This window comes from Bufo gargarizans, unplaced genomic scaffold (assembly GCF_014858855.1).
Source record: "Bufo gargarizans isolate SCDJY-AF-19 unplaced genomic scaffold, ASM1485885v1 original_scaffold_2225_pilon, whole genome shotgun sequence".
NCBI lineage: Eukaryota > Metazoa > Chordata > Amphibia > Anura > Bufonidae > Bufo > Bufo gargarizans.
Window position 1 is genome coordinate 372,990 of NW_025334700.1, and position 67,650 is coordinate 440,639.

General features: G+C 42.8%; 1 protein-coding gene across 1 annotated transcript; it reads right to left on the reverse strand.

The window, feature by feature from the left end:
• Window positions 1–5,790: 5,790 nt before the first annotated feature.
• LOC122924097 (very-long-chain 3-oxoacyl-CoA reductase-like) lies at window positions 5,791–37,911 on the reverse strand. Its single transcript, XM_044275023.1, has 11 exons — window positions 37,661–37,911; window positions 28,643–28,689; window positions 28,492–28,567; window positions 28,252–28,362; window positions 24,482–24,549; window positions 23,042–23,086; window positions 21,743–21,777; window positions 19,557–19,638; window positions 18,338–18,403; window positions 6,082–6,231; window positions 5,791–5,993 (listed from the first exon to the last, which is right to left on the reverse strand). The coding sequence occupies exons 1-11, from the start codon at window positions 37,818–37,820 to the stop codon at window positions 5,871–5,873; spliced, it is 963 nt and encodes a 320-aa protein (XP_044130958.1). The 5' UTR covers window positions 37,821–37,911; the 3' UTR covers window positions 5,791–5,870.
• Window positions 37,912–67,650: the final 29,739 nt, after the last annotated feature.

The window sequence follows — 67,650 nt, forward strand, 5'->3', positions numbered from 1 at the left end:
CACATACCTGTCATCTGCTTTCCTTGGTCGGGATAGGATCATGGTGTTCTACAGGGGGCAGCCTAAGCTGTGTTACAAGTGCGGCAGCCCTTCGCACTTCAGCGCCAGCTGCCGAAGTGCAGAGGTGCGCTGTTGTGCGGGGGTGAAGGCCATCTAGCTGCATCTTGTGGGCAGATTAGATGCAACCTGTGTGGTGAGCTAGGGCACCCGTTCAGTCGTTGCCCTCGCTCTGTCGCCAACGTGGCTCGTGCACGCGCAGAGGCGAGCCGGGAGGCCCCCACTGCCGAGGCGAGTGCTGGCGAAGGCGACAGGGCAGTGGGGTCGATGAAGAGAAAAGAAAGCCCGTCCCAGCAGAGACGGAGGGAGAGGCGTCAAATGGAGAGGGGGCAGGTGGAACCCCCTCCTGGGGTGATGCCTGTGCCCTCCCAAGAGAATGCCTCTCCTAGAGCTGAGACCCTGGGGGATATCGAGGTGAATGAGGAACTCAGGAGACTAGACCGTTCCGAGGTGACTCTGTCCTCTTGCTACGAGAGTGCAACAGAGGAGAGTGAGACAGAGTCTAAAAGAACAAGAAGGAAACGTCTGACCAAAAAAAGATCTAGCCCGACTAGAGTGCCTGTGGAAGGCAAAGCCAGCTCCCCCCTGGACCTCTCTAATCCTGACTCTCTTCCCCTGGATCTTTCCAACCGGTACCTCACCTTGGATGAGATCTCTTCTTCCTGGGGAGGAGGTTGAAGGTGGGGAGCCGGAGGGGCAAGAGAAGGAGCCTCTGGAAGGGCCCGCGCCTCCCTCCGGTGAGGATGCAAGGTCCTCGGGAGGTGGGGCGGGTCCAGACGCTGGTAATGGGAATGACAAGGGTGGTGCGAAGGGGGAGGCGGTGGTGACTAATGAGATGGACACCACTGTCTCTCTCAAAAGAGATCGTGCCACCTTAGGGGGTAGCCCCAAGAGGGGTAAGAAGAAGAACAAGAAGGGGAAGGGAAGGAAGAAGGCCGTCTAACTTAATCACTCTGTATGGCGGCACTCACTCCGTTGACGCTGGCGACCATTAATGTCGCCAGTATTAAATCGGATGCGGCTAGGTTTGCAGCCTTTGATTTTCTCAGCCGGGTTGAAGCTGACATTTTATTTTTGCAAGAGACCAGGCTGCCAGATTTGGCGGCTGTGTATAAAGCAAAAAAGGAGTGGAGGTGTGGTCCATCATATTGGTCTCTTGCGGCTGAGCCGTATAGCGGAGTGGCGGTTCTTTTTACCGCACCAGTAGAAAGCCGACGAGTGATTGAGTTAGAAATGGGGAGGTGTTTGATTTTAGATGTCCTCATGAAGGGTCAAGAGCTTCAGCCTGATAAACATCTATGGTCCCCAAACCAGGTGGGATCGGAAGCGTCTCTTTATGAGGATCAAACCTTTCCTTTTTACGAGTCGGCAGGTGGTCTTTGGCGGGGACTTTAATACAGTCACAAGGTCCCAAGACCGGGGAGGCGCCAGAAACCGGCTGGCTTATGATAGTGTATCCCTGAATAGCATAGCTAGCGAGGCTCGCCTGGTGGATGTCCACATTAGGCACACCCCAGGCCACGGTGGTTTCACTTATTATAGAGGTAGTCAGATTAGGTCTAGAATAGACAGGTTTTATTTAAAGGAGGAGACTACTTTTTCACCTTTAGAGGTGGTAGAGGTGGAATTCTCTGATCACTGTATGATTATGTTCTCTTTGAATGTTGCAGAATCCCCCCAAATGGGAAGAGGCTATTGGAAGCTAAATTCGGCCCTCCTGGAGGAAGCAGAGGTGAGACAATCCTTTAAGGACTTCCTTCAGAGTCAGGTAGAGTTGCTGGATCTTTGTGACACTAAGTCTGAGTGGTGGGAGATATTCAAAGATCGGGTGGCAAAATTCTTCCGCCAGCTCTCGAGCCTCAGGTCCCTGGACAGGTACCGCTTGTATCAGGGTCTGAGGAGGAAACTCGAACAACTGGTCTCGACTGGAGGTAGCCGAGAGGATATCTCCAGGGTGAAATCTTTGCTTAAGAGGTGCCAGTACGATAGGCACACATCTTTGGTTTTTGAGAGGGATTTTGGGAAGTACCGCTCGCCCGACCCTTACAGAAACTGTAAGATGTCAGTGAAAAGTAAGTTGGTGACGGGACTGGTCGATGGTACGGGATCTCTGGATAGGTCCAGATCAGGGATCTTGGAAATCGTCAAGTCCTTCTACTCGTGCCTCTTGAGGAAGAAGGATCTGAATCGGGACAGGATTTCGGCTTTCCTGGCTGAAACCATCCCTGAGTCAAGAGTAGACCTCTCTCTTGGCGTTTTGATAGAAGAAATCAGAGAAGAGGAAGTCAGCCTGGCGATCGAAGGGCTTGCCCTAAAGAAGTCGCCAGGCCCGGATGGCTTAACATCCGAGTTTTATAAGACCTTTAAGGACTCCTTGGTTCCCCTCTTGACTAAGGTATTCAATGAGTGCCTTTCCTCGGGTGCTCTGCCGAAGTCAATGAGGAGGTCAGCTCTGATCCTTATATCAAAGGGTAAAGATCCGAGCCGTATTGAGAATTGGCGTCCCATAGCGCTTCTCAATACGGACAGAAAGATCCTGGCCAAGATACTGTTTAAACGGTTGGTGCAGTTTGCGCCCCGGCTCCTTTCGGAGACCCAACATTGCTCAGTTCCAGGCCGAAGCACGTTTAGTGCTGTGCTCGGTGTCCGAGAGGCAGTGGAGCAGAGTAGGGCGGGTAACTGGAAGGGGTACATGCTGGCTTTAGATCAGGCAAAGGCTTTTGATCGGGTTGACCACGAGTACCTCTGGGCAGTCCTTCTGAAATATGGCCTGCCGGGGGGGTTTGTCGATTGGTTAAAGATCTTGTATGCAGGGGCAGAGAGTTTCCCGCTGGTGAACGGTTGGTCTGGCAGCCCTTTTGAGGTCGGGTCTGGAGTCCGCCAGGGTTGTCCATTGAGCCCGCTCTTATACGTGTTTGCGATTGATCCTTTTATTAGGAGGATTGATCGAGGACCGTTGGCGGGAGTCAGGATGAGTCTGGAGGAGCCAGAAGCCACTCTGAGGGTGGTGGCGTATGCCGATGATGTCACTGTTTTCGTGTCCTCGGGAGGGGAGGCGGAATACGTGATGTCGGAGGTAGAACGCTACTCGGAAGTCTCCGGGTCCGTGATTAACCGGGATAAGTGTGAGAGTCTCTGGCTGGGAGGGGGTGATCCATCTTTCGGTCTCCCGGACACCCTCCCAGAGCCCCAGTCGTCAGCCAAAGTCCTAGGCGTTCAATTCGGCCATGGGGATTATCCCACCCAAAATTGGGACAGCAGGCTCACGATCGCCGCTCAGAAGGTTGACCAGTGGAAGGGTTGGTCTTTGACCCTCAGGGAAAGGGTGAACCTGATCAAGACTTACCTTCTCCCTTTGCTTATCTATTTGGCCAGTGTATGTGTCTTGCCAGAACCTCTCTGGACTCGGGTTTACAGTCTGTTCTTTCAACTGTTATGGGGGAATAGGCTGAACCTAGTCAAGAGAGAGGTGACATACCGTACGAGGAGATTAGGGGGGTTGGGTATGGTCAACCCAGTGGTGTTCCTCGTGAACACCTTTGTTAAGATCAACCTGGCAAACCTCTGGAAAGAGAGGGCTCCTCCGTGGGTAGTCTCTTGCAGGGGTTGGTTTCGGCCTTTCTTCCAGGAGTGGGAGACAGGAGGGCAAGTGAAGGATTTGCGTACACCTCACGGATATCTTCCGGCTTATGTCACCCCGATTCTGAAGGTGATCCGCCGGTGGGGTTTGGGAGTGAGGGAAATCAAGACCCAGTCAAGGAGATCCCTTGACGAGAGGGTCTTGTTGACCCACTTCCGAAAGCCCCTGGCCCTTAAGGATTGCCCAAGCCGGGATCTAGACAGGGGTTTACAGTTGTTAAATTCGGCAAGGATCCCCTTGAAGTTTTGGGACTTGGCTTGGCGCTGCTTTCACGGGAAGCTGTATGTAAGGGGCAACTTGAGGTATAGGAACTCTGATGAAAGGGGTTGTCCCCGGGAGGAGTGTGGCGACATACTGGAAAGTATGGAGCACTTCCTGCTTCAGTGTCCCTTTAATACAGAGGTATACAAACGGGTGGGCGCATCCATTGGCTGGCCTAGGCTAGCCAACCTCTCCTATGCGGAATGGGCTTATGGAGCATTCAAAGGTTTGGGAAGAAGGGACCCATGCACAGCTTTTGTAGTTAGCATAGTGGTCAGGTACTTCACATGGAACGCACGGTGTTTAGTTTCAACCCAGCAGAAAGTCCTCCCTGTGGAAGAGGTGTGTAGGAACATTCTAGGTGACCTGGCGAAGGTTCGCTCTCTTGAGTGCGAGAAGGTGGGTACGGATGGGGTCTCTTACCTCTGGAGAGGCTTCACCTTTGATGTACCTTAGCCTCAGTAGCACTTTTCCTGGTGTTGGGCTGAGGCTTTCACATTAGGTTTTTGTTTTGTATTTAAGATGAGTTTTTGAAGAAAGGTTTGCAAATGACTGAACTTGGGCCTTCGGGTGGATTTTAATATTGGTTTGTATAGATAGATATGGTTGTTATAAGATGTATATATTGTATGATAGGGTAAGTGGGGTGTAGTTAGGTTGGGTGGGATGGGGTGGGGGGGTTCATATTTATTTATTTATTTTCGTGTGGGGAGGCCTGCATCCAGCCCTGGACTATGCGGACATAGGAGGACATGAGGCGAGGGGCTGGGTGTGGGTGGTGGAGGAAGGGCTGGCCTCATGGAGGGACAAGAGGCGGAGGTTGGCCCTGGGTGAAGGTGATGGGATAGATAGATTGGTAGGGTTAGTATAGGTTTGTTTTTGTTTTTTTCTCATATATGTGTGTGTATAACAAAAAAAAAAAAATACAAAAAATGGATATATAAATAAAAAAATAAAAAAAAAAATTGATAGAGATATGTATGTATATGTGTATGTATGTGAGTATGCATGTGTGTATGTATGTGTATATATATATGTATGTATATGTATGTGTATATATATATATATATATGTGTATATAATTTGTATAATATATATATTATAATTTGTATAAATTTGTATATAGTCGGGGTTCAGCCGGATCGAATGTTTACGTTAGGCTAGGTTTCATTTTCTCTTTTTAGTAGGTATGAATGAGATAGTATGCATGGAGCTGGGCCAGTAGGGTAAGTGTATATACTTGTTTTATATCTTGTTTGGAAATTTTATGGCAAATTTTTTGTATTTTTGTATAAAATTAAAAAGAGTTCCTCAGTATCTGCTCTTATTCTGTATATACGGACACGGCACAGTACCACTTCTCTTGTCCTGTATACTGGGTTTAATTCTCAGTATCTGCTCTTATTCTGTATATATATACACTGCACAGTACCACTTCTCTTGTCCTGTATACTGGGTTTAATTCTCAGTATCTGCTCTTATTCTGTATATATATACACTGCACAGTACCACTTCTCTTGTCCTGTATACTGGGTTTAATCCTCAGTATCTGCTCTTATTCTGTATATATGGACACTGCACAGTACCACTTCTCTTGTCCTGTATACTGGGTTTAGTTCTCAGTATCTGCTCTTATTCTGTATATATATATATACACTGCACAGTACCACTTCTCCTGTCGTGTATACTGGGTGTAATCCTCAGTATCTGCTCTTATTCTGTATATATGGATCCTCTGTTGTCCAGGGGTTCCTTGTACAACCACACGCACAGTACCATTTCTTTGGTCCTGCTGTATTCTGTACTAATGCTCAATATCTTATTCTGTACAGATAATATTTTTTTATTGGTATACAATCAGCATATTTCTCAGCGCTTTACAGACAGTGCACAGTACAACTTCCATGATTGTTTATTGATGGCTCTGGTTGACTTTTATTATCTTGACCAGCAGACTCATGGCACAGCCAGAAATGTATTGACAGAGCCAAGAGGTCATGATGTTCTCAATCAGCAGGTTATCTATGATGTATCCCTGCAAAGGAAAAAACAGTAAATAAACAACCCCTTTTCAGTTGCCATTTGAAGAGCCAGTACAGCCTGAGAAGATAAGTTGGTTGTACCTGGATGGAGTGGGAGAGGCAGCCATTGGTGCGATGGGTGTACCCCACTGTGTTCAGAGCTTTCCGGACAAAGTCATCGCTGGTCTTCACCAGAATGCTGGTGGCTGGATTGCGAGTCATGTTGGTGGACACCAGGTATGGCAGAACAGACTGTGGAGACAGAGGTTAGCCATCACTTTAAACAGCTATTTCTTATTTCCTTTTGTTTGGCTATTTTGGGGTCTTATATGGGTCCTTGTCTGGGGTCTGAAGTAATTTTAGGGTCCATGATTAAAATGTATTTAAAAATCTAGGCCATGGATTAATTTAGGGATTTTTGTTTGGGGTATTCATTTATTTAGGGGTTGCTAGAGAGGCTGAGGTGAGGGAGCTAGTCCTGTTGCGACTACTGTGAGAGAGATTGGGACTTTTAGAAGCCCTGCTGTGACTCTAGTATAAGAGGAGGGGTTGGGGGCATTCCTGTTGTGACTACTTTGTGAGAGTAGAAGGCCGGAGGACCGTCCTGCTGTGACTACAGTATAAAGGATGGGCCGGAGGATTCCCTGCTGTGGCTACTGTATGGGAGAAATTAGGGAGTCCTGCTGTGACTAGTATTTAAAAAGAAAGACTGGTGGGAGTCTTTCAGAGACTACTGTATGAGAGGAGGGGCTGGGGATTTTCCTGTTACTACTGTCTGCAATTAGTTTAAGGACCTGCATTTATTTGTGCTGCTGTTGGAAATGACTGCAGAAGTGAAGGGTCAAAGCGGTTTTGGCACTGTCAAAAGAAGTCATCATAGCGGTCTGGGCCAGGATGTAGAAGAAAAGTGAAGAGAAGAAATTGCCATTGAGTCACTGGATTTATAGAGGATCAGTCATCTGTCCTGGCATGTCTGTTATAGTAAGCCTTTATATTCCCATTTATGTAACAAGTTTGCTGTGGCATTCCTCTGTTATTTCTCCTGGAAACTTATAAATAAGGCCTGGTCTACATGGAGACTTTTTATGACACAACTTATTTGAACTATGGTTGAACAGCTACAGTACACAGCCATGCATTGAGTTGTGTGTGCACAGTCTGATACTGTCAGCAATGTGGAGACACAGACAAGAGGAATATGGAGAAACTGGGTAATTGTCACGGATGTAGTAGGGGAGAACACCAAAAGACAATCAAGAAGGAAGGGGAAAGACGCTAGGCCTCACCGCTATGGAAGGAAAAGGGTCGCCACCTATAAAAACCCTGCTCCTGGCCCTAACTCCTATTCGTATGGACATCTCTCGATGGTAGAGACGCCCATACACAGGAACCTAGAAAACCCTGGTGGCCCTTGGATGCCCTAGACTAAATGACAGGGCAGAGACAACCCGCTTCTTCCCTGGTGAAGGAACCAGCGTCTCACTGAGGCCTAGTAGACAACAGAGGGGGGGGGAATGCAAAACACAACAAGCGGAACACTTAACTTCTAAGGATGATGGATGATGGATGATAGATGATCAGGACTTCAACTAGAACCACACTCCAGCTCTTCCAACACCAAATGAAGCTATCCAGAGCAAGGAGTGATGGGTGAGGTCAAACTAAATAGGGGAGGTAAAGGTCACATTATCCACACCTGAACAGGAGGTGTGGACATACAAGCAACACAGACAAAGTGAAACCAAAAAGAGGCTGTCAGATCACTAATGAGCAGATAATCTTTCAGACCTATGGGCACCTCTCGATGGTAGAGATACCCATACACGGGAACCTAGAAAACCCTGGTGACCCTCAGATGCCCTAAAGAGAATGACAGGGCAGAGACCACCTGTTTCTTCCCTGGTGAAGGAACTAGCGTCTCACTGAGGCCTAGTAAACAACCGGGGCGGGGGGGGGGGGATACAAAACACGACAAGCGGAACACTTAACTTTAGAGGATGAAGGATGAACAGGAGTTCAACACGAACCACACTCCAGCTCTTCCAAGACCAAATGAAGCTATCCCAAGCAAGGAGTGATGGGAAAAGTCAGACTTGGGTGTGGTAGAGGTCACATGATCCACACCTGAACAGATGGTGTGGACATACCAGCAACACACAGACAAAGTGAAACCAAAAGAGGCTGTCAGATCACTAATGCATAGATAATCTTTCAGACCTTCTTGGACCTGTCACAGATGTGACAGTAATAGTCAATTTATAACATCCACAAGGCTACAACAGCTACAAACTCTGGGTAATAAAGGAAACAGTATCTCAAGTTTAATGGCGTCCTGTTCCTTAGCGAACTTTGGTCACGGCTAAGATCGATGTGTAGCTAAAGTGTAATATTTAGACCTATATGATTGGAAATGTGCTGATGGGTTACCATTAGGAAAGAGCGAATCGACTCCGGATGAAACATCCGAAGTTGATTCACATAAAACTTTGTTTCAATACTGTATAGAGCGAGCGCGCCGTACAGTATTAGAATGTATTGGCTCCGATAAGCCGAAGTTATTACTTCGCAAAGTCTCAAGAGACTTCGCATAACTAACTTCAGAAATTGATTTATACAGTAAAAAAAAAAACATTTCCCGAACTCGGGTTCGGTTCCAAGGTACCAAATGGTTTACAGTATAAATCAATTTCTGAAGTTAAATATGCAAAGTCTCGCGAGACTTCGCTGAAGTAATAACTTCGGCTCATCAGAGCCAATACATTCTAATACTGTGCGGAGCAGCTCACTCCGTACAGTATTGAAACAAAGTTTTATGCGAATCGACTTTCGATGTTTCATCCGAAGTCGAATTCACTCATCCCTAGTTACCATGAACCCTTTACTGATATTTCTGAAGTGTTTCCTGACTGGCATCTTTAACTTACATTATGTCATGTGAAGACAACATTTGAAGACACAGGGATATCCCAGCACTCCATCTGCAATCATTCATTTTTGAAATTGTCTACTGGGCCCATCAAAAATGGTCAGATTTTTCTTTCTTTTGATCAGAGCCCACCTTACTACAGGCATCTCACAGATGCTGAACATGTTTGAATCCACAGATGGTAGTCACAACTGTTATATTCAGTGCAGCTATTCACGTTCATGGGTTGTGAAATAATTTTGAGTTTTTAGTCTATGCCATTCACTAAATATCTCCAAATACAAAAGGTGGATGTCTCACAGGTAAATTTCAAGACCTAAGAATTCATATTAATATACTTCAAAAATGCATAACTTGTTCCGCACTGCCATCCCTTATTGTAATGTAATCGTCAATGTAACGGGAATGTACAGGTATGCAAAACTTGGGGTGGATTTTGCCACTATTGCCGTCCCTTTATGCTGCTTATAAAAAAAAATCTACACAATTAATAATATACCAATTTTTTTCTTGATAGCCCTCCTTATGGGGATGAATTTGGATTAGGGATGTGCTGATTCTTCAAAATCTTAGGTCTCTAAGATAGGCTTAATTTTGACCACATGTCCATGCAAGAAAAAAAAAATCTATGTCCTCAGACAATCTACTTAAGGATTTTTTCCTCGACGCTATAATCCGTATTGGAGGATCAGGGGGTTCTGATGAACTTTAGTCAGATAATACATTATTAGGATCCTCGTTTAAAACCTTGTTTATTAGATGTCTTCTACTTAACATTCTCCAATACTTTTCATTTATCCTTCTATTTTTCAACACGATTCATTTTCATTTTTTTTATTTCTAGGGTCTTCTAACAGTGCATATGTCTCACTATAATAAGCACCCCCTCCTTATCCAGCACTGACTTAATCATCACACTTTCCCTTAAAGCCTCCCTTTAGAAAATTGGTATAAATTCAGATTATTATTTTTCCTAGAAACTGGTGTGTAGAACTTTTTTTGTAGAATTGAATTAGTAATACTTATTGTTCGACCACTATTCACACCTGTGGTACTCTCATTTCTTTGTGGGGCCGGATGAGTTATAAAATATTTCCTTAATGTTACAATGTATTTGGATCAATATATATAGATTATGGGGTTCATTTAACCCTTAGGATACCGGAGGTTTTGTCCGTTTTTGTGTTTTCATTTTTCTTCCCTATCTTGCCTAAGCCATAACTTTTTTTATATTTCCGTTCACATAGCTGTATGAGGGCTTATTTGGGACAAGTTGTAATTTCTAATGCCACCATGAATTATGGCATGCAATGGAATCGGGGAAAAAACACAATTCCTTCACCGTTCTATGGGTTTTGTTCCCACGGTGTTCCGTTTGTGGCAAAACTGACCATTGCCCTTCATTCTATGGGTCAGTATGATTACAACGATACCACATATGTATGGGCTTTTATGTCTAAATAGTATAAAAATTTAAACTTTTTACATCACCATATTCAGACCCCCATTACTTTTTTTTATATTTATATCTACTCAGCTGGGTGGGGCTCATTTCTTGTGGTACAATGTGTAGTTTTTATTGATACCATTTTTGAGTGTGTGTCTTTTTGATCACATTTTATTTAAAAAAACTGGGTAAGAGAAGCAATAAAAAAATGTATTACGCCATTCACTGTATTGGAAAAATATTTGTATGGGCATTTTCAGTTGTAGTGATAACCATGATGTTTATATTTTTGTTATTTAGGTATTTTTTATTATACGGAAAGGGGGGTGATTTAAACCTTTATTTTTTTAAAATTTTAAACTTTTTTTTACTTTTTTGTAATGATTTTGAAGCTCGTATTTGAGTGTATAAAATCAATTTTTTTAATTCAAATTAATTACCGGCATCCTCACTGGCCACAGAGGATGCCAGTAACAAGCCCGGAAAACCAGTTAGGTTCCGTGATCTCACTTGATAATGGCATCTAAAGGTTTTAATTAGCCGCAGGTCTCTGCTGTTTGAAACTTGCAAGTGGGCGCCATGTTAGTCTATCGCTCCAGCGCCGTACATGTATGGCGCTGGTAGCGAATGGGTTAAAGGTTATAGACACATTTGGGCAATTATTTTATGATTGCTTTTTTCTCTTAATGGGCTAAAAATCTTGTTTTATATTAAAAGTTTTTAGACATTATTTTTTTTTTAGGTACAGGGTTTAAAAATCTGTCTGTTTGCAGACCATCACTTCTGAGTCAGCTTACTGCTCATGTGAAGCCTTATCTCTGATCTCCTGACCTCATAACAATCATTTTAGCTAAACTCTGATAAGAATATGTCTTAAATTTGTGTTCTTGAGGTCAGAAGATAAGGCTTTACATGAGCAGTCAGCTGACAGGATTCAGAAGTGATAGTCTGGAAACAAATTTTTAACTGTTGTATCTCAAAAACGGCAGTAAATTGTTAACAAAAAGCAAGTTAAAAATATTTTAGCCCAAAACAAGTAAAATGCAATAATTAAAAATTGCCCCAAAGCTGTCCATAGCTTTTAAAGCTTTAACTTAACACACTTTTATGGTTATAATTTAATACTTTCAAACTAAAATTAAAAATACATTGTGTGGCTATGCTTCCTTCACTTTTATTGTATTTTCTCCTATTTTCTCATTTACGTTTTCTGATTATATCTGTATCAGCACCAGAATTTTGTGGCAATCTCTATTTGTTTGGATATGAAAATTTTTGGATTAGTATTTGGACTGGGAAATTCTGACCCCTCGGGGATTTCAAAAATGATAAATGTGATGATAAAACCAGCAGATAAGAAAAGAATAGATTATTATACAGAGGGTCCCGGAAATATGAAAAAAATAAAAATAAAAATTACCCAATTGAAAAATATAAGAAGGAATTTAAATTATTAGAGAATGCAGGGGGAGAAAAAAAATATTTATGAATGGGAATTCCAATATCTTGCAATAAAAAGTGAGGAGTACCCATAATACATTACCGGTCCAAAGCAGACAAGAACCCACCAATCCTCTGGGTCAAGTTATTGGATTGGGCAAAAAGAACAACTAAAACCGTAAAGAATTTTCATAGTTCGGCAGAATTAGTATTCTGAAAATGTCTCTTCTGCCTCGCCTGTTGTAACTCCTGAGATCATACCCATCTGTATACATGCTTTTTACTGGACAAAAAACAAACACTGCTTATTCGGTTCTTCCATACGGCCTTCAGGAAAACCCAAAATTCATAGTTCAATTCTGATTCGCCCTGAACGATGCAGGTGGAATTGGCCTTCTGGATTGTCAACTTTAGGTAACTGCTCACTAACCTGCTCCACAATAATGGTTCTAAATCATGGGTCGGCATTGCCCTCGATCTCTGGCCACAATCTCTGCTATCCCTTCCATGGATATAGCCATCCTCATCTACCATAACAACCAAATTATCATTCACAACAAGGCAAGCCATCCCTATCTTGTTCCTTAATAAACACCAAGATCCTCTTGTTGACATGAAAGGCCCTCTAATCCCCATTACGGACAATCCGTTATTCCGACCGGGATCATCCGCTCTCTCCTTTATTAACAGTAAAAGTATGTTCCCTTTAAGAGTTCCACCATGTTCTATCCAAAGGAACTATGAAACCCCTCAATTCAATTGTATCTGAATCCATATTGCGCCATTATCAATTTGAATATACTCAATTGCAACAATTTTTTTCCCCTCAGTAAAAAAATTAATAACAGCTCAAGAATTGACTCTATTTGGAAATATTGATTACAGTCCTCCACAAAAACCGATACAATTTCCATAGTATGTAAGCTTCTAGTATCTTGGAATTCTGGATACACCCCCCTTTTGCCAGGCATAGGAATCAATTTTCTACTGCCCAATGGTCAAAATGTTTCACACATAACTCATCGATAGCTATCTACTAAAGCCCAAGACGGATGCTATAAAGTATTGTCCAGGTGGCATTGAGTCCCAACTATCTTACATCAGTGGTATCTGACTGTTTCAAACAGCTATTGGCCTTGTGGCACCTTAGAAGGTACTATGACTCACATATGGTGGGGTTGTCCTCTTCTTGGTGGCTTTTGGGATGTGTTCCTGAATATTATCTACGTATTAACAGGCACTCCCATCTCAAATAACCTGGAATCAGTGCATCTGTTTATGTTTGGCTTATCCTCGACACATCCTTCAGGCTGCCAAGACGATTATCCTATGCCACTGGCATTTCACTGATCCTCCCACGCCTGCTGAATCTCACGAGGAGATTGCTATAATGCAACTCATGGAAGAACTCTTCTCCCATATGCCCAAAGACAGAATTCTTTACACTAAAACCTGGTTTTACTAGGAAACTTTCAGTCACAATTCCCTGAAATCCTCCCTTTATGCCTGATTTGCCATTTGCTGAGAAATACAGCAACCCAACTTTTTCCCAAAAGGCCTTTTTTTCCATCCACTTCCCTTTTCACTCTCCTCTCTTTTTTTCTCTTTTTCTTCTCTTCTCTACCTTATATGTTCCTAACCGTTTTCCCACAACTTTCACTACCCTCCCTTTCCCCTTTTTACCTACTTTGCTACCCCCTGTTTTGCATACCATATTATCAGTGTTTAAAGGGCCCTTTACACTGCCAATATGCTGGTGAAAGGTGCCACTGATTACCCAAAGAACGAGCAGAATGCTCATTCATCAGGTGATAGGATCGTTTGTGCGGACATCTAAATCATCGTTTGTGAAGACCATGCTGTCTAGACGGCACTCTGCTACAGGCAAACAATGAATCTGTATGGGGACGAGCGATGGCATTCGTGATCTCTCCTACCCATACAGTGGAGGAGATCGCTGCATGTAAATCCAGTGGTCAACTCCCCTGATGAGCAGGCAAATGTCAGGAAGGTACACTGTGTAAACCCTCTTATTGTCATGATATATTGTTCATACTTGTCTCATTATTTTACTTCCCTTATTGTTGATATTTACTTTTATTGTAAATGCAGCCTATCTTTGCACATCTTGTTATGCTATTTGAAATCAATAAACATTTGAATAATAAAAAAAATAATTGTAGATTGTGGGAGCATATAGTTTTTTTCTTGCATAGATATGGGTTTAAAATAAAATCCTGAAACCCTCCGCAACTTATTAATATCTTGAAGAACCAGTATTTCCTTAGTTCCAACTTTATTGGTATGTACTTGTGATGTAATGTATACCTGAATCCCCCATAATTGGGGCTTACTGGCTATAGAGAAATATCAATAATAAGGAGAAAATGTGCAGTTTAATATTAATTGCATAGATTTTTGTTTGAGAAGGAACAATTATTGGTTCAATGAAACTTTCCAATGTAAGATACGGGGACCGCAATGGGGGTGAAATTCACCCCAGTTTGGAAAATCTTTACACAGACAAATAGGAAAGCCAGTTGGTATATTCCATTAAACCCATTTTTTTTAAAACTAGTACTGTATCATTGTTACATCGATGACTACATCATAGTCTGAGATTTCAGTGAAGAACAATTGGATGCATTTATAATCTATATTAATGTGTATTCTTATAGCCTGCAATGTACCTATGAGAGGAGTGAAAAAAATATCCGATATGGAGATATTTAAGGAAGAGGACAGACTAGAAACTTAAAATTATTTAAAACCCATGAATGTAATCTGGAATATCCCTCTTTTTAATCTTACCTTAGATGGTGGAGAGTGATGTTAGGTATGGTCCTTGGGCATTCTAGTTATGTGCTTAATGCATTAAGAATTAAGAGGAAATCTAATCTGGGGAAAGGATCACGTGGATTTTAACCTGATAGTAAGAGAATGAACCATTCGGGAAAAGGTAGTATTTGGGATGCTGTGAAACATATATCATTGTATACAGTACAGACCAAAAGTTTGGACACACCTTCTCATTCAAAGAGTTTTCTTTATTTTCATGACTATGAAAATTGTAGATTCACACTGAAGGCATCAAAACTATGAATTAACACATGTGGAATTATATACATAACAAAAAAGTGTAAGACAACTGAAAATATGTCATATTCTAGGTTCTTCAAAGTAGCCACCTTTTGCTTTGATTACTGCTTTGCACACTCTTGGCATTCTCTTGATGAGCTTCAAGAGGTAGTCACCTGAAATGGTCTTCACTTCACAGGTGTGCCCTGTCGGGTTTAATAAGTGGGATTTCTTGCCTTATAAATGGGGTTGGGACCATCAGTTTCGTTGTGGAGAAGTCAGGTGGATACACAGCTGAAAGTCCTACTGAATAGACTGTTAGAATTTGTATTATGGCAAGAAAAAAGCAACTAAGTAAAGAAAAATAAGTGGCCATCATTACTTTAAGAAATGAAGGTCAGTCAGTCCGAAAAATTGGGAAAACTTTGAAAGTGTCCCCAAGTGCAGTCACAAAAACCATCAAGCGCTACAAAGAAACTGGCTCACATGCGGACCGCCCCAGGAAAGGAAGACTAAGAGTCACCTCTGCTGCAGAGGATAAGTACATCCGAGTCACCAGCCTCAGAAATCGCAGGTTAACAGCAGCTCAGATTAGAGACCAGGTCAATGCCACACAGAGTTCTAGCAGCAGACACATCTCTAGAACAACTGTTAAGAGGAGACTGTGTGAATCAGGCCTTCATGGTAGAATATCTGCTAGGAAACCACTGCTAAGGACAGGCAACAAGCAGAAGAGACTTGTTTGGGCTAAAGAACACAAGGAATGGACATTAGACCAGTGGAAATCTGTGCTTTGGTCTGATGAGTCCAAATTTGAGATCTTTGGTTCCAACCAACGTGTCTTTGTGCGACGCAGAAAAGGTGAACGGATGGACTCTACATGCCTGGTTCCCACCGTGAAGCATGGAGGAGGAGGTGTGATGGTGTGGGGGTGCTTTGCTGGTGACACTGTTGGGGATTTATTCAAAATTGAAGGCATACTGAACCAGCATGGCTACCACAGCATCTTGCAGCAGGCATGCTATTCCATCCGGTTTGCGTTTAGTTGGACCATCATTTATTTTTCAACAGGACAATGACCCCAAACACACCTCCAGGCTGTGTAAGGGCTATTTGACCATGAAGGAGAGTGATGGGGTGCTGCGCCAGATGACCTGGCCTCCACAGTCACCGGACCTTAACCCAATCGAGATGGTTTGGGGTGAGCTGGACCGCAGAGTGAAGGCAAAAGGGCCAACAAGTGCTAAGCATCTCTGGGAACTCCTTCAAGACTGTTGGAAGACCATTTCAGGTGACTACCTCTTGAAGCTCATCAAGAGAATGCCAAGAGTGTGCAAAGCAGTAATCAAAGCAAAAGGTGGCTACTTTGAAGAACCTAGAATATGACATATTTTCATTTGTTTCACACTTTTTTGTTATGTATATAATTCCACATGTGATAATTCATAGTTTTGATGCCTTCAGTGTGAATCTACAATTTTCATAGTCATGAAAATAAAGAAAACTCTTTGAATGAGAAGGTGTGTCCAAACTTTTGGTCTGTACTGTATATTGAGACTTTGTATACAAATTATGTCTGAATGAACGATGGGATCTACACAATATGAAGTGAGAATTTTTAGAAAAAATGTGCAGTTCTTATTTGGATTTAGTTTTTTTTATAGCTGGGATAAGACTATGCCATCGGAGAAGTGAAGTATTATATATGTGTATTTGGACTTACTACATTGTAACTATGTCTATACCGAGTGGCTGAATGATGACCGTGCACCAGAAAAAGCTATTTGAGGGGAAAAAACTGTGTCGGCCTACGAGTCCCACATGGATTTTTATACTGAGTGCTCTTAACATTGTTTTTGCTTGTGATCATTTGGAATAAACATGTTACACAGTGTCCTCTGCTCTTGATTTAATGCAGATTTGAGAGTGTCCTGTGATACGGAAGATCTGAAACTACTGGGCTATACTGGACATGAGAAGTAGAGCTAAATAACCAGAACCCCCCCCCCCATTACATTGTATCTGTCCTTCATCTTGGACATAACTACCCAGTGTTTGTAGCCTCAGAAGATTTTTCTGATAGACTTGTTACGTCTTTTTGGAAACCTGGGGACACGTTTCTATTGTCTGGGGACATGGACGTATGACTTAAGTGGCGAAAATAACCTCGCCACTGGGTTTTGGAGGGGCCTGTTTGCCAGCCTCTTGCCTCAGGATTATGGCCCATTTACTAACTTTGAAGGAGAAGACAGACCACAGCCTAAATCTGTGGAACTGTTTTGGGCAGGAAAGCCATGCTTGTGGTCGGCCAAATGTGACTTCTATGGAATTCGGGAACCCCTGCTCGGATCTGGGTGATTTTTGGATATGTTGTTCACCCAGAGCAGAGCTATCCATAAATGTATAAATTATGGGGATATGTGGGGTTTTGGGGGGTTTTCTGTGTTTCTATAAGTGATTAAGTTAGCCCATTATGTTTGGTAATTGTATCACAGGCAGAGCCTATTGTGTTTTGGTAATTGTATTTTGTTGATTGCGTTACAGACAGAGGGAAGGGGGTTTTGTGTACAATTGCTGGGAAGGTTTCAATACTGTAAATGCATGAGATTGGCTAATATATAAACTGTCAAAGTCTTTTACAAGGTCCCCAGTGGTGGTTACGGTGTTGAGTGGAGTGCTTGGAGGCCTCGGGAAGCACTAGGAGCATCCATCAACGGAGGTACCCAGTCGGGGTGCCAGGACGTCTGTTACAACTTATTTCAACTGTATTGACTATGTAACTATGTTTCTTGTTCTACTTCATATGAAAAGAAAAGTGAAGTGGATTAAGGGTGAGCCCAAGCCACTCTGTGCACCTTTGCTCCTCCTTCTTCTCAGCCAACCCCTCCATCTCCTTCCGGTGAGAGGACTATGAAGGAACCTGGCCCAGTTGATCAAGAAGGAGGAGTTGGCAGAGGATGGAGGAGGATTAAGGGTGCACAGAGTGGCTTGGGACCACCCTCAATGCAATAACCTGCTCATCTGCATATGGGTTAAAAGTACTTTTTCTCCAGAATCATGCAACAGATCGCTCCTCCTGGTAACAAGTTTCCTTTAAATGCCTGCAATTATAGGAAAAATTGACAAGCAGTCAGTGCTTGCATTATATTTTTTGGGCAGCACTTGGTGTGACTGGAGTATCAGATGCAGCATTTCTGACCATCATCACATGATGACTTTGCAGCATTTTTGGAACAAGGAAAAGAGAGGACATGTATGGAGTTTTGGTGCCTGCCCCTTAATCGTTACATTAATGCTGTAAATAAAAGAACAACAAGGGTTAATATGTCACATCATGGTAGCCCTCAGTTTTGGCCCTGAAGGTCATCAGAGAACCTCAGATAGTGTCAAGGACACAGGTTCTCTACTTCCATCTGATATCCACTGTAGTATGTGTGATTGACAGCTAATGGAGGTAATACTGTTACCTGAACTATAATCCCATCATGTTTGTACTCGTAGTAGAGGGAGCGGGAGAAGAAGTCCACAAAAGCCTAAAAAAGAGACAACGTGATGAGATGATGATGGTGATAGTCATAATAACAACAGTAACAGTAATGGTTAGAAGCGGACTGGGAACTTAAAGTAGCCTTAAAAAAAAAAAAAAAAAAAAAAGTGGCCCGATGTTGTAGGCGGGACGAAATTGACGGAGCAACAACAGAAGTAGGCAGGGCCAGCAATACCGCAGTGCAGCACAATATACTGACCCAGCAGAACCAGATACCACAGTGCAGCACAATATACTGCCCCAGCAGAACCAAATACCACAGTGCAGCACAATATACTGACCCAGCAGGACCAGATACCACAGTGCAGCACAATATACTGCCCCAGCAGAACCAGATACCACAGTGCAATACAATATACCGCCCTAGCAGAACCAAATACCACAGTGCAGCACAATATACTGTCACTCACGCCCCAGTATAAAACCATATCATCATCCTGAGCACAGCCATACAGGCTGTGATGTTTCTACATTAACCAATGCGGAGAGTATTAGATCTTTATGTACCTGGCTGGCGGCCAAGAGAAGGGCTCATAGTTGAAAAACCACAGCACTCAGTAGCTTCTTTTAATTGAACTCTTCTCTGGTGGCGTTCCTCCATCCAACACGCAGTCTACTACTTCATGATTTGGCCGTGAACAAGGTCCTGGGAGAGGACAGAAACGTTGGCCACTGTATAACCTCCTTTTGGATGGAGAAATAAACACAGAAGCTTTCAATTAAAAGACTCTATTGAGTGCTGTGTTTTTTTTGACTATTTGATGCGGGTAAACACCCGACCACTGAGCACCAGCAATTCTACCTGTCAGAGGGCCAACCATCGACCTTCTACTAGGGTAGTAACTCTATTCACCACTGTCCCTATCTTCAGCATCATCATCACGTTAACCATCAGTATCACTAAACTTATCATTACTAATCTTACTAACATCATCATCAGTAGAGTTAGCAATGTTACTACTATCATCATCACCGCTACTTTAATTGCCAACATCACTAACATCATCATTATAACCCACATCCCTATAATTACCATACAAACCTGGAGAGACTCCAAGTGCCACCACACATGAGGCTAATCAATATACCACAGGTGGACACAGATTGGGCATATGCTTCATATGAGATACTACAGGTACCTTAGATGCACCATACATCGCTGACATTGGATAAGGACGGTTTCCAGCAGCGGAGGAGAGGTTTATGATCAGTCCTTTCTTCCTATGAAGAAAGAGAGGTCAATGTCAGTCAGAGACCATCAGCTTCATGGTTTTCACATTTTCCAGCTTTCAGCGATATAGGGCCTTTTTTATTTTTTATGGTAGATCTCGATTGTACAGTGTGAACTAAAAAGTAGGAGAGGTTTTCCAGGCCATGGCACTGCCGCTGGGTAAAGCCCAGTGAAGGTTGAGGCAGGTAATACTTTTACAACTTCATGATGACCTCCACTGTCTTACTAGTGTTGGAGAAGTATGTAGACTGAAGGCAGTGGCGTACATAGAGAAGTAAGGGCCACATAGCAAGGATTAAACCAGGCCCCCCACACAGGACAGAAGGGTTTCCACCCAAACCCCTTTCAATGACTATTGGGCCATTTTTTCCACTGCCTCATTTGCTAAAAGTAGTTCCTTTAGAAGTTTCCAACCCCAGTAGAAGAGGAGATGATCCCAACTGGGCCCCCTGGCCATATAATGGTCGTGTGGTCTGCTGCTTTGGTAGTTACACTGAAGGTCGGTTCATCCTGCCCCAAGTATCACTGGAGGGGAGTCCTTCAAGATCCTTACTATGTACATTTGAATGATACTTGAGGTTGCTTCCAGTCATTGGTACAGTAGGTACATTCACGTACAACATTTTTTGAAGTTGTTAATTGTGATCTCTACGACCAAGCAAAATGAGCCCAGGGTTAACAAGGCTCTGTCCTCATAGAGGTTCATGGAGGATCCTGTCCCACCAGGTCCTTAATTAATAATAACCACTCTGTTCTACCAGAGCTGAGCAGAAGGAGGTATTATTAGTAGTGATGAGCGGGAGGTGCCATATTCGATTTTGCGATATTTCGCGAATATTCAAATGAATATTCCTGTTATATTCGTCGAAATCGAATATTCGTAATTATTCCAATTATCGCGAATAATATACGATTTTTTTTTTCCACGTATTGCGATTATTTATCTTGATAGTATAAGGCAACGTTCCTATGCTAATTGACTATGGCTAGGCTAATATGTGTATTTTACGAAATTTCGTGATTTGCTCTAACTTCGTCTCTTAGAATATTACGAATATTCTAAAAGACGAAGTTAGAGCAATATTACGAAATTTCGTAAAATACACATATAGATTGTAATTTAGCTAATATAGTGCTATAATCCCTTTCTTTTCCCCAATTTTTTTTTTGCCTCTTCTGAACTTAAGTTTTGTAAAATATGTACACTATTAAAGAATATTACTATAGCAGTATATTAGCTTAAATACAATCTATGTGTATTTTACGAAATTTCGTAATATTGCTCTAACTTCGTCTTTTAGAAATTTCATAATATTGCTCTAACTTCGTCTTTTAGAATATTCGTAATATTCTAAAAGACGAAGTTAGAGCAATATTAAGAACATTTGCAAAAGCCGAAATTGCGATGCGAGTAATATAACACGAAATAATCGCATGAAGATTTCAACTTAGCACTGCTATATTCCATATTCTAGCCTAGTATGGAATATAGCAGTGCTAAGTTGAAATCTTCATGCGATTATTTTGTGTTATATTACTCGCATCGCAATTTCAACTATTGCGAAATTTCGTAAAATACACATATAGATTAGATTGTAATTTAGCTAATATGGAATATAGCAGTAAGTTGAAAACGCCACTGACTGGAGCAGCCAGGAAGCCAGGAATCCAAAGGACAGGGAAGAACAACTTTAGAGAAGTGGGAAAGAAAAAAATATAATAATAAAAAAAAAAAAAATGAATATTCGAATTCGCGAATATATAGAACGATATTCTAAATATTCGCGAAATCTCGAAATTGCGATATTCGAGAAAAAAATTCGCAATTCGAATATTCGCGCTCAACACTAATTATTAGGTAGAGAGGTATTTCTTAGTCTCTAACAGCAAGCAGAGGCATTGAAAACATTAAAACATAAAGAGTACTGGAAAGTTGTAGAATTTCACGTATACAGAGATAAATTATTGTGTATGTACCTCTGCACTGAGCGCAACTGGAGAGCAAGAGAAAGGATGAAGATACAAATGTAACAACATTAAGTCTCCACCCCCAACCTCCCACACACAGAGACAGAGAGACGGAGACAGACATACCTCAGCAACATCTTAGGGAGAATAATCCTGGTCATCTGAAAAACAATAGAAATGTGATACATTTTAAAACAAAACTGATTGTTCTATATCAGCCTGCAGGAGGAGGAGCAGACTCATAGCTCCTTCTATATGTATCACCCTGCAGGAGGAGGGGCAGACTCATAGCTCCTTCTATATGTATCACCCTGCAGGAGGAGGAGCAGACTCATAGCTACCTCTATATGTATCACCCTGCAGGAGGAGGGGCAGACCCATAGCTCCTTCTATATGTATCACCCTGCAGGAGGAGGAGCAGACTCATAGCTCCTTCTATATGTATCACCCTGCAGGAGGAGGAGCAGACTCATAGCTCCTTCTATATGTATCACCCTGCAGGAGGAGGAGCAGACTCATAGCTCCTTCTATATGTATCACCCTGCAGGAGGAGGGGCAGACTCATAGCTCCTTCTATATGTATCACCCTGCAGGAGGAGGAGCAGACTCATAGCTCCTTCTATATGTATCACCCTGCAGGAGGAGGAGCAGACTCATAGCTCCTTCTTTATGTATCACCCTGCAGGAGGAGGGGCAGACTCATAGCTCCTTCTATATGTATCACCCTGCAGGAGGAGGAGCAGACTCATAGCTCCTTCTATATGTATCACCCTGTAGGAGGAGGAGCAGACTCATAGCTCCTTCTTTATGTATCACCCTGCAGGAGGAGGGGCAGACTCATAGCTCCTTCTATTTGTATCACCCTGCAGGAGGAGGGGCAGACTCATAGCTCCTTCTATATGTATCACCCTGTAGGAGGAGGAGCAGACTCATAGCTCCTTCTTTATGTATCACCCTGCAGGAGGAGGGGCAGACTCATAGCTCCTTCTATATGTATCACCCTGCAGGAGGAGGGGCAGACTCATAGCTCCTTCTATATGTATCACCCTGCAGGAGGAGGGGCAGACTCATAGCTCCTTCTATATGTATCACCCTGCAGGGGGAGGGGCAGACTCATAGCTCCTTCTATATGTATCACCCTGCAGGAGGAGGAGCAGACTCATAGCTCCTTCTATATGTATCACCCAGCAGGAGGAGGAGCAGACTCATAGCTCCCTACTATATGTATCACCCTGCAGGAGGAGGGGCAGACTCATAGCTCCTTCTATATGTATCACCCTGCAGGAGGAGGAGCAGACTCATAGCTCCTTCTATATGTATCACCCTGCAGGAGGAGGGGCAGACTCATAGCTCCTTCTTTATGTATCACCCTGCAGGAGAAGTGGAAAAGTCTTGACCTATAGTATTTCTAGTAATGATACTTACTTGCACCATTGATAGTATATTGCAGTTTATGACGTCACTAATTTTCTGGAAATAAAAGCAAATGGAAAATATAAATGTTTATGTATAGAATTATGCACCAAAAGAATAGTGAGTGCAGCTCTGGAGTATAATACAGCATGTAACTCAGGATCAGTACAGGATAAGTATTGTATGTACACAGTGACTCCACCAGCAGAATAGTGAGTGTAGCTCTGGAGTATAATACAGGATGTAACTCAGGATCAGTACAGGATAAGTAATGTATGTACACAGTGACTCCACCAGCAGAATAGTGAGTGTAGCTCTGGAGTATAATACAGGATGTAACTCAGGATCAGTACAGGATAAGTAATGTATGTACACAGTGACTCCACCAGCAGAATAGTGAGTGCAGCTCAGGAGTATAATACAGGATGTAACTCAGGATCAGTACAGGATAAGTAATGTATGTACACAGTGACTCCACCAGCAGAATAGTGAGTGCAGCTCTGGGGTATAATACAGGATGTAACTCAGGATCAGTACAGGATAAGTAATGTATGTACACAGTGACTCCACCAGCAGAATAGTGAGTGCAGCTCTGGAGTATAATACAGGATGTAACTCAGGATCAGTACAGGATATTTAACCATGTGCCATCAGTCTCAGCCTGTTTCCACCTTCACCAATGACGTATTTTCATGACCATAGAAAAAGAAAAAAGAAAAAAGGTGTAGCAGCACAACGACAAGCAGTATACCGTTCCTTTATGTGGCGGTGTCTTCAGTATCCAAAGGTTTATTCACCAATACAGTGCGACGTTTCGACCTGTGCGGTCTTTCTCAAGCAACTAACAATGTGAACATAGTCAAATACATATACCCTTCCTGACGGTCACATGACCTAATTAAATATGCTAATTACTAATTACATATGCTAAGTGTGTACCACCTCTCTGTGTGATCCCATCAACGGAATCCACTTATCACCCAGTTCAAATATTATACAATATTCTTTGTATTACATTATGTACGATGAAGGGTTATTGTATAATATTTGAACTGGGTGATAAGTGGATTCCGTTGATGGGATCACACAGAGAGGTGGTACACACTTAGCATATGTAATTAGTAATTAGCATATTTAATTAGGTCATGTGACCGTCAGGAAGGGTATATGTATTTGACTATGTTCACATTGTTAGTTGCTTGAGAAAGACCGCACAGGTCGAAACGTTGCACTGTATTGGTGAATAAACCTTTGGATGCTGAAGACAAGGGAGTGCTGCGGTTTCTTTACAAGTTTGGTCTTTTCATGGCCACTGCTGAGGTTTCCTCTCGTGCTGCAGCTGACCTCTAATCTGTCATGCTTGGTGGACCTGGGGTGGGGATACTTGTTCTAGAACAATAGTTGTAGTTCTCTATGTCAGAAAGAGCAGTAATCCTCTATTGTTGAGCTCACCTTGTTAATATAAAAGACCTCATAGAATCTTGTTCGTGTGTGGTGGTAAGCCATCCCGACGTTATTCACTGTAACCAGAGAAAACACTGGTGAGACGTCACCTGCGGCCGTCAGGGCTGCTACATATACCTAGCTATGTTTTAGCTTGTGAGCCGTACACATGGCTCCCCACTCATGGATGGTGAAGGACACGGGTGTGACAGGACATCGGCTTTTATTGACCACACTTGAGGTTACAAGCTTGGTGGTCAGAAACCTTTTACAAGGGGTTTAGTGGTGAGAGTCTCACATGAGGTCTTCAGGGCCCGGCCATTTATCATCTCACAAATACATAGTCTCCATTTAAGGGTACTTTCACATTAGCATTAGAAGAATCAGGAAAACTTGGTACCGGATCCAATATTAATACATTATAAATGGAAATGAATGCCGGATCCGGCAAGTGTTCCGGATATTTGGCTGGAGAAAATACTGCAGCATGCTACGGTATTTTCTCTGGCCAAATTCCATAACTGAAGACATCCTGATGCATGCTGAACAGATTCCTTTCCATTCAGAATGCATTGGGACAAAACCGGTATTGAGCCCCTACGACAGAACTCTATACCGGAAAACTTTAACACTAGTGAAAGTACCCTAACTTAAGGACCTGGATCTTTTGAACATATGAGCCAAGAAGGTCCTGAACACATATAATCCAATACCAATAGCCCAACTGTAGTACCCCAGAGAGGGCACTACCATTCCTACACCCTGCTAACTGTCTCTTATGGCTAGCCAATAGTGTTGAGTAAACTTGGGATTTGCAAGTTCAACGTTCGGGTTATCTAAGAATTCTGTAATAGATTCTGTTACCATGGACCATATCGGAATTCTATGATGGCATGCACCATGAAAGCCTATCATAGACTTTATGACAGAATGCAATACAGAATGCCTCTGATAGGCTTCCGTGGTGCCTGCCATCATAGAATTCCGTTATGGTCCATGGCAATGGAATTCATTATTGAATTTTTAGATAACCCGAACGCTGAACTTGCAAATCACAAGTTCGCTCAATACTACTAGCCAATAATGTCATCTGTGTATTTATTCCAGGTCCTCTTACACTGTGCCTTAAAAGTCTTGTTATGTAACAGTTATTTATTATATTTCATGCAATGTGCCTGGTTGACCAGTAGGTGGCAGTGTATCTGGCAGAGAGAGATTTTTAGATACAATGTAACTTACAATTACATTCTCCACCTTTTTGGGCAGAACTGGGCTAGTTCTGTTTTCTACCAAGGGAGGTGTTGCAGGAAGCTGTAGTCAGTCTATAGTCCAGGGATGGCCAACCTTAGGCTCTCCAGATGTTGCAAAACTACAACTCTCAGCATGCCCAGACTACCTACAGCTATCAGCCTACAGCAGGGCATGGTGGGAGCTGTAGTTTTGCAGCAGTTGGAGAGCCGCAGGTTGGCCATCCCTGCTATAGTCAGTCGATAATTGAGAGTTGGAGAAAAGAAACATGGTGCAGTGAGGGGAGTGCCCCCCCCCCTCCTGCAGTAGGAGTCTTCCAAGGGAAGCAGCTCATAGAGCACCTTGACTCCTTACAGTTTACGGACAGAGTATTATGAGGGGTCAACCGTCAAAGACAGCTCCCTCAAGGGTACCAGAACTGTCTTAGAGTCCAACTACCAGACCGAAGTCCAACTAGCAGACAGAGTCTAGCATAGCAGAGAAAGAAAAAGCAAGGTATCCAAGTTTGCCTGCCAGTTTACCCCAAAACCTACTGAAGCCAAGAGAAAGACCAAATATTGTCTGGATGCAAGTTTTTTTCAAGTAAAGCTGTAGTCTTTATCCACCAACTATTATCCTCCCCTTTATTGCTGCGGAGACTAACCCTGGAGAGCGATGGTATCCAGGTAGGAGCACCGTGACACACATTGGGCATTTTTATGCATTGCTTATATACGTATTTGATTACTTAGCGTCTCACAGAGGCTTAAAGACCCATTACATTTCATGGCACTTGTAAGTGCAGGGAGATATAATGGCATTTAATAAGCATAACAGTGCAAAGCAGTAAGTCACAGAACAGGTCGACGTAGGTGATATTGGCACAAATACCGGGCCAAACCTGAAAAGGATGCAACCTTTCTTGTAATAGGCTGTTTTCAGTCCTCTTACATAAGTTCTGGTCTGATTTCCAGAGTTGCAAGCTGAAAACATGTGGCAGCTTGGATGTAGTAGCACAATTTTGCCACTAGATGGTACTGCCACATCACCAATGGAAGTCTGGTAGTGGGGTTAACATGGAGCATGCCACATGGTGTACCTGCATCGGTGAAAGGCAAGCTGCAGAAGAACGTCAGGAAGGGTTCACTGAAGAATGGGTCGCATAGTAGGCCCAGCAGTTTAGAATGTAAAAGTAAACCCTAAGAAAGCAATATGAAGAGAGGAGAGCAGCCGGACCTGAGCAGCTGCTTGAGCTGTGGCATGACAGAAGGAGTCTTCTTCCCTGCAGACATGCCACCAAATAAGACAAGACAGTTGCAGATGTTGACTGCTGAGACAACAACCAGGTACGGTATAGGTGACCAAAGGTCTTCTGAGAAAGGAAGCAGTAGCCTTAGTTCTGCTGGGCTAAAGGGAAACCAATGTCAGTCCCTGGGAACACTGGATCAGCAGAAGGAGTAATACCCCAAGCAAGTATGATAACTTAGAGGAGACTGCCAAGTTTGAGGCCTACAGGCTGTAACATTGACCCTGGATCCAGAAGGTGCAACTTGCAACTTATGGAATGTCAATAGTTGAAGACAGTCCCTCTTGTAATAGGCTTTTTTTTGCCTCTTTACTACAGATGTGTAACCACTAAGTGTATTTGCCCTTACTGCAACCAGTAAGCATGCTGTGCATTTAATAGACTGTGACAATCAAGACCTATACCCTCATTCTGAGGGTAACCACCTAGAGTATGGACTGTAGATATGTTTGTAATGCAATGTTAGATATGTACCATGCCCTCTTGTGGAGTGAACAAGAGGTCTATGCCACGCAAAAAAATAACTAAAAGGTTTGCCTCCTCCATCCCCACACACTGGATAGACGGATGGAACATGCTGCTAACTTAAAGAGCTTGCATATTCATGACCTGTCCTCAGGATAGGTCATCAGTTTCAGATTAGTGGGGGTCTGACACCTCGCACCCACACCGATCAGCATCAGCTTGCATTGTCAATTTTACAGTGAAGCAGGAGCACAGGGTTCTGTCCACTGTGTAGTGCCCATGCCTGATACTGCAAGCGGATGGGAGTGGACCTGCAGTACACTGACACTGGACCTACACTGCTCTTAAATTGATGACCTATCCTGGGGATAGGCCTTCAATATCTAAGTCCTGAAAAACCCCTTTAATAGGACTTCCTGAAGAAAGATACTTAAAACTTAGTAAGGAATATTAAGCCATTGCTCAGCCTCGAGGATGTGGGTTGAACCAAAGGTGGAGATTATGAGGAATAATGTTGAAGCTGTCCAGGAGTGGTCACAGAACACCTAAAGGTAGTTCAGCAAATGAGAACATTCACTTAAGTCCAACATTCATGAGGACCCCATAATAAGAGACCAGACAAAAGTGGGCCTACAAATCAAGACTTAACACTGTAAAAGGAACCTCTAGATGGTTCCTCAGTGCTGTGGGATAAAGATTTGTGGACGTCAAGAGTGGAGCTCCATGGACACATGGGTCTTATGTCTGCTGTAAGGAACACCAGTTGCACATCTTGACCTACCTAAAACACAGATTACCAGGTTCCTCAGTTCCTGTTCCACTTTTGCATAGATGTCAAGCCCTTCTGTGAAGTCTACCTGGATGATTTTGGTTCTTCGTTTGCTCTCTTTTTCTGTAGATATAAGATACTTATGAATATCAGGTCTTTTTTTTTTATATTTGATTTCTTGAGTAAACATTCATCTTGTATCTAATGCAATTGTTTACTTGGTATCATGGGTAAGAACTTCTTGCCCTTTACCTATCTCCTCTGCAACTTTTTCCAGCTTCTCTACATTCCGACCGATGAGGACGACATCGAGGCCTCTCCTGGCCAACTACACAGAAGACATTGAAGTATGAGACAGGTATAAGAGATAGATAAATAGACTGACAGACCACAGGCTACTCACCTCCTTTGCGTAAGCCTTCCCGATTCCATCTGTCGCTCCAGTTACCACTGTGGAAAGAATGAACAGACCATAGTTATATGGAACATACTTTGTTTCAGTTCCCTATCATTTTCAGGGTCTCTGCTTTATGTCATTGAAGCCAAACACTCATTGACCTAGACCATATCACACACATGGACACCTTAGACCATTGTTAGATCATTGTTGGAGGGTCCCACCAGTCAGATTATGAGTGTCACATTCTTGCCCTCAGTTGACTTCCGGCTGGTATTACTGTAAAAGTGCACAGACTCGATCTTCTTGATTTAGAAGCCCAGAAGCTTCTAGAGAACCAATACCCTGTGGAGATCATACTGATGAAATAAGCTGAAGAAGCTGCTCTTGTTCAGACAAGACATAAGACAGGGCGGGTCTTAGGGGACTTTGTGTAAGACGATGATCAGGAGCGAACGTTTATAGGAATATATGCTCATCCAGTCATTGCCTCGAGCAAACGCTTGTTTGTAGACTGAGCTGGATCTATGATGTGGTGTTAAAAATACACATACCTTGGCATGATGGGAGTGTTTGATGTCTGACGTGGATACATAATGAGGCCCTCTCTGACCCGCACTGCTAATAGGAATATAATGGGGAGCTCTCTAACCCACAGTGTTAATAGGGACTAAATGGGGTACTCTCTGACAAGTATTTAATAGGGACATGGTGGGTCTCTCTCTGACCTGCACTGTTAATAGGGACATCATGGTAAACTCTTTGACCAGCACTGTTTATGGGGACATAATGGGGCACTCCCACATTCACACTGTCAATAAGGAAATAATAGGGCACGCTATGACCCACAGTGTTTATAGAGACATAATGGGTCTCTCTTACTCGCACTGTTAATAGGGACATAATGAGGCACTCTCTGACCCCCACTGTTAATAGGAACATAGCATGCACTGACCTGCACTGCTAATACAGACATAATGGGGCACCGTCTCTGACCTGCACTGCTAATACAGACATAATGGGGCACCGTCTCTGACCTGCACTGCTAATACAGACATAATGGGGAACCATCTCTGACCTGTACTGTTAATAGGAACATAGCATACTGTCTGACCCCTAGTGTTGACATGGAGCACTCTCTGACCTGCACTGCTAATACAGACATAATGGGGCACCGTCTCTGACCTGCACTGCTAATACAGACATAATGGGGCACCGTCTCTGACCTGCACTGCTAATACAGACATAATAGGGAACCGTCTCTGACCTGTACTGTTAATAGGAATATAGTGGAGCACTCTCTGACTCTCAGTGTTAATAGGGATACAATGGAGCACTCTCATACCTGCAATTTTAATAAAGACATAATGGGGCACTCTCTGACCTGCACTGTTAATATGGAAATCAAGGGGCACTCTTTGACTCCTAGGAGTTAATAGGGAGCACTTACTGACCCTTACTGTTAATAGCGACATAATGAGGGACTCTTTGGCCCTAAGGATATAATGGGGCACTCTCTTACCCGTAGTATTAATAGGGATAAAATGTTGGCATTCTATTTCCAGCATTATTAATGGGGACAAATTGGAGGTCTTTTTGACTTGCATCATTAATAGGGACATAACGGGGGACTCTCTGAACTGCATTGTTAATAGGGATATAATAGGGCACTCACTGATCTTCACTATTAATTGGGACAAAATGGGGCACTCTCTGACTGATAATATAGACATAATGGGGCACTCTCTGACACACACTAATAATGCAGACATAATGGAGCACTCTCTGACATACACTAATAATACAGACATAATGGAGCACTCTCTGACCCACACTGATAATACAGACATAATGGAGCGCTCTCTGACCCACACTGATAATACAGACATAATGGGGCACTCTCTGAAATACACTAATAATACAGACATAATGGAGCGCTCTCTGACCCACACTGATAATACAGACATAATGGAGCACTCTCTGACAATCACACTGATAATACAGACATAATGGAGCACTCTCCGACATAGACTGATAATACAGACATAATGGGGCACTCTCTGACCCATACTGATAATACAGACATAATAGGGAACTCTCTGACCCACACTAATAATACAGACATAATGGGGAACTCTCTGACCTATACTGATAATACAGACATAATGGGGCACTCTCTGACCCATACTGATAATACAGACATAATGGGGAACTCTCTGACCCACACTAATAATACAGACATAATGGAGCACTCTCTGACCTATACTGATAATACAGACATAATAGAGCACTCTCTGACATACACTGATAATACAGACATAATGGGGCACTCTCTGACCCATACTGATAATACAGACATAATGGAGCACTCTCTGACCCACACTGATAATACAGACATAATAGAGCGCTCTCTGACATACACTAATAATATAGACATAATGGAGTGCTCTCTGACGCACATTGATAATACAGACATAATAGGGTACTCTCTGAGTTACACTGAAAATACAGACATAATGGGGCACGCTCTGACCCATACTGAAAATACAGACATAATGGAGCACTCTCTGACCCATACTGATAATACAGACATAATGGAGCACTCTCTGACATACACTGATAATACAGACATAATGGAGCACTCTCTGACCCACACTGATAATACAGACATAATGGGGCACTCTCTGACCCACACTGATAATACAGACATAATGGGGCACTCTCTGACATGCACTAAAAATACAGACATAATGGAGCACTCTCTGAGTTACACTGATAATACAGACATAATGGAGCACTCTCTGACCCACACTGATAATACAGACATAATGGGTCACTTTCTGAAATACACTAATAATACAGACATAATGGAGCGCTCTCTGACCCATACTGATAATACAGACATAATGGAGCACTCTCTGACATACACTGATAATACAGACATAATGGAGCACTCTCTGACCCACACTGATAATACAGACATAATGGGGCACTCTCTGACCCATACTGATAATACAGACATAATGGAGCGCTCTCTGACATACACTGATAATACAGACATAATGGAGCACTCTCTGAGTTACACTGATAATACAGACATAATGGAGCACTCTCTGACCCACACTGATAATACAGACATAATGGGTCACTTTCTGAAATACACTAATAATACAGACATAATGGAGCGCTCTCTGACCCATACTGATAATACAGACATAATGGAGCACTCTCTGACATACACTGATAATTAGAGATGAGCGAACTTCTGTTTTAAGTTCGGCGTCTAAAGTTCGGGTTAGGAATAGCGGAGAATCCCGATCTGGAACCGGATATGGATTCCGACTTCCGTTGTGGTCCGTGGTAGCGGAATCAATAATCGGCCATTATTGATTCCGCTACCACGGACCACAACGGAAGTCGGAATCCATATCCGGTTCCAGATCGGGATTCTCCGCTATTCCTAACCCGAACTTTAGACGCCGAACTTAAAACAGAAGTTCGCTCATCTCTACTGATAATACAGACATAATGGAGCACTCTCTGACCCACACTGATAATACAGACATAATGGGGCACTCTCTGACCCATACTGATAATACAGACATAATGGAGCGCTCTCTGACATACACTGATAATACAGACATAATGGAGCACTCTCTGAGTTACACTGATAATACAGACATAATGGAGCACTCTCTGACCCACACTGATAATACAGACATAATGGGTCACTTTCTGAAATACACTAATAATACAGACATAATGGAGCGCTCTCTGACCCACACTGATAATACAGACATAATGGGGCACTCTCTGACATACACTGATAATACAGACATAATGGGGCACTCTCTGATCCACACTGATAATACAGACATAATGGGGCACGCTCTGACCCATACTGATAATACAGACATAATGGATCACTCTCTGACATACACTGATAATACAGACATAATGGAGCACTCTCTGACCCACACTGATAATACAGACATAATGGGGCACTCTCTGACATACACTAAAAATACAGACATAATGGAGTGCTCTCTGACATACACTGATAATACAGACATAATGGAGCACTCTCTGAAATGCACTAATAATACAGACATAATAAAGTGCTCTCTGACCCACACTGATAATACAAACATAATGGGGCACTCTCTGATCCACACTAATAATACAGACATAATGGAGCACTCTCTGACATACACTGATAATACAGACATAATGGGGCATGCTCTGACCCATACTGATAATACAGACATAATAGAGCACTCTCTGACCCATACTGATAATATAGACATAATAGGTCACTCTCTGAGTTACACTGATAATACAGACATAATGGAGCGCTCTCTGACATACACTGATAATACAGACATAATGGGGCACTCTCTGACCCATACTGATAATACAGACATAATGGGGCACTCTCTGACCTATACTGATAATACAGACATAATGAAGCACTCTGAGTTACATTGATAATACAGACATAATAGAGCACTCTCTGACCCACACTGATAATACAGACATAATGGGGCACTCTCTGACCCATACTGATAATACAGACATAATGGGGCACTCTCTGACCTATACTGATAATACAGACATAATGAAGCACTCTGAGTTACATTGATAATACAGACATAATAGAGCACTCTCTGACCCACACTGATAATACAGACATAATGGAGCGCTCTCTGACATACACTGATAATACAGACATAATGGGGCACTCTCTGACCCATACTGATAATACAGACATAATGGGGCACTCTCTGACCTATACTGATAATACAGACATAATGAAGCACTCTGAGTTACATTGATAATACAGACATAATAGAGCACTCTCTGACCCACACCGATAATACAGACATAATGGGGCACTCTCTGACCCATACTGATAATACAGACATAATGGGGCACTCTCTGACCTATACTGATAATACAGACATAATGAAGCACTCTGAGTTACATTGATAATACAGACATAATAGAGCACTCTCTGACCCACACTGATAATACAGACATAATGGGGCACTCTCTGACCCATACTGATAATACAGACATAATGGGGCACTCTCTGACCCACACTGATAATACAGACATAATGGAGCACTCTCTGATCTACACTGATAATACAGACATAATGGAGCACTCTCTGATCCACACTGATAATACAGACATAATGGAGCACTCTCTGACATACACTGATAATACAGACATAATGGGGCACTCTCTGACTCATACTGATAATATAGACATAATAGGTCACTCTCTGAGTTACACTGATAATACAGACATAATGGAGCGCTCTCTGACCCACACTGATAATACAGACATAATGGGGCACTCTCTGACCCACACTGATAATACAGACATAATGGAGCGCTCTCTGACATACACTGAAAATACAGACATAATGGGGCACTCTCTGACCCACACTGATAATACAGACATAATGGAGCACTCTCTGATCCACACTGATAATACAGACATAATGGAGCACTCTCTGATCCACACTGATAATACAGACATAATGGAGCACTCTCTGACATACACTGATAATACAGACATAATGGGGCACTCTCTGACCCATACTGATAATACAGACATAATAGGTCACTCTCTGAGTTACACTGATAATACAGACATAATGTGGCACTCTCTGATCCACACTGATAATAAAGACATAATGGGGCACTCTCTGACATACACTGATAATACAGACATAATGGGGCACTCTCTGACCCATACTGATAATACAGACATAATGGGGCACTCTCTGACCCACACTAATAATACAGACATAATGGAGCACTCTCTGACATACAATGATAATACAGACATAATGGGGCACTCTCTGACCCATACTGATAATACAGACATAATGGGGCACTCTCTGACCCACACTGATAATACAGACATAATGGGGCACTCTCTGACCCATACTGATAATAAAGACATAATGGGGCACTCTCTGACCCATACTGATAATACAGACATAATGGGGCACTCTCTGACCCACACTGATAATACAGACATAATGGAGCACTCTCTGACATACACTGATAATACAGACATAATGGAGCGCTCTCTGACATACACTGATAATACAGACATAATGGAGCGCTCTCTGACATACACTGATAATACAGACATAATGGAGTGCTCTCTGACATACACTGATAATACAGACATAATAGAGCACTCTCTGACATACACTGATAATACAGACATAATGGGGCACTCTCTGACCCACACTGATAATACAGACATAATGGGGCACTCTCTGACCCACACTGATAATACAGACATAATGGAGCACTCTCTGACCCACACTGATAATACAGACATAATGGAGCACTCTCTGACATACACTGATAATACAGACATAATGGAGCACTCTCTGACATACAATGATAATACAGACATAATGGAGCACTCTCTGACATACACTGATAATACAGACATAATGGAGCACTCTCTGACATATACTGATAATACAGACATAATGGAGCACTCTCTGACATAAACTCATAATACAGACATAATAGAGCACTCTCTGACATACACTAATAATACAGACATAATGGAGCACTCTCTGACATACACTGATAATACAGACATAATGGAGCACTCTCTGACATACACTGATAATACAGACATAATGGGGCACTCTCTGACATACAATGATAATACAGACATAATGGAGCACTCTCTGACATACACTGATAATACAGACATAATGGAGCACTCTCTGACCCACACTGATAATACAGACATAATGGAGCACTCTCTGACATACACTGATAATACAGACATAATGGAGCGCTCTCTGACATACACTGATAATACAGACATAATGGAGCGCTCTCTGACATACACTGATAATACAGACATAATGGAGCACTCTCTGACATACACTGATAATACAGACATAATAGAGCACTCTCTGACCCACACTGATAATACAGACATAATAGAGCACTCTCTGACCCACACTGATAATACAGACATAATGGAGCACTCTCTGATCCACACTGATAATACAGACATAATGGAGCACTCTCTGACATACACTGATAATACAGACATAATGGAGCGCTCTCTGACATACAATGATAATACAGACATAATGGAGCACTCTCTGACATACACTGATAATACAGACATAATGGAGCACTCTCTGACATATACTGATAATACAGACATAATGGAGCACTCTCTGACATAAACTCATAATACAGACATAATGGAGCACTCTCTGACATACACTAATAATACAGACTTAATGGAGCACTCTCTGACATACACTGATAATACAGACATAATGGAGCGCTCTCTGACATACACTGATAATACAGACATAATGGAGCACTCTCTGACTCTCTGTTGGACAGAGCTATTGGTAAATTTCATACAAGATCCCATCAGGATCTCCTTTTCGGAACATATTGCAATAAATCCAAAAAAGAGACAACATTCCAGCAGAGGTTTGAGACTATAGCCCTCAGTTCACACAATACGATCTACCATTGCTTTATGAAGATGAGAAACTCCAATTTTTTTTATGACAGAGATGCAAAGTAATCTGCACCTACAATAGGTAGACACATTTGTCCAAGCTCCCTACGTCCTGTACAATCGAATAAAACGTGGCTGCACTGTCGTGGCTTTTATCGATGTGGCCTCCGTGCAGAACCTGTATGTTCGCTAAACCTATAACAAGCTTTACCAATCATACAACCACATTTTACATAAAGAATTGCGTTAATTGTAATATCAGTTATTTACTTAATTTCATGCCCATTATGCGACATCTCATACGTGGGTTGCACATCTAGATGGGTAACAATGCAGATCCTGGAGCCTCTTAATGGTATCTCTGGAAGTGATCATCTGAATATTTCTGGGGCCTCCAGGCATTTTTTGAAGAGTGCCATGAAGGATAGTTGGCCTCCTGCAGAGTAAGGACTATTGAGATGTGGAACCAACCCCCAGAGGAGGAAATATTGAGCATCACCTCCAGCATAGTGAGGCGTATTGGATCATGACTCTAACCACACGTGCTCCCATGGACCTTATGTCCCATTATTGAGTAAACTGATTCCATGTTTATCATTATATGAATTGATCGCTTTGTGGACGTATGTATCACCATTAACGTGACCCTGCAGCCTAGCGTGGTATTCACACAGAGGTATTAGATTGCTCAGCGGGATTGGTCCTGTGGTCGGCTTTCTTGGTGTTTGTATGCTACGACCAAGACTGCTATAGTTTGTAGAAATATGTCAGCAATGCACAGAAGGGGATCTGATTTTTAAAGGATTTACTTCAATAACTTTTTAAATTTTATTTACCCGCTAGATCCTATTTCTTGATTACTTGGGCTGAACTCACCATGGTTTGGATTTCTGACTCAAGTGAGCTTACTAGACTTTTATTCATGGGACTCTCTAACTCCAGGAGTTAACAGCGAGCAGTCTCTAACTCGGACTGTTAATAGGGACATTATAGGGCACTGTCTGAGATGTGCCAATATAGCAGAGAGGACTGTGAAGAAGCTGGCGGGAAACTGCTCGGGTGACTCTCTTTTCCCTGTTCTCGCCTAATTTTTAAGCCGTGGTTTCCCTGAAACACCATAGCTGTGTTTAACAAGTGAGCCAATGAGGATATCATGCTGCCTGTGGTTCAGTCAGCACGAAGATCCTGACAGGTTCCTGCTACAACGTGGTTGGTCAGTGGTGGTGGTGGTACTGTGAACTATGGCCATTTATCTGTAGAGCACTATGTAGGCTCTCAATGGATATATATATAAGCAATTTCTGGATCTATGTGGGCAAAAGTTTGCCACTCCTTGGGCATGTTCTTCAACTATGTGGACAGTATATGACTGTGGTCAAAGTATGACATTCTATTCATCGTTTGACATTATGTGGGAATCAGCAATGTAGCCAATGGCAGATTATAGTATGGTCGGTGTGAGTCATAGTGTACCCCGTCCCCACTTACCTGCCCATCCATCATACTTCTTGAAGTTAGGCCTCCACCACAGAGAGAGTATATGGTTTTTGAACCCAACCAGCAGGTTCCACACCTGTTTTAGGACCAGATATGATAGAGCCAGGAGACCTAACAGGTGAAGCCACTCGTATATTTGAGCCTCCTCCATCTGATCTTCCCTGGGGTCCTCTGTGCTGTCACCTGCTCTGATCCTACTGTAAAACTGCAGCTCTCCTCATCCTCCTCTGGCTGACACTCAGTGATACAGATGACTCCTCCTTCATTTAATTACGTTATCCCATAAAAAGCATTGAAGACTTATCCTCGGGATACGCATTAATATGTATTATATCCAGGGGCTCTATAGCTGGGTCATACTGATCACTAAAACAGGAGATCAGAGCCACCTTCTACGCTTCACAGCTAAACCAGAATGAGTAGTGTGAGTGGATCAGTGGTCACGGATGTACCTTGCCTGACCATGTGTATGGACGCAATGGAAGACATGAGAAGGTGACACCTTTGAGAGCATGCAGAGTAGGGATGAGCGCAAATATTCTTATAGCAAAATATTCATACGAATATTACAACTTCGTAAATTCGCAAATATTTCGAATATATTCAATTATATTCGTTATAGCAAATATTCGTTTTTTTCCATCTGAACCCATTAGTCATATTAGTAATTTACTTTAATATCACTAAATTAGTGCTAGTAATTTAGTATCACAAATTTTGTGATAGTAGAAATTACTACTATCACTAATGAGTTGGCTTGGTAGAATTGTCGAATATAGCGCTATATTCTCTATCTTCGTCTATACGACCAAGCCATCCCAATAGCATACAGCCCTTATGCGACCCGATTCACTCGCATCAAACTATCCTACATAAAGAGGGAAATTATAAATCAGTAACGATTCTCATTACTGATTTATAATTTTCCTCTTTATGTACAGCACTATATTAGCTAAATTGCAGTCTATATGTGTATATTACGAATATTCGCTATATTGCTATAACTTTGATTTTTAGAATATTACGAATTACGAAAGTTGTAGCAATATAGCGAATATTCGTAATATACACATATAGACTGCAATTTAGCTAATATAATGCTGTATAATTTTTTTTAATAGTGTAAATTTTTTCCAAAAATGAAGTTCAGAAGAGATTATAAAAAAAATTATTATAGCACTATATTAGCTAAATTATGTGTATTTTACAAATATTCTATATATTGCTATAACTTCGTATTTTAGAATATTCGTAATATTCTAAAAAACTAAGTTATAGCAATACAGTGAATATTCGTAAAATACACATATTAGCCATAGCCAACCAATATGAAAGTTGCCTTATACAGTTTAAAGAAAATCGCAATACGCAAAAAAAATTAATCGCATATTATTCGAGATAAATAGAATAATGACGAATATTTGATTTCGACGAATATTGAATCGAATATTCGCGAAATATCGCGAAATCAAATATGGCACCTCCCGCTTATCACTAATGCAGAGTACTGTAGGTGTCAAATATAATAAGCGATGTCTATAAATGTTTCCTGATACCCTCAGACTTGATGGCTCTTCCTTTAGTAGCTATCGTAGGACTCTTTCAATTCTTCCCATGTAGACTCTTCAGGTTAACTAAAGACTAGCGTTGGGCACAAATATTCGAATAGCGAATAATAATCGCGAATATCGGCACTTAAAGAATTTGTGAATATTTAGACTATAGTGATATATATTCGTAATTTCGAATATTCTATATTTATTTTTTCATCAGTAAACTCCCTTCTTGCCTGTGGGCCAATGAGAAGGCTGCAATGTCTTTGTCAGAGCTTAGCAACATCCCTAGCAACCAATAGGAAAGCTGCCTCCCCCTTACTATATAAGACCCTCCCCAGCAGCCCTTGTATGCAGTATTTTGGAGATCTGAGAGAGAGCAGTGTTATTGCTGTGCTCTCTGCTTTCCTGTGTCATTACATTAGATAGTTAGCTTATATATATATTACAGACAGTGAGAGATGTCAGTGTAGGTTAGATCCTGATATAGTGGAGCTGATAGGTTCTGCTGTCCATACATATATACACATATACATGGTGCTGTGATGTCACAAGTTCACAACAATACATAGTGCACCAATCACTAATATGTAGTCAGATCTGCTAAAATGTGAAGTTGCACGTATTGCGATAAAATATTCGCATCATTAGTGTCGAATTCGCGATCGGGAATATATTGGAGCGCTCTATCTGCATTTAAAGCTTGTAATGTTCTGCCGAGCCGACCATTTTCTCCAGTCTCAGGAAACTTCTAGCAGCTTAAAAAAAATGTAGCAACAGTGACCCACACCTGTATTGCGTGCAAATTACGCTAATATTATATTGCCGATTTTTCGCGATCAAGAAAATAATCTCGAATTCATAAATATTCTACCAAATATTCGCTAAATATCAAGAATTCGAATATTGCCCCTGCCGCTCATCACTACTAAAGACATATCCAGGTTCTACAACATTCTGCTTTGATGTAAAACTTCATGAGATGCAGATGTATGGAGCAAATCATATTTGCTGGATACAAATAATATCACGGCAAGATATATGGTAATCGTCGCAAGGAAAAACGTTAATTCTAAAAAGTCACCTGAAGTGACAAGTACACTTTAAAACACAATGTGATTATAATAGCAAATTCACATGACCTCTGCGCAACGTATTCAAGAAAAGTAAACAAAAGGCTTATGAGAAAGTAGTACAAGCTCCTCAGTTCCTTGAAAAGGATCTAAAGGGAAAATATATGAAGGAGAGAAGAAAAGAAGATCATCAAGTGAATTTGGCTGATACACCAACCATCCACAAAACAATCTATACTTTTTTACTAAGGAGAAAAATAATGGTTGCCCTCTACGAGGCACTAAAATCTGGAGTTCCCCACCATGACAAAAGAGAAATTGCATCAGAACTTTCCTCCATAAACCAGACATTACAGTCGACCAGAATATCCAGAAATATCAAAAACTGAATATCTTCCAAAAAATTTCCATGAATCCTCCATAAACTAAGGACAAACCATTCTTTTCAATCTACAAAAAAGTTTAATTGACATTTGTTTAAAATAAATAAAAAAATGCCACCAACCAAGGCCAGTTCTAAACAAAGCAGAAGGCTACCAACATCTACCAAAATGTCCACACCACTGTAGCAATACCCCTACCTACAAACATTTTCCAAAAACATCTCCACTTCTCCACAATGGCAAAGAATTCACTTACCTTTAGGCTTCATTGGACACCAGACCCCATAGTTCCTACCATGTACCTTACCCCCCTTAGGCACAATATGTTATGTATGCAGGCCCTAACCCTAAGTTCACACCTGAGCGTTTTACAGCGCGTTCACACGCACCACTGGTATAGTACAACAACACACTATTTGGACACTTTATAGATCAATACATCACTGCTATTACACCAGCAGCACTATGTGATTATTCTATGGATTTATATTGGCATCCTAGTATTATGGAGTGTCCTACTAAGATAGCGATAAGCATGAACTGGATTTTTCAAAAATTTCTACAAATTTCACAAAAATTCTTCTGCCAAACAAATCCAAACTTCTGACGATTCACTTTGAACACCTTTTACAGGGCAGAGATGTTGCACACATTCACCAAAATTTGATTCTGCTGTACGATATTCACACTTATGTCCAGCTGTCCTTTTATTTTTTAAAACATCTCGTTTTCTAAAGGTCATGAAGTTCTGTTTTATAACATTTAGCACTTCTGGCCAGCTGTCCATTTTTCCCCCCAAAAAAGTGTCATCTTCCATAATCTCTCAAAAAAAGCCATTCATGCCTGTGTTGGAGAATGTGTGTCGCTCCTAGAAATTGTTGCAGAGCAGCACAAGGAGCACGCCAACCTGGGCACGTGGAGCAGCTGTTTCAGGCAGGGACAGGACAGGTCTTTCTTGGTCCACTGGGTCTATGTTTGTCTTGGCAGCGGCAGTGCAGCACAAGGCCAGGTCTTATTGAGAGCTCCAGATTTGTGTCAGTCTGTTTCCCACAGGAGGCACTTTTCTACCTCCTCCATATCCTCCTCAATGAAAATCTTCCCATCCCCAAAAGAAACAGGGCAGAGCATCTCTATCATAGAGAGGTGCCCATACAGATAGGAGTTAGGGCCAGGAGCAGGGTTTTATAGGTGGTGACCCTTTTCCTTCCCTAGCGGTGAGGCCTAGTGTCTTTCCTCTTCATCTTGTTGTCTTTTGGTGTTCTCCCCTACTACATCCGTGACACTTAGGCAGGATAACGATGCAACTGTCTGTTCTTTTGTCCACAATTTTACAGCAAATGCAGATAAATGGCCCGGATAAGCTGCTCCCCTGGACACTTGGGCGGACACCCTCCGAGATCAAGTCTTAGATATCCCAAACTGGGACCCCTAGTCCCACTGCCCTGTACCAGATTCTAACCACTGTCTCCCAATGTTTTAGGTTGTCCCATAGCTTAAGTATCACCCACTGGTATATTTTGCAGTCACAGCCGATGCTTATCCAGACCACTGACATGATGTCCAAATCACATAGATGAATCTAACTGCAACCATCAACAACCCCATTATCTCCCAGTCAATGTCCTAAGTACCCCAATGCTGACTCCAGGTGCAATTGCTCACTGTTTGCAACAGAATGCTATTGGGGTGCTGGCAATAAGCCTATAAACTGTAGAACAAAGTAGTTTTTTTTGTTTTCTCTTTTTTAAGTTGGCTGAATTTCTCTGTCTTCCAAGGGGTTTTGTAAGGCAGAACTAGCTGCCAGCATCAGCTGTATTAAATGCAGACCAGCCTCAAACCCTATGTCTCTAAAATCTACTCAAATCTCCCTATTCTCTCCCTATTCTCTCCCTGTAGAGTCTCTAGTACAGCGATATTACTGGGTTGTGTCTGCAATTGCTTTTTGTCAGACACTGCCACAAGACACAGCCTTCCAGTTCAGAAGCTGAACACAGAAAGGTGTTCTATGAGCTCAGCAAAGGACATTCCTTAATTTCGCCCCTGACTGGCTGATCCAGGCTGTCAGCCTCTGAGCCAATCAGGTCAAGCCCCCCACACTTCCTCCCAGTGTCATGTAGCTCTCATTTTCTCACTCCATCATGCTTTTCCCCACCAATATTTACAGTAAAATGGCGCTGAACACCGTTCTTATGCGATTTATCCAAAATGAAATCACGAACGTTTCGGATTCATTTGGCGGACGAACTTTGGTGAAATTCTAAACCAATCTGATTTGTTTAGAATTGATTGGCTCATCTCTCATCTGGAACCAAATCAAATCTTTTGATCGATTCTACTGAATCGGACATGAGAAAAATGTCAATAAATCTGCTCATCTCTATACTAAGTTATTTGCAGAATTAATGGGTAAATCAGCTCAAAGCTGTTATGGCGGCACTATAAATAGTCCACTCAGTCGTATTAGTCTTATTCAAAAGATTATTCGTGAGGTATAAATAATACTCACTCTTTTGAAGCTTTGCTTGTAGTTTTTAGTCCTTTTATTCATATAAATTGCTATAATGCATAGTAATCCTGAGAACTCTGAACTTATTGCTATCCCATGCTGTGCGACGTGTCGGGGTGAGTGCGGTTCTGAATCAGGTCGTGGCAGTGGTGTAGCGTGTGGGGGCCGTTGCCCCGGGCGCAAAATTGCAGGGGTCATCAGGCAGCAAGCAGTTCAATGAGGGCCACGGGAGCCTATGGCTCCCATCCCCTCCGTTCTTCCTCATAGGCTTCAGGCTAGTGGCCTGAAGCCTATGAGGCAGTAGAGCGACCGTAGTGACTAGAATGGAGTTGCTCCTAGGAGGTAGGGCCTCACTCTTTGCAGGAGATTTTACAGAGCACGTTGTTGGAGAGAGGAGCAGAGGCTGCAGGTCAGTGTGTGGAGGAGAATATTGACTGGTAGGTTTACTTGGGGGTATTTTGGCAGGGGCTAAAGGGAGAAGGAATAATCCTTTTACTGGAGACTGTGGGGGTCTGAAGAGAGGGTAGTGGGGCTGATATTATTTATATGGGACTGTATGCTGGAGGGGCTAAAGGCAGGGGGGGTGATATTATTTTACATGGGACTGTATGCTGGAGGTGCTGAATGCAGGAAGAGTGGTAAATTTTACATGGGACTGTTTGCAAGAAGGGCAGGGGGAGTGATGTATCTTATGGGACTGTATGCTGGAGGGGCTGAAGGCCAGCGACAAAGAGAGGGAGGGTGATATTATTTACATGGGCTGTATGCTGGAGGGGCTGAAGGCAGAGGGAGTTTTGTATTTTACATGGGACTGTATGTTGGAGGGGCTGAAGGCAGGGAGTAATGTATTTTACATAGGACTGTATGCTGGAGGGGCTAAGGCATGGAATTTATGTTTCTTACATAGGACTGTATGCTGGAAGAGCTTAAGGCAGGGGGAGTGATGTATTTTACATGGGACTGTATGCTGGAGGGGCTGAAGGCAGGACGAGTGATGCATTTTACATGGAACTGTGTGCTGGAAGGCAGGGGTGTTATGTATCTTACATGGGACTGTATGCTGGAGGGGCTGAAGGCAGACGGCAAAGAGGGGGAGTGGGATTTCATTTACATGTGACTGTATGTTGGAGAGGGTGAAGGCGGGGAGTGATGTATTTTACATGAGACTGTATGCTGGAAGGGCTGAAGGCAGGGAGTGATGTGTCTTACATGGGACTGTATGCTGGAAGGGCTGAAAGCAGGGAAGTGATGTGTATTACATGGGACTGTATGCTGGAAGGGCTGAAGGCAGGGGGAGGGTTGTATCTTACATGGGACTGTATGCTGGAGGGGCTGAAGGGGGGCATATAATATTATTAGTTAGTGATGAGCGGCAGGGGCTATATTCGAATTCGAAATATTTCACGAATATTTTGTATAATATTTGTCATATATTCACGAATTTCGAGAATTCAAGATTATTTTATTGAATGCAAAAAATCGGCAATGTAAAAATCGCGTAATGCGAATTTGTAACGCGAAATATAGGCGTGGGTCACTTTGGCTACATTTTTCAAGCTGGTAGAAGTTTCATGAGTTTCTTCTGAGACTGGAGAAAATGGTTGGCACGGCAGAACATTACAATACAATAGCTTTATATGCAGATAGAGTCAAGTGCTCCAATATATTCGCGATTGCGCTAATCGGCAGTGATTAGAATATTTTTTCGCACTACGTGCAACTTCACATTTAGCAGGTCTGACTACAGATTACTGATTGGTGCACTATGTATTCTTGTGAACTTGACATTGCTTCCTTCTTACAAGCAAGAAGCAGAGAGGAATCATGTGTTCAGATGGCAAAAAATACTGAATATTCGATATAACGAATATATAGCACTATATTCTAAATATTCGCGAATTCTCGAAGTGGCAATATTCATGATAAAAATTTGCTATTCGAATATTCATGCTCAACACTTATTAATATTAAAAATAATAATAATAATACAGAGGGGGAAATAATAATAATACAGAGGGGCCAGTATTAGTGTTGATCGAGCACCAAAGTGCTCGGGTGCTCTGGCCTAACACATCAGGATGCTAGTAGAATAGAAGTCAATGGGAGAACCAGAGCATTAAACCAGGCACCCCCTGCTCTGAAGAGGGGAGAGTGTCTGGTTCACATGAAAAGGTCAGAAATTGATGGAAACACCACTGAAATGGTTCTGGAACAGCATGGGGACGATGTCTGGATGAATCTTGCACTCCCAGGTCGCTGCTGGGAACGATGTTGTCTGAGCAGTACACCAATTTTACAGACTGACAATAATACGCACAAAACCGAAGATAAAATCGATTTAGAGGAAAAATTGTTAGGAAACATTCTTTCCTGTATATTTATTTGTATATAAAGTGCAAGTGCTGCCAAAAATTATAAGCAAGAGGCACTCCAATACAGCCTGTATATCACATAAAGGAGGGCCTCATTCACATTGTGGTACAATTGTTCAGGTAGTGGGACTCCTACACTCATAAAGCCTATGCACTAAGTGAAAGGGCTGCCAAAAATTACAAAGAAGCGGCACTCCAATACACTCTTTGTTACACATAAAGGAGGGCATCATACACACCCTTGAAAAATTATGATTGATGGCCTGCTGGTGACCCTCTAAATACATTTGGAGCAAGGGTCTGCTGCTGATCTGACCCTGTAAAACATTATGTGTGAGGGTCTGCTGCTGAGCTGACCATTGAAAAAATTATGGTTGAGGGCCTGCTGCTGAGCTGACCCTCTAAAAAATTATATGCCAAGGCCTGCAGGTGAGCTGACCTTGTAAAACATTATATGCGAGGGCCTGTGGTGAGCTGACCCTGTAAAAGATTTTAGGCGGGGCCTGCAGGTGAGCTGACCCTCTAAAAAATTATATGTGAGGGCCTGCAGGTGAGCTGACCCTGTAAAACATTATATGCGAGGGCCTGCTGGTGAGCTGACCCTGTAAAAGATTGTAGATGAGGGCCTGCTGGTGAGCTGACCCTATAAAAAATAATATGCAAGGGCCTGCTGGTGAGCTGACCCTGTAAAAGATTGTAGGTCAAGGCCTGCTGGTGAGCTGACCCTATAAAAAATAATATGCAAGGGCCTGCTGGTGGGCTGACCCTGTAAAAGATTGTAGGTCAAGGCCTACTGGTGAGCTGACCCTATAAAAAATGATATGCGAGGGCCTGCTGGTGAGCTGACCCTGTAAAACATCATATGCGAGGGCCTGATGGTGAGCTGACCCTTTAATAGATTTTAGGTGCGGGCCTGCTGGTGAGCTGATCCTGTAAAAGATTATATGCAAGGGTCTTCAGGTGAGCTGACCCTGTAAAAGATTGTAGGTGAAGGTCTACTGATGAGCTGACCCTCTAAAAAACTATATGCAAGGGCCTACTGGTTATCTGACCCTGTAAAAGATTTAAGGCGCGGGCCTGCTGGTGAGCTGACACTGTAAAAGATTTTAGGTGCAGACCTGCTGGTGAGCTGACCCTCCAAAACATTATATGCGAGGGCCTTCAGGTGAGCTGACCCTGTAAAAAATTGTAGGTGAAGGCCTGCTGGTGAGCTGACCTCTAAAACATTATATGCAAGGTCCTTCAGGTGAGCTAACCCTATAAAAGATTGTAGGTCAAGGCCTGCAGGTGAGCTGACCCTCCAAAACATTATATGCGAGGGCCTTCAGGTGAGCTGACCCTGTAAAAAATTGTAGGTGAAGGCCTGCTGGTGAGCTGACCCTATAAAAAATAATATGCAAGGGCCTGCTGGTGAGCTGACCCTGTAAAAGATTGTAGGTCAAGGCCTGCTGGTGAGCTGACCCTGTAAAAGATTTTAGATGCCGGCCTGCTGGTGAGCTGACCCTGTAAAAGATTGTAGGTGCGAGCCTACTGGTGAGATGACCATTTAAAACATTATATGCAAGGGCCTTCAGGTGAGCTAACCCTGTAAAAGATTGTAGGTCAATGCCTGCTGGTGAGCTGACCCTCTAAAACATTATATGCAAGGGCCTTCAGGTGAGCTAACCCTGTAAAAGATTGTAGGTCAATGCCTGCTGGTGAGCTGACCCTCTAAAAAATGATATGCAAGGGCCTGCAGGTGAGCTGACCCTGTAAAAGATTTTAGGTGCGGGCCTGCTGGTGAGCTGACCCTGTAAAAGATTTTAGATGCGGGCCTGCTGGTGAGCTGACCCTGTAAAACATTGTAGGTAAGGGCCTGCTGGTGAGCTGACCCTCTAAAAAACTATATGTGAGGGCCTGCAGCTGAGCTGACCCTGTAAAACATTATATGCGAAGGGCATTAAATGTGATGAATAAGCATGTTAATATGATGGAAGAGGAGGAGGAGGATGAGAAAAGGAAGATTCAACCATATACCCTTGTTTCTGGTGGAAGGGGTGCATGGGAATACAATGTATTCAGTACATTATAAACAACACATTTAAAATGCCTTTATGTTCATAAGCTTTCCTCTGGTGGAGTCGAGAAGTTATGGTCAATCCAGGCCTTGTTAATTTTTATAAGAGTGAACCTGTCAGCATTTTCGGTTGACAGGCGGATACGCTTATCTGTTATAATGCCACCTGAAGCACTAAATACCCTCTCAGACAAAATGCTGGCGGCAGGGCAGGCCAGCACCACCAAAGCTTTGAGCGCCAGTTCGTGCCACGTGTCCAGCTTGGACACCAAGTAGTTGTAAGGCACTGAGGGATCATTGAGGACACTGACACGGTCTGCTATGTACCCCTTCACCATCTTCTAAAATGTTTCCCTCCTTGTGACACTAGGCCGCGCATCAGGGTTAGGGTGCTGGCGGGGTGTCATGAAAATTTCTCATGCCTTGGAGAGTATTGCCATGCCTCTGTTGGAACTGATGTGAGTTCCCCTTGTCTCCCCTCCTCGGTTGGCCAAGGAAGTACGGACTCTGCCGCCAGCGTTGTCAGATGGAAATTTTTGGAGCAATTGTTCAACAAGGATCTTCTGGCATTGTACTATTTTGCCCGTCCTCTCCACCATAGGAATGAGAGATGAGAGGTTCTCTTTGTAGCGGGGGTCGAGAAGGGTGAACAACCAGTAATCGATGTTGTCTAAAATAAAGTCAGCCATGTTTGCCAGAGTACCAACAGGCAAGACTTCGCTGTCATCATCAGGAGGAACACCCTCAATCTTCTCATCCTCTTCTGCCCACCCACACTGAACAGATTGAATTAAACTTCCATGGGTACTACCCTCTGTAGCGGAGGCAACTGTCTCCTGCTCCTCCTCCTCCTCCTCTTCATCGTCAAATTTGCGCTGAGAAGACGAACTGAGGGTGGTCTGGCTATCACCCTGTGTAATGTCCTCCCCCATTTCCTCGTCTGACACATTCAGAACGTTGTCCTTAATTATGAGAAGCGATTGTTTGAGTAGACACAGCAGTGGGATGGTTACGCTGATAATAGCATTATCGTCGCTCACCATCTGTGTTGATTCCTTAAGTTTCTTAAAACCTCACAGAGGTCAGACATCCATGCCCACTCCTCACTTGTGAATAGCGGAAGCTGACTGGAAAGGCGATGACCATGTTTCAGCTGGTATTCCACTACTACCCTCTGCTGCTCACAAAGCCTGGCCAACATGTGGAACGTCGAGTTCCAGCGTGTGCTCACATCGCACAACAGCTGGTGAGCTGGCAATTGTAAGCGCTGCTGCAGTGTTGACAGACCGGCTGAAACTGTCGATGACTTGCGGAAATGGGCACACACGCGGCGCACCTTCACCAGTAGCTGAGGCAAATTGGGGTAGGTTTTGAGAAACCTCTGAACCACTATGTTTAAGATGTAGGCTAGGCATGGGATGTGTGTGAACTTGCCGAGCTCCAAAGCCGCCACCAAGTTACGGCCATTATCAGACACAACCATGCCTGGTTCTAAGTTGAGTGGCGAGAGCCACAGCTCAGTGTGGTCTCTTATCCCCTGCCATAGCTCTGCGGTGGAAGTGGAGGAGGAGGCGGAGGAGGAGAAGTGGGGGTTGGATCCACTAACGTGGGTGCTGACGGAAACCCTGATCGACGTAAGGCCCGCAATCCTTGGCGTCGGTAGCACCTGTGCCATCCCAGGGTACGACTCGCTCCCGGCCTCCACAACATTCACCCAGTGTGCCATCAGGGAAATGTACTGTCCCTGGCCAAATGCACTTGTGCATGTGTCCGTGGTTAAGTGGACCTTCACAGTAACTGCGTTGGTCAAGGCACGTGTAATGTGACGGACACATGTTGGTGTAAAGCGGGCATGGCACACCAAATTAGTGGTGGCTGGGTACTGCGTAACGCAGGCCAAAAAGCCTCAGTGTCTACGAGCCTAAATGGCAACATTTCCATGGCCAGTAATTTGGAAAGCTGCGCATTTAGTGCTACGGCCTGTGGGTGGGTGGTTGGGTATTTGTGCTTGCGTTCAATTGCCTGGGGTAAGGACATTTGTATGCTGTGCTGGGACACGGAAGTGGATGTGGTCGCTGATGGTGCTTGCGACGGTCCAGGTGCAGGATGGGAGGCATCCGGGCCTGCGCCTTCGACAGGGAATTGGCCAGCACGTAACACAGGGGAAGAGGAGGCAGTGGTGTGACCCGCGACACATATTGTGGACCCAGGCGTTGGGCCCACCTACTACGGTGCTTTGATGCCATGTGGCGGATCATGCTACACCTACTACATTATCTGTACTCAGAGTTATCACTGTGCTATCTGTGGTGTTACATAGGACTGCAGGTGACACCTACTACATTATCTGTACTCAGAGTTATCTCTGTGTTATCTGTGGTGTTACATAGGACTGCAGGTGACATCTATTGCATTATTTGTAAAAAGGGGCGTTGTCACAGGTTGGGGGGGAGGGGCGCAATACTTGTCTTGCCCCGGGTGCTGGCAACCCACGCTACGCCACTGGGTCGTGGTATACTACAGGTGGAGCAACAGTTGATGATTGACCGGACTATAAATAGGACAGTCACTGTTTTAATGTCATGTTTGCTATATTGTCTGATTCATAAAAAATTCTAAGACAACATGGAATGTAAAAAAGATTTGATCATCCTCAATAGCGACCATAGGAATTCAGAGAACTACTGTGCACGAGTAATCGAGTAATTCAACTGCACTGGATGAGAGTGCGGTCTAACAGTCCTGTCCTTGAGATTACAGTCAAAGTGGATTGAAGGACAAACTCAGTAAGAAGGAAAGTAGTACATGGAAAGTCTACAGGTATGGCAAACATCAAAACCAATGGGAGCAGCTTTATAGCAGCTCATCTGTTAAACAGAGTTTGGTAGTAATATGGTAGCCATATTCTTAATCATTTTTCTTTTTATTGATGGAAAAAGTACTTTGTCATATGACAATATACAGACGTGGACAAAATTGTTGGTACCCTTTGGTCAATGAAAGAAAAAGTCACAATGGTCACAGAAATAACTTTAATCTGACAAAAGTAATAATAAATTAAAATTCTATAAATGTTAACCAATGAAAGTCAGACATTGTTTTTCAACCATGCTTCAACAGAATTATGTAAAAAAATAAACTCATGAAACAGGCATGGACAAAAATGATGGTACCCCTAGAAAACACAGAACATAATGTGACCAAAGGGACATGTTAATTCAAGGTGTGTCCACTAATTAGCATCACAGGTGTCTACAACCTTGTAATCAGCCATTGGGCCTATATATATGGCTCCAGGTAATCACTGTGTTGTTTGGTGATATGGTGTGTACCACACTCGACATGGACCAGAGGAAGCAAAGGAAAGAGCTGTCTCAAGAGATCAGAAAGAAAATTATAGACAAGCATGTTAAAGGTAAAGGCTATAAGACCATCTCCAAGCAACTAGATGTTCCTGTGAGTACAGTTGCACATATTATTCATAAGTTTAAGATCCATGGGACTGTAGCCAACCTCCCTGGACGTGGCCGCAGGAGGAAAATTGATGACAAATCTAAGAGACGGATAATCCGAATGGTAACAAAAGAGCCTAGAAAGACTTCTAAAGAGATTCAAGGTGAACTTCATGCTCAAGGAACATCAGTGTCAGATCGCACCATCCGTCGTTGTTTGAGCCAAAGTGGACTACATGGGAGACGACCAAGGAGGACACCATTGTTGAAAACGAATCATAAAAAAGCAAGACTGGAATATGCCAAACTACATGTTGACAAGCCACAAAGCTTCTGGGAGAATGTCCTGTGGACAGATGAGACAAAAATCGAAGTTTTTGCCAAGGCACATCAGCTGTATGTTCACAGACGAAAAAATGAAGCATATCAAGAAAATAACACTGTCCCTACTGTGAAACATGGAGGAGGCTCTGTTATGTTCTGGGGCTGCTTTGCTGCGTCTGGCACAGGGTGTCTTGAATCTGTGCAGGGTACAATGAAATCTCAAGACTATCAAGGAATTCTAGAGAGAAATGTACTAGCCAGTGTCAGAAAGCTTGGTCTCAGTCGCAGGTCATGGGTCTTGCAACAGGACAATGACCCAAAACACACCGCTAAAAACACCCAAGAATGGCTAAGAGGAAAAAATTGGACTATTCTAAAGTGGCCTTCTATGAGCCCTGACCTCAATCCTATTGAGCATCTTTGGAAGGAGCTGAAACATGCAGTCTGGAAAAGGCACCCTTCAAACCGGACACAACTGGAGCAGTTTGCTCATGAGGAGTGGGCCAAAATACCTGCTGAGAGGTGCAGATGTCTCATTGACAGTTACAGGAAGCGTTTGATTGCAGTGATTGCCTCAAAAGGTTGCGCAACAAAATATTAAGTTAGGGGTACCATCATTTTTGTCCATGCCTGTTTCATGAGTTTATTTTTTTACATAATTCTGTTGAAGCATGGTTGAAAAACAATGTCTGACTTTCATTGGTTAACATTTATAGAATTTTAATTTATTATTACTTTTGTCAGATTAAAGTTATTTCTGTGACCATTGTGACTTTTTCTTTCATTGACCAAAGGGTACCAACAATTTTGTCCACGTCTGTATATCACTTTGTCATATGACAATATATATCACAATCCAAGCATTCAATGATAAACAAACTAACACCAAATGTTGCAACAAACGAACTACGGGCGGCGACGACGCCGTCATGCTATTAATAGCCTGTACCACCCCCAAATTATCACAATGGAATCTAATCTTTTTATTCCTAAAACAATCCCCCCACAAAACCACTGCAAGCACAATTGGGAAAAGCTCCAATAACGCCAGGTTCTTAACCCAACCCCGCTCCACCCAAGAGATTGGCCAACCCCCCGCACACCACTGCCCATGACAATACACCCCAAAACCCGAACCCCCAGCCGCATCTGAAAACAAATCAAAATCGAAATTATCCACCGCCTCCCCCAAAACCAACGTCCTTCCATTAAAATGCTGCAAAAATTCCGCCAAATCCCTTTTAAGTTCCTTGCCCAACCGAACAAAATGATGCGGGGCCGTAACTCCCGCCGTAGCCCCCGCCAACCGCCGACAAAAAATTCTCCCCATTGGCATAATCCTACATGCAAAATTGAGCTTGCCCAACAAAGATTGCAAATCCTTCAGCCTAATCTTCACCGCCCTCCGCGCCTGCTCCACCACCAGCCGCAGATCCCGCACCTTCTCCTCCGGCAACCGACACTCCATACTGTCCGTGTTAATCACAATACCCAGAAAGCACAACTCCGACGTAGGACCCACAGTCTTCTCTTCTGCCAACGGTACCCCGAACCTCCCAAAAACCGACTCCAACGTGCTCAACAACACCGAACAAACCTTAGACCCCGCCGGGCCCAAACAAAGAAAATTATCCAAGTAATGAATGATGGACGAACAACCCGAAACGTCCCTAACAACCCACTCCAAAAATGAACTAAACGCTTCAAAATATGCACAAGACAAGGAACACCCCATCGGTAAACATCTATCCACAAAGTACTGTCCATCCCAGTAGCACCCCAACAAATGCAAACTGTCTGGATTCACAGGCAGGAGCCAGAACGCCGCCTCGATGTCAGTCTTAGCTAACAACGTCCCCACCCCCAACTTCCGCACCCAACCTACCGCCGCATCAAATGAAGTGTACGCCACCGAACAGAGTTCTGGATCAATACCCTCATTGACCGACGCACCCCTCGGGTATGACAAATGATGAATGAGCCAAAACTTATTCGGCTCCTTCTTAGGTACAATCCCCAAAGGTGATATACGCAAACCAGCCAGCGGAAGCTCCGAAAACGGACCGCCCATCCTCCCCAAAGCAACCTCCCTGGACAACTTGTCTGCCACCACCGTCGGGTGTTCCAATGTCGAGCGCAGATTCTCCTCCTTATAACCACCGGCAACGGTGACGATGGAATAGAAAAACCCCGTAGTAAACCCGTCCCTCAAGAACTCCGCCACCCCCTTTTTGGGATACCTACTTAAATAGGGCTCCATCCTTTCCACCCGCACCGGAGTCAGCCCCTTTTCCAGCCGCCTCTCCACCCCTCTGTCTGTTACCCTTAAAGCACCTGTTGGCCCCGTGGGAACCCCCACACCCTGAACACTCGTGCTTGAATCTACACTTCGACCCAAATCTACAATTGCCCTCGTTAAAGAGGAAACAGAGCCCTTTTGCGGAGGCGACCGAGAATGCCGACTGCCCAGATCCTCCCGACTCACTCCGAAAGGGCTGCCCCGCCCGTACAGGAGTCATCACCCGCATCCACAACCCAATATCCTTATGATCCCACCGGATGCTATTTCGAACCGCCATCCTCTGCCGAAACTGCTCGTCATACCGCAGCCAGCCAGTCCCCCCATATACCCGCCAAGCCTCCCCAATCGCATCCATATAACAAAAAAGAGAGGAACCACATTCAGGCTTCTGTTCCCCAATCACGCTGGCCAAAATAGCAAAGGCCTGAAGCCAATTTGAAAAAGTCTGCGGGATCAGCCGAAACCTCAGTTTTTCGTCCTCCTCCTTCTTCCCCTCATCTTTTTTTAACTTATCCAAATTAAACCTCTCCAAAGGGAGCAGGGAAAATATCTCTACATATTCCCCCCTCCAAATCCTTTCCCGCACCTCCTGTTTCAAGTGCGCCCCCAGTGGCCCCTCCAAACACACGTATACCTCGCCACGCGCCCCGTCATCCACCGATTGTCTATCCGCCTCCCCCCCACCTGCGTCTGCACCGACACCGAATCACACACCCTGCCAGTCACCTCACCAAGTCCCCTAGCCCCCTCGGCCCCCATCCCCCACGCCTGCACCGGGGAAACACCAGCCGGACCCAAACCCGACATCCAACCCGCCAAACTCTGAAAAAACTGCCCCAAACCTTTTCCCAGGTCCCCTTGCGAACCACCCATCCCCCCGGGCAACCCGCCCATGGATTAATTGCCCCCCCAAACCCCTCACCTGGCTGCCGGGGGGCTGTGAACCCCGCAGCCGAAGATCCTGCCTCCTGATGGTCTTCTGGCACACTCTCATCCTCCTCTCTTCTTTCCAGGGACTCCTCACTCGCCGCTGCAGACATCCCAGCCGGCCGGCTGGATGCGTCCTAAGACGACCTTCCTCTGTGGGCGGAGCCACCACCATGCTGGCTGCTCACCTCCTGCGGCCTGTGCACCCCCACCGGCTCCATGCGCACAGCCGCGTCTCCACCGGACTCGCTCCCTCGCCGAGCGGCCTCCCCCAGACTAGGGGCACCCGCCGAACCTGGTCCCGCGCCCACGTCTCGCGATGCTGGAGGCGGGGCAGGAATCCCACCGCCTGAAACTGGGCCCCGCCGTGCATTAGGATTCCTCCCGCTCCGGGCGGCCCTGGCCACAGACACCCTGCCAGCCCCCGGTCGCGGAGGGTCCCCGGAGGGGCTCCGCACCCGGCGCCGAGCCCTGGGGGTCACTTCGGGACTAAGGCGCGCCGGCGGCCGTACCCGCCGCGGCCGTCTCGTACGTGGCGGTGAGCTGACTGTACTCACCGCCGCCCCCTGGAGCAGGCCGGACACCTGCTCCTGCAGCAATTCGGGTCCCCGAGCCTCCGCCGCTGCCCGCAACTGCTGAATGATCAGCTCTACCGCCTGCATGATGTGTGAGTGTTCTAGTTTGCTCCTCAACTAACTGCCTCTAAAATGGCGCCGGTTACCTCCCCTTCTTATAACCTAACCTACAAGCCCACCCACTCTATTCTCCACCCACCATACTTTCAGAACTTAACCCCTTCACTGCCGGCCCACTCAGGCCAAACCCTATCATGTCGGCCTGCCCTCAACTGCGTCCCCAGTACGGCCTCACTGGACCGGTTGGGAGTAGGATCCGCTTGATCTTTGGACCTCTCCTTACCCACTTTGCCGATCAGAGCGGTGCTGTAAGCTTATTATAGGGGTTAAATCGCTGGCAAGGTTGAGGAGCTCAGAAACTAGCAGCCATTCAGCTACACAGCCAGGCTCCACCCCCGTAGTAGTTATATTCTTGTACATAGGAGCAGTATTATAGTAGTTACATTCTTGTACATAGGAGCAGTATTATAGTAGTTATATTCTTGTACATAGGAGGCAGTATTATAGTAGTTATATTCTTGTACATAGGAGGCAGTATTATAGTAGTTACATTCTTGTACATAGGATGTGAGGCAGTGACATGCCTCATGGTTGTTAGGGGAGATATATGGCAGGATTTGCTGTGTCTTCCCCCAGAATCGCCAGGTCTGAAGAAAGACCAGGTGCAGTAATCACCTGGGGATAAAGGAATCCTCAGAGTGAGAGGGGGGGGGACTTGCACACAGAAGGCTGGAGTGGCTCTGTGTGGTCTGAGCCAGGAGGGCTGAGAGACCACTATCCCCCAAGAGACCCTGGTGTAGGAGCAGCCTGGAGGCTGCTGAAGTTTGGGCTGGGAAAGCCGCATCTCATCACGGGTGTGAACTGTGGTACAATTTAGGTGAGTCAGGTAAACCTATGTGTTTAGTTAGGGCCCAGACGGGCAAGGTATTTTATTTTGGCTTTGTGTCTTTCTTTATGCCGTGTGCCACAATAAAGCACAGTTTGGCCCCTAAATCCTGGTGTCTGTGAAGAAGCGTGTGTTTGCAACCCCTGGAAAAGAGCTAATCCCCCACAATTGGTGGAGGATGCGGGCACATGTCCGTGCTGAAAAGTAAAAAGCCAACATGGTTGCTAAGGGCAACGACCTGACGGAAAAGAGCAGGTGCTGCTGAATGTTGCCAAGGAATTGCTGTGTTGCTGTGCAGTGATTTAAAGGGCTGGAAGCCTGCTAGTTTGCAGGAGCAGAGACTGCTGGTGTTAATCTGGACGTTTTTTTTTCTGTGGTGCAAACAGTGCAGGATTTAACCTCTTAAGGACATAGGGCGTGCAGGTACGCCCTTGTGCCCTGGTACTTAAGGACACAGTACGCCCTGTGTATTTCCGATCACTGCCGTGCGGCTGGCAGTGATCGGAACCCGGTGCCTGCTCAAATCATTGAGCAGGCACCTAGGCTAAATGCGCTATGCTGGAAGCGGGGTAGGAGTCCCACCGCCTGAAACCGGGCCCCGCCGTGCATTAGGATCGGCGATCGCGGCAAACCGCAGGTCAATTCAGACCGGCGGTTTGCTGCAATTACTGCAGTTTCTGATCCGCGGGGATCAGAAACTTTAGTATTCCTAAAACATATCTGTATCCCCCCCCTGCACCCCTGAGTGATTTTTGCCTGGTGGGAGGTACAGGGGGAGGGTTGCGGGCGGTGCGGGAGGCGGGCGGTGCGGCAGGCGGGATCGCGATCCCCCGCCCGCCTCCCCTTGAATAATCGTTGGTTTCTAGTGGGTATACCAGGGTGCCAGCACATTGCTGGCACCCTGGTATAAACGGCTGACATCTGTGCTGCGATGTCAGCCGTTTAACCCTTTCCATACCGCGGTCCGTACGGACCGCTGTATGGAAAAGGTTAACAGCGCAGGGAGCTCCCTCCCTCTCCCATCGGGGGGCTGCTGTGCCTTTGCAGCCCCCCGATGGGAGAGGGAGAGAGCTCCCAGACAGCCCCCCCGAAGCCCCGTCCTTACCCTTCCCGTCTGCGCAGTTCTGACCACTACTGAGCAGACGGGGAAGGTTCCCATGGCAACAGGACGCCTTCTCAGGCGTCCTGCTGTCCATGGTGCTGAACAGATCTGTGCTAAAAGGCATAGATCTGTTCAGACAAAGTGTAAAATACAGTACAGTACAATATATATTGTTCTGTACTGTATTATACAGACATCAGACCCACTGGATCTTCAAGAACCAAGTGGGTCTGGGTAAAAAAAAAAGTAAAAAAAAGTGAAAAAAAGTAAAAATCAAAAAACACATTTATCACTGATTAAAAATTAAAAAAATTAAATTCCCTACACATGTTTGGTATCGCCGCGTCCGTAACGACCTGATCTATAAAACGATCATGTTACTTTACCCAAACGGTGAACGCCATAAAAATAAAAAATAAAAAACTATGATGAAATTGAAATTTTGCCCACCTTACTTCCCAAAAAAGGTAATAAAAGTGATAAAAAAAGTTGTATGTACGCCAAAATTGTAACAATCAAACCGTCATCTCATCCTGCAAAAAATCATACCCTACCCAAGATAATCGCCCCAAAACTGAAAAAACTATGGCTCTTAGACTATGGAAACACTAAAACATGATTTTTTTTGTTTCAAAAATGAAATCATTGTGTAAAACTTACATAAATAAAAAAAGTATACATATTAGGTATCGCCGCGTCCGTATCGACCCGGCTCTATAAAAATATCAAATGACCTAACCCCTCAGGTGACCACCGTAAAAAAAAATAAAAAAACGGTGTAAAAAATGCAATTTTTTGTCATCTTACTTCACAAAAAGTGTAATAGCAAGCGATCAAAAAGTCATATGCACCCCAAAATAGTGCCAATAAAACCGTCATCTCATCCCGCAAAAAATGAGACCCTACTTAAGATAATCGCCCAAAAACTGAAAAAACTATGGCTCTTAGACTATGGAGACACTAAAACTTTTTTTTGCTTTAAAAATTAATTAATTGTGTAAAACTTACATAAATAAAAAAAATTGTATACATATTGGGTATCGCCGCGTCCGTGACAACCTGCTCTATAAAATTACCACATGATCTAACCTGTCAGATGAATGTTGTAAATAACAAAAAAAAACGGTGCCAAAAAAGCTATTTCTTGTTACCTTGCCGCACAAAAAATTTATTATAGAGCAACCAAAAATCATATGTACCCTAAACTAGTACCAAAAAAACTGCCACCCTATCCCATAGTTTCTAAAATGGGGTCACTTTTATGGAGTTTCTACTCTAGGGGTGCATCAGGGGGGCTTCAAATGGGACATGGTGTAAAAAAAAACAGTCCAGCAAAATCTGCCTTCCAAAAACCGTATGGCATTCCTTTCCTTCTGCGCCCTGTCGTGTGCCCGTACAGCAGTTTACGACCACATATGGGGTGTTTCTGTAAACTACAGAATCAGGGCCATAAATAATGAGTTTTGTTTGGCTGTTAACCCTTGCTTTGTAACTGGAAAAAAAATATTAAAATGGAAAATCTGCCAAAAAAGTGAAATTTTGAAATTGTATCTCTATTTTCCATTAAATATTGTGCAACACCTAAAGGGTTAACGAAGTTTGTAAAATCAGTTTTGAATACCTTGAGGGGTGTAGTTTCTTAGATGGGGGGTCACTTTTTTGGAGTTTCTACTCTAGGGTTGCATCAGGGGGGCTTCAAATGGGACATGGTGTCAAAAAACCAGTCCAGCAAAACCTGCCTTCCAAAAACCATATGGCGCACCTTTCACTCTACGCCCCACTGTGTGGCCGTACAGTAGTTTACAGCCACATATAGGGTGTTTCTGTAAACGGCAGAGTCAGGGCAATAAAGATACAGTCTTGTTTGGCTGTTAACCCTTGCTTTGTTAGTGGAAAAAATTGGTTAAAATGGAAAATTAGGCAAAAAAATGAAATTCTAAAATTTCATCCCCATTTGCCAATAACTCTTGTGCAACACCTAAAGGGTTAACGAAGTTTGTAAAATCAGTTTTGAATACCTTGAGGGGTGTAGTTTATATAATGGGGTCATTTTTGGGTGGTTTCTATTATGTAAGCCTCGCAAAGTGACTTCAGAGCTGTAGTGGTCCCTAAAAATTGGGTTTTTGTAAATTTCTAAAAAAAAATTCAAGATTTGCTTCTAAACTTCTAAGCCTTGTAACATCCCCAAAAAATAAAATATCATTCCCAAAATAATTCAAACATGAAGTAGACATATGGGGAATGTAAAGTCATCACAATTTTTAGGGGTATTACTATGAATTACAGAAGTAGAGAAACTGAAACTTTGAAATTTGCTAATTTTTCCAAATTTTTGTTAAATTAGGTATTTTTTGGTGCAAAAAAAATAATTTTTTTGACTTCATTTTACCAGTGTCATGAAGTACAATATGTGACAAAAAAACAATCTCAGAACGGCCTGGATAAGTCAAAGCGTTTGAAAGTTATCACCACTTAAAGTGACTCTGGTCAGATTTGCAAAAAATGGCCTGGTCCTAAGGTGTAAAAAGGCTGTGTCCTTAAGGATTTAAAGGGCCAGAAGCCCGGTACAAGAGACTGATCAGTGGAAATGGCTACAAAATGGTATAGCCCGTGGGAGAAATCCTGCGATTTAGTGATCGGGGGAATCCCGCTGGGGGTCATTCTAGACTCCCGCCAGCAAGTGTCTTGGGTCCTGCCTGTAATTCTGGACTTTGTAACAAGGGGGCCAGAGACAAAAACTACGGTGTCACTGACCTTTGTGACGGACTATGGCTCTGTGCAATGGGAGCTGTTAAAATGGGAGACACTGGAAGTGGAATTTGTACTGGGCAAGGACTTTCCATTGTTTGGGCAGTTGTGGAGCGGAGTTCCTGATAAAAGGCAAGGATATGCCGTTGCCAAGGGCAACCGTCGGGAAGACAAAGAGGTGGAGAGCGTTGCGGTTCTTGGGAGTGCATATCTTCCCTGCGACTGTGCCCGGAGTCCTAGAGAGGAAGTGCGGAGGTGCAGTAAAGCTGTTGCTAGGAGCAACCACAACCTTGATGAGTCCGCGGGAGAGGATGTCACTGCTTTACCGGAATGGTTGATTACAAAGGGTAAGACTGTTCCTGTTATTAACCATGTGGCAGAGCCAGTGACAGTGAGCCGGCGGCAGGGGATATCTGCTGGGCCGGTAGGTGATAAGTCACACAGAGAAAAAACTGTGTCTGAACAGGCGGATAAGCCGGCTGTGATCGCTCCCTCGCAGAAACCCGCAGGGGAGAAGGTTTCTGTGTTTCCTCAGTTGCCCATGACCAAAGCTAGTTTTGGGATGACAAGGATCCGGGATCCCATGCTAGCCCGGGTAAGAGGCAGCACAATATTGAAACCTGAGACTGGTAAAATAATAAAGGTGCTGGACAGTCGTGCGGAGAAGGACTATCTGCTGATTTTCACTGAGCGTGAGACTCCAATGAGAACAGAGACTGATGAACTGGATGTTACCGATACGCTCATGCAGGAGGGAGTGTTGGGGTGTACTTTTCCCTTATGCTGGGAGTTGTGGAGTAATGGAGACACTTCTGCAGAGAGTGCAAAAACTCCTGCAGAACTTGTACCTGTGCCTTTAAGTAAACGTGTAAGGGAAAGGACCATTGAAAACAGTGCTGATACCATGTTTGCCGAAATGCATAATGGAAATGTGAAGTCATGTGAAATATGTGATAATAATGACAGGCCTTTTCCTTTGCAGGCTGTGATTGGGGAAAAAGCTAACCCTGTTGGTAAACATGTGTCTGATATAAAAGTGTTGATAAATGTTGAAGAAACACCGCTAGGAGACCCCAGTGCCTCCAACCTTGATGCGAAAGGGAAGGAGGAATTAAGAAAGCAAGGATATGATGCCATGTCCCTGAATGGTGAGAAGGCTAATAAAGTAAAGGCCAAAGAGACAGAGGCCAAGGAAGCTAAGGCCGAGCTCTTGAAATGGGAGAAAACCTTGGATGTCCCAGAGACCAAGGTTAGGGCGGAAAGAGCGACTGCGGAAGTGGGAAAAGCCACTGAAGACGCAGAAGACTCTGTAACTGGCTCCAAACCCGAAGAAACACCTGCTGAGAATAATGGTAAAGGGGTCCAGATGCGTGGAAAAGGAGCGAGACATAAGAAACCTGCTCTGCTGAAGGAGCCCCGCAAGGCAAAAGAGAAAGGGTTGGGACACGACTATGACTGGGACCAGTTCAGTCAAGAGTTGCCGCAGTCCAAGAAAGGACGTGAGGGGCCTGTGTAGAAGCCAGGAAATATAAAAAGACAGTACCTGCTCATGAGATGGACAAGAAATACCCAGAGGCCTTGTCAGCTCTGTAATAAACTCATGAGGGTGACAAACCAAGCGCTGTTGTTCTGGGTCTGGCAGAATAAGGGGAAGACTGTAGGCCAGGTTAATGCCCGTTCACGAGCATCTGGATTTGATGCTAGTGTTCACCCCTACGGGCTTGTACAAAGGGGGGAGGTATGTGAGGCAGTGACATGCCTCATGGTTGTTAGGGGAGATATATGGCAGGATTTGCTGTGTCTTCCCCCAGAATCGCCAGGTCTGAAGAAAGACCAGGTGCAGTAATCACCTGGGGATAAAGGAATCCTCACAGTGAGAGGGGGTGGGGACTTGCACACAGAAGGCTGGAGTGGCCATGTGTGGTCTGAGCCGGGAGGGCTGAGAGACCACTATCCCCCAAGAGACACTGGTGTGGGAGCAGCCAGGAGGCTGCTGAAGGTTGGGCTGGGAAAGCCGCATCTCACCACGGGTGTGAACTGTGGTACAATTTAGGTGAGTCAGGGAAACCTATGTGTTTAGATAGGGCCCAGACGGGCAAGGTATTTTATTTTGGCTTTGTGTGTTTCTTTATGCCGTGTGCCACAATAAAGCACAGTTTGGCCCCTAAATCCTGGTGTCTGAAGTAGCGTGTGTTTGCAACCCCTGGAAAAGAGCTAATCCCCTACAAGGAGCAGTACTATAGTAGTTACATTCTTGTACATAGGAGCAGTATTATAGTAGTTATATTCTTGTACATAGGAAGCTGTATTATAGTAGTTATATACTTATACATAGGAACAGTACTATAGTAGTTATATTCTTGTACATAGGAGCAATATTATAGTAATTCTATTCTTGTACATAGGAGGCAGTATTATAGTAGTTATATTCTTGTACATAGCAGCAGTATTATAGTAGTTATATTCTTGTACAGGGAGCAGTATTATAGTAGTTATATTCTTGTACATAGGGCAGTATTATAGTATTATATTCTTGTACATAGGAGCAGTATTATAATAGTTATATTCTGTACAATAGGAGCAGTATTATAGTAGTTATATTTTGTACATAGGAGCAGTATTATAGTAGTTATACTCTTGTACATAGGAGCAGTATTATAGTGGTTATATTCTTGTACATAGGGGGCAGTAGTATAGTAGGTTATATTCTTGTACATAGGAGCTGTATTATAGTAGTTATATTCTTGTACATAGGAGCAGTATTATAGTAGTTATTTCTTGTACATAGGAGCAGTATTATAGTAGTTATATTCTTGTACATAGGAGCAGTATTATAGTAGTTATATCTTGTACATAGGGCAGTATTATAGTAGTTATATTCTTGTACATAGGAGCAGTATTATAGTAGTTATATTCTTGTACATAGGAGCAGTGCAGTATATAGTAGTTATATTCTTGTACATAGGAGCAGTATTATAGTAGTTATATTCTTGTACATAGGAGCAGTATTATAGTAGTTATATTCTTGTACATAGGAGCAGTATTATAGTAGTTATATTCTTGTACATAGGAGCAGTATTATAGTAGTTATATTCTTGTACATAGGAGCAGTATTATAGTAGTTATATTCTTGTACATAGGAGCAGTATTATAGTTATATTCTTGTACATAGGAGCAGTATTATAGTAGTTATATTCTTGTACATAGGAGCAGTATTATAGTATAATTGTACATAGGAGCAGTATTATAGTAGTTATATTCTTGTACATAGGAGCAGTATTATAGTAGTTATATTCTTGTACATAGGAGCAGTATTATAGTAGTTATATTCTTGTACATAGGAGCAGTATTATAGTAGTTATATTCTTGTACATAGGAGCAGTATTATAGTAGTTATATTCTTGTACATAGGAGCAGTATTATAGTAGTTATATTCTTGTACATAGGGCAGTATTATAGTAGTTATATTCTTGTACATAGGAGCAGTATTATAGTAGTTATATTCTTGTACATAGGAGCAGTATTATAGTAGTTATATTCTTGTACATAGGAGCAGTATTATAGTTATATTCTTGTACATAGGAGCAGTATTATAGTAGTTATATTCTTGTACATAGGGCAGTATTATAGTAGTATTCTTGTACATAGGAGCAGTATTATAGTAGTTATATTCTTGTACATAGGAGCAGTATTATAGTAGTTATATTCTTGTACATAGGAGCAGTATTATAGTAGTTAATATTCTTGTACATAGGAGCAGTATTATAGTAGTTTATATTCTTGTACATAGGAGCAGTATTATAGTAGTTATATTCTTGTACATAGGAGCAGTATATAGTAGTTATTCTTGTACATAGGGAGCAGTATTATAGTAGTTATATTCTTGTACATAGGAGCAGTATTATAGTAGTTATATTCTTGTACATAGGAGCAGTATTATAGTAGTTATATTCTTGTACATAGGAGCAGTATTATAGTAGTTATATTCTTGTACATAGGAGCAGTATTATAGTAGTTATATTCTTGTACATAGGAGCAGTATTATAGTAGTTACATTCTTGTACATAGGAGCAGTATTATAGTAGTTATATTCTTGTACATAGGAGCAGTATTATATAGTTTATATTCTTGTACATAGGAGCAGTATTATAGTAGTTATATTCTTGTACATAGGAGGCAGTATTATAGTAGTATATTCTTGTACATAGGAGCAGTATTATAGTAGTTATATTCTTGTACATAGGAGCAGTATTATAGTAGATATATTCTTGTATTATGGAGCAGTATTATAGTAGTTATATTCTTGTACATAGGAGCAGTATATAGTAGTTATATTCTTGTACATAGGAGCAGTATTATTTAGTATATATTTTGTACATAGGAGCAGTATTATAGTAGTTATATTCTTGTACATAGGAGCAGTATTATAATAGTTATATTCTTGTACATAGGAGCAGTATATAGTAGTTATATCTTGTACATAGGAGCAGTTATTATAGTAGTTATATTCCTGTACATAGGCAGCAGTATTATAGTAGTTATATTCTTGTATATAGGAGCAGTATTCTAGTAGTTATATTCTTGTACATAGGAGCTAAGTACTATAGTAGTTTATATTCTTTGTACATAGAAGCAGTATTATAGTAGTTATATTCTTGTACATAGGAGCAGTATTATAATAGTTATATTCTTGTACATAGGAGCAGTATTATAGTAGTTATATTTTGTACTAGGAGCAGTATTATAGTAGTATATCTCTGTACATAGGAGCAGTATTATAGTAGTTATATTCTTGTACATAGGGGGCAGTATTATAGTAGTTTATTATCTTGTACATAGGAGCAGTATTATAGTAGTTATATTCTTGTATATAGGAGCAGTATTATAGTAGTTATATTCTTGTACATAGGAGCAGTATTATAGTAGTTATATTCTTGTACATAGGAGCAGTATTATAGTAGTTATATTCTTGTACCATAGGAGCAGTATTATAGTAGTTATATTCTTGTACATAGGAGCAGTATTATAGTAGTTATATCTTGTACATAGGGAAGCAGTATTATAGTAGTTATATTCTTGTACATAGGAGCAGTATTATAGTAGTTATATTCTTGTACATAGGAGCAGTATTATAGAGTTATATTCTTGTACCATAGGAGCAGTATTATAGTAGTTACTATTGCTTTGTACATAGGAGCCAGTATATAGGTAGTTATATTCTTGTACTATAGGAGGTATCTATAGTATTATTCTTACTAGGCGCAGTATAGTAGTTATTCTTGTACATAGGAGCAGTACTTATAGTAGTTAATTGTACATAGGAGCAGTACTATATAGTAGTTATATTCTTGTACATAGGAGCAGATATTGTAGTATATTATTGTACATAGGAGCAGTATTAGTATTATATCTTGTACATAGGAGCAGTATTTATAATAGTTATATTCTGTACATAGGAGCAGTATTATAGTAGTTATATTCTTGTACATAGGAGCAGTATTATAGTAGTTATATTCCTGTACATAGGAGCAGTATTATAGTAGTTATATTCTTGTATATAGGAGCAGTATTATAGTAGTTATATTCTTGTACATAGGAGCAGTACTATAGTAGTTATATTCTTGTACATAGAAGCAGTATTATAGTAGTTATATTCTTGTACATAGGAGCAGTATTATAGTGGCTATATTCTTGTACATAGGGGGCAGTATTATAGTAGTTACATTATTGTATATAGGAGCAGTATTATAGTAGTCATATTTTTGTACATAGGTGTGGCGAAACCAACTTCGCCACTGGGTTTTGGAGAGGGCTGTTTAAAAGCCTCTTGCCTCAGGATTATGGCCCATGGTGACTTTGGAGGAGAGGACAGACCGGCCGCACAGCTTGGATCTGTCTGTGGAGTTGTATTTTGTGTTGTTGTGCGTTCGGTTGAATTGTGTGTTGTGTGGGGGTGCCCAGATAGCTAATATTATTGTATTCGTGTATTCTGAGTGCCATTCACCTAATGATATGCACTCAGACTTGAGCTATCTGGGGATATGTTAAATGTCTGTGTTTGCTGTGGGGGTGTGCCATTGTGTGTTTAAATGGTGATGTCTGTCCTGTTGTCTCCACATGTGTATTGGTGATCTCCCTTTGTCCTGAGAGATAATTGAATTGCCTTCGGTTGTCTCTGGGACAGAGAGGAGGAAACCATGATGCATTGTGGGGATGTGTTGTATCTGTTCTGTGTCGCAGTCTCCCTTCTGGTCCTCTAGGGGGCGGGAACGATTGGTTGCTGTACTTGCATTGTGTGTGTTGTAAGGTATTGATTGGTTGGATTTCAAAACCCTGTGGGCAATACTATGTTTGTTTTTATGAATAAAAGAGGCTGTATCTGAAGTACAGTCAGACCACTGCTGACCCTCAAGACGGAGCCTTGTCTCGTTATTGGGGGGATTCCCTATATGCTGTTAGAGACTGATTGCCAGGAGTGTAAGCTGACTGTACGCTTTTCCTGTTCGTCTGCCGGCAGCTATTCGCGAGGTTCCAGTTTGGAGTGCTATTTTGTATCCAGTTCGGGAGGTTGGTGTTCTGCAGTAGCTGTGCATGTCTCTCAGAAAGGGGCATATTGCCTAAACGGATCTTAACCCCTTGTCTGCTGAAACGGTCCGTTACAATAGGAGGCAGTATTATAGTAGTTATATTCTTGTACATAGGAGCAGTATTATAGTAGTTATATTCTTGAACATAGGAGCAGTATTATAGTAGTTATATTCTTGTACATAGGAGCAGTATTATAGTAGTTATATTCTTGTACATAGGAGCAGTATTATAGTAGTTATATTCTTGTACATAGGAGGCAGTATTATAGTAGTTATATTCTTGTACATAGGAGGCAGTATTATAGTAGTTATATTCTTGTACATAGGAGGCAGTATTATAGTAGTTATATTCTTGTACATAGGAGCAGTATTATAGTGGTTATATTCTTGTACATAGGGGGCAGTATTATAGTAGTTACATTCTTGTATATAGGAGCAGTATTATAGTAGTTATATTCTTGTACATAGGAGGCAGTATTATAGTAGTTATATTCTTGTACATAGGAGCAGTATTATAGTAGTTATATTCTTGTACATAGGAGCAGTATTATAGTAGTTATTTTCTTGTACATAGGAGCAGTATTATAGTAGTTATATTCTTGTACATAGGAGCAGTATTATAGTAGTTATATTCTTGTACATAGGAGGCAGTATTATAGTAGTTATATTCTTGTACATAGGAGGCAGTATTATAGTAGTTATATTCTTGTACATAGGAGGCAGTATTATAGTAGTTATATTCTTGCACATAGGAGCAGTATTATAGTAGCTCTATTCCTGTACATAGGGGCAGTATTATAGTAGTTATATTCTTGACATAGGAGGCAGTATTATAGTAGTTATATTCTTATACATAGGAGACAGTATTATAGTAGTTATATTCTTGTACATAGGAGCAGTATTATAGTAGTTATATTCTTGTACATAGGAGCAGTATTATAGTAGTTATATTCTTGTACATAGGAGCAGTATTATAGTAGTTATATTCTTGTACATAGGAGCAGTATTATAGTAGTTATATTCTTGTACATAGGAGCAGTATTATAGTCGTTATATTCTTGTACATAGGGGGCAG

Bases quoted from the DNA above. Each gene is read 5' to 3' on its own strand.
- LOC122924097 (XM_044275023.1), bottom strand. From the start codon at position 37,820: ATGGAGGAGGCTCAAATATACGAGTGGCTTCACCTGTTAGGTCTCCTG. The intron at 28,690-37,660 runs GTAAGTGGGGAC...TTCTTTCCACAG, and splicing joins GAAGTATGATGGATGGGCAG to TGGTAACTGGAGCGACAGAT. The intron at 23,087-24,481 runs GTGAGCTCAACA...TTTTATTTCCAG, and splicing joins AGGTCTTTTATATTAACAAG to AAAATTAGTGACGTCATAAA.